Consider the following 71,112-nt stretch of genomic DNA (forward strand, 5'->3'; position numbering starts at 1 on the left):
TCTCTCTCTGTGTGTGACTATCATAAATAAATAAAAATTAAAAAAAAAGAAATGACAAATACCCACCATTTGCTTCAACGTGGATGGAACTGGAGGGTATTACGCTGAGTGAAGTAAGTCAATCGGAGAAGGACAAACAGTGTATGTTCTCATTCATTTGGGGAATATAAATAATAGTGAAAGGGAATAGAAGGGAAGGGAGAAGAAATGTGTGGGAAATATCAGAAAGGGAGACAGAACATAAAGACTCCTAACTCTGGGAAACGAACTAGGGGTGGTGGAAGGGGAGGAGGGCGGGGGTTGGGGGTGAGTGGGTGTCGGGCACTGAGGGGGACACTTGACGGGATGAGCACTGGGTGTTATTCTATATGTTGGTAAATTGAACACCAATAAAAATTATTTTATTAAAAAAATGGACAGAGCATATGAATAGATATTTTTTCAAAGAAGACATGCAGATGCTCACATATACATAGAAAGATACTCAACATCATTAATCATCAGAGAAATGCAAATCAAAACCACAATGAGATATCACCTCACACCAAAAAGACAAGAAATAACAAGTATTGGAGATGATGTGGAAAAAAGGGAACTTTTGTGCACTGTTGATGGGAATGTAAATTGGTACAATTTTTGGGTATGAAAACTCCTCAAAAAATTAAAATATAACTACCATGTGATCCAGCAATTCTACTTCTGGGTATTTATCAAAGGAAATGAAAACACTAATTGGAAAAGATATGTTCACTACATCATTATTTATAGTAGCCAAAGTATGGAAGCAACCTAGGTATCTACTGATGGATGAATGGGTAAGGAAATCATGGTATGTATGTGTGTATGTACGTGTGTTTCTGTGTGTTTAGGTATATGTGTACACACACAGCAGAATATTATTCAGCCACGAAAGAGAATGGAATCTTGCCATTGGTGACAATACAGATGGGCCTCAAGGGCATTATGCTAAGTGAAACAAGCCCAACAAAGACAAATACTATATGACCTCTCCTATATATGGCATCCAATATACACAGAGAACAGACTGGTGGTGGTGGAGTCTGGGGGAGGGGTGGTGGGAGGAATGCCTTTTTTGCTTGAGTTTAAATAAATTGAATAATAATAATAAAGTCCCAGGGCCAGGGCATTCCTTTTAAGCAAAAGAATCTAAAGTTATATGACTTCTGCTCACATTCCATTGGTGAAATCTTTGTGTCGCAGAACTATGACTTTGCTGCAAGGGAACCATATCTCAGCTGCGGTTTTACTGTTATGGAAGAAGGGAGAATAAAATTTAGTGACTGTGCCCCCTCCAGGTCTATATATACCTACAGACAGACAAATTATCTGTTCCCTCCCTACTCAATATCCAATGGTGACATGTGAATAAGATAACTATAACTAAACTAAAAGAATTAGAAAACTAACAGTCACCAATCCATATTAGTTGTTAAGTCCATTTAGCAGGTAATCCCAAGCCTCTGACAGTAGATTAAATTCCTTGAGTAGACTGCCCAGATTTTGCTGATGAGGAGAATTCCCAAATCCACTATGCTCCAGCGGCCTGTCTTTGCTCTCTGGGAGTTTCTTCTATTATTCCCCATGATAGCAGATAAAGAGAAGTCAGGGAAATACTCTTCTTGGGAGCTACCCATTTTCATAGCCTGGTTCTTGCTGCAGCAGGTTTTTCCAAACATTATCCTTTGTGTCACCTAGATGGATTCTCATGCTGCTTTGGTTAATGCTCAACTATTGATTCTGGGATTTCCCCAACCACTGACACCCACTATGCGAGTTCTGATGCTGGCACTTCTTAATCCTACCAGAACTTAAACCTTCACTAATATAAAATTTATCTCTTGCTGCCCTGGGCTTTTTGCAGGTGTGTATAACAGAATACTATCCAGTCATTAAAAAAGGGAATTCCTGCCATTTTTGATAACATGAGTGGAGTTTGAGGGCATTATTTAAGTGAAATAAGTCAGAGAAAGACTAATGCTGCATGATTTCACTTATGTAGAATCTAAACAAATAAAAGCCCCTCAAAACGCAAACTCAGGAGTTCAAATTTCTGGTTAGAAGGGTATGGAAGTAGGGGAAGTAGATGCAGGTGGAAGTTAAAAGGTACAAACTTCCACTTATAAGATAAGTAAGTACTGGGGATGTACAACTTTAATATAGTTACCACTGCTGCATGGCATATTTGAAAGGTACTGAGAGTAGATTCTAAGAGTTCTCATTACAAGAAATTTTTTTTCTTTTCCTTTTTTTGTATCTATCTGAGATGATAGATGTTAACTAAACTTCTTGTGGTAATAATTTCACAATATGTAGAAGTCATTATCCTGCACACCTTAAACAGTGCTGTATGTCAGTTCTATCTTAATAAAACTGAAAGAAAAAAAGAACTGTTAAAAAAGGAAATAATTATATGAAAACTCTTCTCAAAACTGAAGAGTGAATAAATCAGTGAATATTTGCCCAAGTTAAACAGTAACAAAGGATCCTAGTGAAAACACCCTGCTCTCAATAATTAGTGTGAGATATAGGATAATCTAGATATGAGATACAGACAATTATATGATGAATAATATTTGACTTTTAATAGTTTAATAAGTCAGATATTTTAAATAGGTTAAAGATATTCAGCAGATAAAGAATACCATAATCCATATGACTTTTATCAATACTGCAAAACAATCTCCTTTTTATTAGCTGACATATTCAGTATAAATATAAACCAGCCTGAAGGGCTCTCTCTCACTTTTCAAACCCAGGATGATTTGAGCATCAAATAACTAATGATGGCAATAGATTTTAACCACAGAATGAAAGAATCTATGAGTCCCTACTAGTAGAAATAAATAAGAAGAGATAGCTCCTTCTTAAAATTGAATTGCAATTAATAAATATGGTAGATATGTGTGCCGCCTGGGTGGCTCAGTCTGTGAGTGTCTGCCTTCAGTGTGGGTCATGACCCCAGGGTCCTAGGATCCAATCCTGCATTGGGCTCCCTGCTCAGCAGGGTGCCTGCTTCTCCCTCTCCCTACTTGTGCTCTATCATTCTCTCCAATAAATAAATAAAATCTTTTTTTAAATGTGGTAATTTTATAGAATTAGAAAAAAAAAATCACAACTTGTCATGAAATAAAGAGAAAGACTGAGGAATTACCTCAGAGTGGAGGAGACTAACAGAGAAATAATAACTAAATGCAATAAGAAAGGGATCCTGGACCAAAGTAAGAACAATAAGATATTTAGCAAAATCTGGAAAAACTCCTTTTCTTTTGCTATAAAAGACATCAGTGAAACAAGTGGCATGATTAAGATCTCTAGACCATTAACTGTATAATAGAACTTTATGCAATGATGAAAATGATCTATAGCTATGATTTCCAATATGGCAGCCACTAAACTGCTAACTGATTGAAATGTTAAGTAGTGTGACCAAAGAAACAAATTTCTAATTAATTTAAGTAGCCACGTGTAGCTAGTGGTTATTGTATTGGACAGCACAGCTATATAGATTGGATAATGATACTATATCAATGTTAATTTACTGATTTTGATAATTGTATTGAGTTCATCAGGCTGTCCTTGGCTTTAGAAAATATAGAGAGAAATTTTTAGAGGTTAAAGGGCATTATGTGTGCAGCTTAAGTACTTCAAAACGTCTCAGAGAAAGGTGAGAGGAACCTAAATCAAATGTGGCAAAATGTTAATATTTGGAGTATTTGGGTAAAGGGCATAGCATTCATTGTACAATTTTTGTAACTTTCTTGTAAGTCTAACATTACTTCAAAAGTTAAAAAAGAGAAAAGAATAAATAGCTGCATAAAGCTAATGTTATTCTAATCAGAGCTTATTTGTAAATATAAAATTATTAAGATCCCATTTATCTCTGTATTTACTTAGTTTCACTTGGTTTTCTACTTAGTTTTTAAAGTTTAAGTATTCAGTTAATTTGATTTTCATAAAAAACTACTCTTCTAACTCTCTAAAACAAAATATTCACTCTTGATCTAAAGTGTGTGTATTTAGTTATTTCAAACTTGAGTAGTTAGCAGAGAAGAAAAGAAGATAAAGCTCAGATTATGGCCCGAGTACTGAATGTTAAAAGCAGCAAGGATATTTAAAAGTTGATGTCATTCAGGAGAGCACAAATAACATTTTGAGCATCTTTCTGAGGATGTGGGATATATATAGTCCATCCCTACAGAGTAAAATGAAGAGGCCTGCAAAGTAAGATTTAGTGGGTTCATCCTTGAGAAGATAATCAAGAAAAAATATCTCTATGTTTCACCTGTATGTGATCAATTATATGTCAAGGACCAATAATGCAAAAGTTGCTGGACACAAAATCTGGAAAATAAGGAAGAAAAGGTGTCTACTTAAAATAAGATTTCTTTTTTAAAAATATGCAAATCCAGTATAATCAAATCTTGTATCTCTATATATTTCTCTAAAACTATTCTCAGTATGATCATTTATGTATTTTTCACTAAATCCAATGAATAATTCTTGGTTCTTAATATCTGGATAATTTTTGATAATACAGACTGTCTTTTTTTCTTGAAACATTTTCTCCTGATTTTAATGAAGTATATTTTCCTGATGTTCTTATCTCTCTACATCCTGCTTCCAATATCCTTTGCTCATTTCTTAACTATTGATATTTCTCCAGATTCTGTTCTAGACCATCACCTCTTCTCATTTATACACACTGTTCCTGAGTAATTTCATTCTATATTCTTGGCTTAGAAAACCATATACTACACATATGGGAATGAATCCAAGAGTGTACCATCCTAAGTCATTCCAGAGGTTCATGACCACAAATGGACTAATGAACATATCTAGTTTAATTTTTTTAAAAAGTCACATACAACACTTATAAAAGTATCTTGACCCCTAAAGAAAATATTGGGTTCCCAAAAATCCAACAGCAGAAAGTGGCTCTAAGTGGTTGCACATCCCACAAGAGAGCATATTCTTTAATGTACACTTTAAATGTGGCTACAAAAAAGAATCTTCTAATAGAAAAGCCTAGGATCACAGAAGACAATGAATAAAAAGATTCCTCCTAACAAACAGAACTGGGGAGAGAGGAGGAGCTAGGTGATGTTTTATATATGTGGAAAGTGGTTATGTCTATCTGTATTGTCTTTTAATTATCTTTTGTGGTATAATAATCACCACAGATTTAGCAGCTCAAAACAATGCACATTTATTATCTCATAGTTTCTGATAACAAAGAGTCCAAACATTGCTTAGGTGCGTCCCCTACAAGGCTACAATCAACATGTTGTTGGTTAGGGCTGGATTCACATCTGAACACAGTATTCTAAGTATTCTATTCCTTAAGATTACAGGCCTGAGCTTTATATAACTGCCCTACTCCAGTCTAACATAACAGAAAAGCTGTGGCCATACCCTCACCCTAAAGCCTGACAGATTTCTACTCTGACATGTGTTTTTTTTTAAGATTTTATTTATTCTTGAGAGACATAGAGACTCAGAGAGAGGCAAAGACATAGGCAGAGGGAGAAGCAGGCTCCAAGCAGGGAGCCTGATGCAGGACTTGATCCGGGACCCCAGGACCACGCCCTGAGCCAAAAGCAGGCGCTAACCACTGAGCGACCCAGGGATCCCTCCACTATGACATGTTATAACAAGGCAATTCTGAACTCTGCAGAGCTGGAGTCAAAGAAGACCAATAGGGAGCCAGGACGTTCATCCCCGCTGGCTGATAAAATGCCCTACTCCTGGGATGTCAGTGGAGGACTTGTGTGGAGATGAAAATTGTATACCTACCCAGTTGTCATGGGAAGCTCCTTCCCACAATCTCCCTTGGGATTCAACAGAGGACAATTGGGAAACCTAACACTTCTAGCCCCACATGGCAGTAATGAGGCTCCTTCTCCTGCTGGACAGGTGTTCGAGAAAACCAACTGAAGTAATAGGTTAAATAATATTTGGAGTCTCATGCTCTAATTCTGGACAAAAAAAAAGTTTTGACAGAAAGTTGCTCATCATAGGAAGAACCAGGAAGATCTTAAACCAAATGAAAAAGACATTCAACAGATACCAAAGCCCAGATAATAGAGATGTTAGAATTCTCTGACAAAGATTTTAAAGTGGCCATCTATGCTTCAGGGAGCAATTAAGAATACACTTTAAACAACACAAATTAGAAAACTCAGCAAAGAAATAAGAGATACAAAGAACAAAAAAACTAATACTCATGTCATCAGAGTCCCAAAGGAAGAGGAGAAAGGGGCTAAAAAAGTACTCAAATGAATAAAGGCCAAAAACTTTCCAATTTTGGAAAAACCTAAACTTACAGATTCAAGATGAATAAGTCCCCAAAACATAAACCCAAATAAATTTGTACCAATACATATTTTAGTCAAACTTCTGAAACTAATGTCAAAGAAAAAATCTTGAAAGCAGCAAGAAACCATCTAGATGACAGTAGATTTTTCATCAGAAACCATGAAAGCTGGGCAGCCCCGGTGGCGCAGCGGTTTAGCGTCGCCTGCAGCCTGGGGTGTGGTCCTGGAGACCCGGGATCGAGTCCCACATTGGGCTCCCTGCATGGAGCCTGCTTCTCCCTCCGCCTGTGTCTCTGCCTCTCTCTTCACTCTCTCTGAATGAATGAATAAATAAATCTTAAAAAAAAAGAAACCATGAAAGCTAGAAGTGGGATAATATTTTTCAAGACCTGAAAGAAAAGAGCTGTTAACCCAGAATCCTATATCCCTTAAAATTCCATCAGAAATGGCAAATTAATCAAGACATTCTTAGATGAAGAAAAACCAACAGAATTTGTCTCCAGCAGATCTAGTGTATAAAAAATCTATAGGAGGGGATCCCTGGGTGGCTCAGCGGTTTAGTGCCTGGCTTTGGCCCAGGACATGATCCTGGAGTCCTGGGATCGAGTCCCATATTGGGCTCCCTGCATGGAGCCTGCTTCTCTCTTTGCCTCTCTATCTCTCTGTGTCTGTCATGAATACATAAATAAAATCTTAAAAAACAAACAAACAAAAAACGATAGGAAATCCTCTAAACAGAAAGGGAATAATAAAACAAGAAAACATATAGGTAAACACAGTACACTTTACTTATTGAGTTTTATAAATTATATTTGATGGTCGAAGTACAAATTAAAATATTAACTACTATGTCTCTAAATGTATGTAAAGCAATACTTAACACAATTATGTTATAAACGGGAAAAGATAAAAGATTATTAATGGAAGTAAGGTTTCTATACTTCATCTGGTAAAATGACAACAGCAATAGACAATAAAGTGTGTGTGTGTATGCACATATATAAATAGTAACACCTGTGCAAACTCTAAAAAAACTATACAGAGATATTCAAAAACACTAATATTAAATCAAAATTCTAAAAAAATGTTCAGGTAGCCCATAGAAAATTGGAAGATGTAAAACAAAAATGAAAACCACATTAAACAGGAAAAAAGAGGCAGACTTAAGTCCAATCTATTCATAACTACATTAAAGGTAAATGGCCTTACTACACTAATTAAAAGATGGAGATTGGCAGAGTGGATGAAAACACATGATCCAAGTGTATGCTGCCTACAAGAAATTCAACTTCAAAAAAATAACATAATCAGGGTGAAAATAAAAGGATAGAAAAAGATGTATCATGCAAACACAAATCAACAAAAAGCAGGTGTGACTCCAGTAGACTTCAGAAAATTACAAAATACAGTGATGTTATATGATGATAAAAAGTCAATCCATTAAGACAATACAGCAATCTGAAATGTGCACACAACAAACAGCAGAGCTGAAATATTTGAGTAAAAACTGGTAGAACTAAAAAATGAGGAAATAGACAACCCACAATTACAGCTGGAGTACTTCAACACCCACTCTCTCAACAATTGACTGGACTAGACAGAGAATCAGGAAAGATATAAGATCTGAACAAGACAATCAACAAACAGGATCTAATAAGTATTTATAGAAAACTCCACTCCTAACAACAGAATACACATCCATTCAAATTCCCACAGAACATGTACCAAGATAGGTGATATCTTGGGTTGTAAAATAGACCTTAAAAAAACTTAAAAGAATTGAAATATAATAGAGCATGTCCTCTGACCACCAAGGAGTCTAACTAGAAATCAAGTATCAGAATGATAATGGGAATATCTTCAAACACCTAGAAGCTTTGTCAAAAAAAAAAAAGAAAGAAAGAAAAATTAGAGGGGACTTCTTCAACTTGACATTTTATCTACAAAACCTATAGCCAACATTATTGTTAATGGTAACACTGAATGAAGAACTTAGTGAGAAATCCCAAGATAGGGAAAAAGTAAAGGGATATCCTCTCTAAACTACTCCTACTTAATATAGGGCTGAGAGTTATAGCCAGGGGAATGGTAGAAAAAAAGATGTATATAAAGTGAAAGAAAGATGTCCATATTTGCAGATAACATGATTGTCTGTGTAGGAAAACTCAAGGAATCCATTAAAAAGATAGAACTAATGAGTTCAGCAAGGTTGCAAGGATACATGATAAACATAGATGTGTAATGACCATGTAGACATAAAATGTGAATATACAATACCGTTTATAAACATTCAAGAAAAATGAATTACTTAGGTATAAATCTAAGACGACATACAGTACTTGGATGCTGAAAATACAAAATAGTGATAAAAGAGATAGAAACCCTTAAAAATGGAGAATATAATGTATTTATGGATTAGAAAACAATAGAGTTAAGATTTCAACAGTTTCCAAATTGATATTCAAACTTCATTTAATTCCTATCAAAATCCCAGCAAGAATTTTTGTAGATATAGGTGAGATTCAAAAATTTATATGAAGGTAAAGAAGCTAGAAAAGCTAAAACAATTTTGAAAAAAACAAAGTGAGAGGAATAGAATGCCCATTTTCAAGGCATGACATAGAATAGTAATCAAGACTTTGTATTAGTGGAGGAATACACATGGAGATCAATGGAACACAAATAAGAACCTAAAAACACACTTAGGCAAAAGTGGCCAACTGATTTTTTACTAAAGTGCAAAAGCAATTCAATGAAACAAAGGTGTTTATTTCACCAAATGATACTGCTTCATTTTGGTGTCCATTATCTCCCCCTGACTCTCACCAAAAAGAATCTGCCAAGGGACACCTGGGGGGCTCAGCGGTTGAGCCTTTGACTGAGAGCATGACCCCGGGGTCCTGGGATCGAGTCCCACATCGGGCTCCCTGCATGGAGACTGCTTCTCCCTCTGCCAGTGTCTCTGCCTCTCTTTCTCTCTCTCTCTCTTTCTCTCTCTCTCTCTCTCTCTCTCTCTCTCACACACACACACACATGAATAAATAAATGAAATAAATTTTAAAAACGAATCAAAGTTTCCCATATTATACAAAAATTAATTCAGAATCAATCATGAACTTAAGCGTAAAATATAAAACTTTAGTACCATTCTTCTCAAGTGCACATGGAACTTTCACCAGAATAAACAACATATTGGGTCACAAATCAGGTCTTCACCAATACCAAAAGATTGGGATTGTCCCCTGTGTAGTTTGAGACCATAAGGCTTTGAAATTAGAACTAAATCACAAGAGGAAGTTTGGAAGGATTTCAAACACATGGATGGTAAAGACCATCCGGCTCAAAGATGAAAGGGTCAACCAGGAAATTAGAGAAGAACTTTAAAAGATTCAAGGAAACTAATGAGAATGAAGATAGAACTGTTCAAAATCTTTGGGATTCAGAAAAATCAGTCCTCAGGGGGAAATACATCGCAATACATGCATCCATCCAAAAACTGGAAAGAACTCAAATACAAAAGCTAACCTTGCACCTAAAGGAGCAGGAGACAAAACAGCAAATAGATCCTACACCCAGCAGAAGAAGAGAGTTAATAAAGATTCGAGCAAAACTCAATGATATAGAGAACAGAAGAACTGTGGAACAGATCAACAAAACCAGGAGTTGGTTCTTTGAAAGAATTAATAAGACAGATAAACCATTAGTCAGCCTTATTAAAAAGGAGAGGAGACGCAAATTTATAAAATCATGAATGACAAAGGAGAGATCACTACCAACACCAAGGAAATACAAACGATTCTAAAAACATATTATGAACAGCTATTCGCCAATAAATTAGGCAATCTCGAAGAAATGGACGCATTTCTGGAAAACCACAATATCGTTCTCAATGGGGAAGCACTGGGAGCCTTTCCCCTAAGATCAGGAACAAGACAGGGATGTCCCCTCTCACCATTGCTATCCAACACAGTACTAGAAGTCCTAGCCTCAGCAATCAGACAACAAAAAGACATTAAAGGCATTCAAATTGGCAAAAAAGAAGTCAAACTCTCCCTCTATTGCATAGTCAATATTTAATCACTATATTGTGAGACAGTTCAGTAGTGGAAGACAAGATTAACATATTGCTTTAAAACATTCTATTACTGGGGGATCCCTGGGTGGCACAGCGGTCTGGCGCCTGCCTTTGGCCCAGGGCGCGATCCTGGAGACCCGGGATCGAATCCCACGTCGGGCTCCCGGTGCATGGAGCCTGCTTCTCCCTCTGCCTGTGTCTCTGCCTCTCTCTCTCTCTCTGTGACTATCATGAATAAATAAATAAAATCTTTAAAAAAAATAAAAAATAAACTAAACACACTAACAGGTGTAAAGTGCTAATTTGGCATTTTATGTAAAAGTTACTCCTCATTTACTTTTGGAATACTCTAAAATTATACTCTAAGCACAGCTACCAATAACTTGAAGAATTTTTTATACTAACTTGGATTATTCTACTCATTGAAGAAAAGATACACTTATTTCTCCATGAATTCAAGGTTATTTTTAAACAGTACACATCCTGAACTAATTATAATTACCCCAGATGTTTCCCATAAAAATGCTCACACATTTGAACATGGTTTCTTTAGCAACTGTTCTATATCAAATTTACTGCAAAGAGCATCAGAATTATGATGTAACACTGTATCAGATTTGTTATGTTCAAACTACAAATGATAATGACGCTTGAGCTTATAATTTATTTTGACAAGTTTTCAGCTAATCTGTAGCTGTATGTATTTAATCCAAGGTCACCATAAGGAAATTCAAGATTTTTATGATAAATCTTCAATAATAACTCACCTAAAGGAAGTCAAAGTAACCATAATTTGTGAATAGCATGTAAATGTAACTATATAGTTTTGACCTTTTTGTTTGTTCTTAAAGCATAATATACTACAATCAACTTAAAATATCTCGAGTAGGGGTGCCCGGGTGGCTCAGTGGTTGGGCGTCTCTCTTTGGTTCAGGGCATGACCCCAGAGTCCCGGGATTGAGTCCTGCATCGGGGTCCCTGCAGGGAGCCTGCTTCTCCCTCTGCCTGTGTCTTTGTCTCTATCTCTCATGAATAAATAAATGGAATCCTTCTTAAAAATATCTCGAGTAAAATAACTCCATTCTAGTAATTTAATACACTTGGATAAATACTTTTAAATATTATAAGATATAACAGTGATATTATGAGACAATTACGTATTCAATGTCAGTGAAGATATGAATGTATTGGTGATAAGAAAGAGCACTGAAATATTTTAATTTGGCAATTATCTTTACTTAATATATAAAACTTGGAGAGGAAATGTTAATGTAGAATATCAAAGGAGTCCAAAGCGTTCCAGTATCTTTCTCTTCTTTTCCTGAAATAAACATATTTGTCAAATTAGCTGGGCTAATTTTTCTAAAGAAAAAGAGGTTCACTAACATTTACAAATACTTAAAGAGTCATTGACACTACGTCTATATTTTGAGATATACCACTTGAGGAAAAACATATAAAATATGTACATATTAATGCTTTAAGACTTTTCTTTGTTAGTTCAGGTACAAATGCAAATAAAATACTCTACAGCTTTGTAGTAAAGGTTTCTCTGTCAAGTCATTTAGTTACAACAGCTTTTCTGGTCCTTCTGGAAACAAGTTATGATCAATGAAAACTATGAGTTTGCTGCTTACACTTTGGAAAGAAACAGAAGAAGCAGAATTTCACATCAAAAGAATAAAGAAAAATCAATTTTACTGTGGAATCTAACAAAGTTTAACTCTGCCTATAATGTGGTAAAACTATGTTATGTAGAAACATAACCATGGGATTTTCTGGTTTGTAACCTAAGTCAAGGTATGTAGCCAATAAACCAAATCATATGATAATGAAACTGTGAATTGTTTATACAGATTTCATAAGACTATCAGTCTTTGTAAACTTAATTACTGTATGTAATGATTTATTCAAGCTATCTTAATCTTTATCATATTTAATTATCAAGGAAGGAGTTTATTACTTGGAATTGCATAGAATTACATGCTGTGATATACTAACTACAAAAGTACAACGCATACCTTAAAAAAGGATTTTTAAATTCCTTTCCCATACAAGATTATATTTAATTGCTTAATTTTTATTATAACCAGATATACATATTTATTTTGCATTCTTTTGTGTTCATAAGGAAAGGTAGACCAACCAATCTGTATTATTAAAAGAAACAGGTGAAGTAGATATAAAAGAAAAACTAGGAGTAGAAAGAAAAATAGAAACTTCCTTAGAAAACTGAAATTTGAAAACTCGCTAGAGCAGTTAAGTCCAGTAATTCAGGGAAATATAAGACAAAAGGGCAATTTACAGATAAAATGACTTGCAATTCATTAAAGATAGTAGCAACAACAGTTTAATGCCTTAAAAAACATCAGCCATTAAAGGAATTACAGGATGAGTGTTTCTAACAATGAAAAGCTACTAAATTTTAAAAACTGATATTGTATGAATTTAGTCAAATTTGTGTTACATTCTTGATTCTTTTTCTAGTATATATTAGTATGGTTAGAATCATGAGGCTCAGGCATAGGGTCTTACATTACACATCACTTGAGTAGCTACTGCACTTCATCTAACAATCAAGTGTTGAGTTACAGCTGTGTTCTGAAACATTTCAGGATGGTAAGAAATCAATAAATTCTCTAAATCTCTTTCATAACTCAATAATCTTACTCCATGTATCTCCTCGTTCAATCTTAAAAACTGATATATTTCCTCCAAAACTAGTAGCAAATACATAATCATAATCGTATGTTCAAATGGATTTGAATAAAGTGGTATGTTAAGACTAGCAAAGCTCAACTTCTTTGTTCTATAGAATTTCACCTAAAAATCTGTAAGTATTGATTCTAATTCCTATGACCATGATGTGGCTACCCATCTGGTAAACTGAGGGTGTTAATTATTAAGCCCAACTAGTCTGCTATCCTTCCATCTTCTACTATGCAATATTTCTCAGATGAACTAAAATTCTTCTCATTCATTCTGTTTTTCAAAACTTCAAATAAAAGTTTGCATTAAACTGTAAATCCTTGTGGAGTAATACATAGGAGATTTTATTTAGGAAGGATATATTAGATGCTTAACTTAAAGCCATGGAATGAACTCTCCCCTTCCTTTGCTTCAATGTGAACAGTGCTTAGAAAGGAAACAGAGTGAGGTATGTACAGTGTATGTACAGTGTATGTTACCTCCAATCTCTAGTGAAAAAATTAGTCATAAAACAGTGCTTATAAATATCTTTTTAAAAGTTACATGTTACATATCACATTGTTTTACACCCTAAAACAAAGGCTGTGTCTTTGTTCTCACTGCAAACTTAAATATCTTTATTGCTACCATATAAACAATTCAGTTTCTGATTTCAAAACTGATTAACTTAAATACTGATTAATAGTAAAGGAAATTTGATTATGCTTTAATCGTTACAGTTGAATAAAACAAGACACTCATATTTATAATCATAGACTACTGATGCATATTAATCCATACTACTAATGCATATTAATTCAGCATAGTAAAATATTTAAGTAGTAAATAAGGGAATTTTAAAAAACTGGAATCTCATTCTTATGCACATAGTATCAGAAGAGGTCCAAATATTACCTATTAAAAATTAAAAGAGATTTTCAAATTGTTCTACGACTGAGTGGTTTGAATTTTTCCAGATTTTTTAATTTTTTTTAATTTTTTTTAATTTTTATTTATTTATGATAGTTACAGAGAGAGAAAGAGAGAGAGGCAGAGACATAGGCAGAGGGAGAAGCAGGCTCCATGCACCGGAAGCCCGATGTGGGATTCGATCTCGGGTCTCCAGGATCGCGCCCTGGGCCAAAGGCAGGCGCCAAACAGCTACGCCACCCAGGGATCCCGAATTTTTCCAGATTTTAAAAAATCCATTAAAAATACAAACTCAGATCCTATATATGACATGTTTACACAAAATGGAAGATCTTCAATGTATTAGTTTGGGTGTCAATGGAGAAAGATTAAGAGAGAGGTGGAGAGGGACAACAGACACAGACATTGAAGTAAAAATTTTTGTTTGATCATTTCTGCATACTTTCCAGATTCTTATGATAGTACAATTTAGGAAAGTAGAGTTCTAACAGAGCAACTGCACAACACGGAGAGTGTGCCAAGTTCCCTAAAGGGCTGCAGCGTACGCACACATTGACCCGGGAGTAGCTCGGAGGGGCTCGGATGGTGGATCCGGGGAGAGGGGGCTGCGTGTCCCGGGCGCAGCTCGGAGGCGGCTCCGGCAGAGGAGGAGGCTCTGTGCGGAGGGGAATGCACGGCTCCAGGAGCAACTCGGAGGGTGTCGGGCAGCGGCTTGGCGGAGAGGCGTCTGCGCAGCCGGGAGGGCGAATCCGACAGCGCTGGCCCCGGAGCACTGGGCGCCGGGGACACAGCCCAGGATCCGGCCTCCCCCGGAGACAGGCAGAGGCTGGGAGGGCCCAGGACAGCAAGGACGCTCCTGCCCGGAGCTGAGTAGATCAGGGGCCCCGCCCCCAGAGCATCCAGGCCCTGCAGACTGAGAGCTCCTGAGTTACTGCAGGAGCTGAATCCAGGGCTCCAGAGCTGGATACCGCCACGGTGGTTGCTCCTCCTGGGGCCTCAAGGGGTAAACAACCCCCACTGACCGTTGCACCAGGCAGGGGGCAGAGAAGCTCCCCCAAGTGCTAACACCTGAAAATCAGCAAAACAGGCCCCTCCCCCAAAAGACCATTAGACGGACAAGTTCCAGGGAAAGTCAAGGGAATTAAAGTATACAGAATCAGAAGATACTCCCCAGTGTTTTCTTTTCTTTCTTTTTCTTTTTTCTTTTTCTTTTTTTTTTTTTTTTTTTGCTTTTTTGCTTGTTGATTTCTGTTTGCTTCCCCCACCGTTTTTTTCCGTTCTTTCTTTTTCTGTCTCTTTTTCTTCTCTTTTTTCTTTCTTTCTTCCTTTTTTCCTTTTTCTTTTTCTCTTTTCTTTCCTTCTATCTCTCTTCTCTTTTTCTCCTTTTCCCAATACAACTTGTTTTTGGCCACTACACAGTGAGAGAAATGACTAGAAGGAAAACCTCACCTCAAAAGAAAGAATCAGAAACAGTCCTCTCTCCCACAGAGTTACAAAATCTGGATTAGAATTCAATGTCAGAAAGCCAATTCAGAAGCACTATTATACAGCTACTGGTGGCTCTAGAAAAAAGCATAAAGGACTCAAGAGACTTCATGACTGCAGAATTTAAATACAATCAGGCAGAAATTAAAAATCAATTGAATGAGATGCAATCCAAACCAGAAGTCCTAACGACGACGGTTAATGAGGAGGAAGAAAGAGTGAGTGACATAGAAGGCAAGTTGATGGCAAAGAGGGAAACGGAGGAAAAAAGAGACAATTAAAAGACCATGAGGTTAGATTAAGGGAAATAAACGACAGCCTGAGGAAAAAAACCTATGTTTAACTGGTGTTCCCGAGGGCGACGAAAGGGCCAGAGGGCCAGAATATGTATTTGAACAAATCATAGCTGAAAACGTTCCTAATCTGGGAAGGAAAACAGGCATGCAGATCCAGGAAATAGAGAGATCCCCCCATAAAATCAATAAAAACTATTCAACACCTCGACATCTAATAGTTAAGCTTGCAAATTCCAAATATAAAGAGAAGATCCTTAAAGCAGCAAGAGACAAGAAATCCCTGAATTTTATGGGGAGGAGTATTAGGGTAACAGCAGACCTGTCCACAGCGACCTGGAAGGCCAGAAAGGGCTGGCGGGATATATTCAGGGTCCTAAATGAGAAGAACATGCAACCAAGAATACTTTATCCAGCAAGGCGCTCATTCAGAATGGAAGGAGAGATAAAGAGCTTCCAAGACAGGCAAGAGCTGAAAGAATCCGTGAACTCCAAACCAGCTCTGCAAGAAATTTTAAATTTTAAAATCTTAAAATTCCCCTTTAAGAAGAAGTCCAGTGGAACAATCCACAAAAACAAGGACTGAATAGATATCATGATGACACTAAACTCATATATTTCTTTTTTTTTAATATTTTTTTCTTTATTTATTTATGATAGTCACACACACAGAGAGAGAGAGAGAGAGAGAGAGGCAGAGACACAGGCAGAGGGAGAAGCAGGCTCCATGCACCGGGAGCCCGACGTGGGATTCGATCCCGGGTCTCCAGGATCGCGCCCTGGGCCAAAGGCAGGCGCCAGACCGCTGCGCCACCCAGGGATCCCTAAACTCATATCTTTCAATAGTAACTCTGAACGTGAACGGGCTTAATGACCCCATCAAAAGGCGCAGGGTGTCAGACTGGATAAAAAAGCAGGACTCATCTATTTGCTGTCTACAAGAGACACATTTTAGACAGAAGAACACCTACAGCCTGAAAATAAAATGTTGGAGAACCATTTACCATTCAAATTGAAATATTCAAATTGATCCTCAAAAGAAAGCAGGGGTAGCCATCCTTATATCAGATCAACTAAAATTTACCCCGAAGACTATACTGAGACTTGAAGAGGCCCAATATATCATACTTAAAGGATCTATCCAACAAGAGGACTTAACAATCCGCAATGTATATATGCCCCGAATGTGGGAGCTGCCAAATATATCAATCAATTAATAACCAAAGTGAAGAAATACTTAGATAATAATACACTTATCCTTAGTGACTTCAATCTAGCTCTTCCTATACTCGATAGGTCTTCTAAGCACAACATCTCCAAAGAAACGAGAGCTATAAATGATATATGGGACCAGATGGATTTCACAGATTTCTACAGAACTTTACTTCCAAACTCAACTGAATACACATTTTTCTCAAGTGCACCTGGAACTTTCTCCAGAATAGACCACATGCTGGGACAGAAATCGGGTCTGAACTGATACCAAAAGATTGGGATCATCCCCTGCATATTCTCAGACCATAAACCTTGAAATTAGAACTAAATCACAACAAGGAGTTTGGAAGGACTTCAAACACGTGGAGGTTAAGGACCATCCTGTAAAAGATGAAAGGGTCAACCACGAAATTAAGGAAGAATTAAAAAGATTCATGGAAACTAATGAGAATGAAGAAACAACCGTTCAAAATCTTTGGGATGCAGCAAAAGCAGTCCTAAGGGAGAAATACATCGCAATACAAGCATCCATTCAAAACCTGGAAAGAACTCAAATACAAAAGCTAACCTTACACCGAAAGGTGCGAGAGAAAAAAACAGCAAATAGATCCTACACCCAGCAGAAGAAGAGAATAAATAAAGATTCAAGCAGAATTCAATGAAATCGAGACCAGAAGAACTGTGAAACAGATCAACAGGGATCCCTGGGTGGCGCAGCGGTTTGGCGCCTGCCTTTGGCCCAGGGTGCGATCCTGGAGACCCGGGATCGAATCCCACATCGGGCTCCCAGTGCATGGAGCCTGCTTCGCCCTCTGCCTGTGTCTCTGCCTCTCTCTCTCTCTCTGTGACTATCATAAATAAATAAAAATTGAAAAAATAAAAAAAGAAACAGATCAACAAAACCAGGAGTTGGTTCTTTGATAGAATCAATAAGACAGATAAACCATTAGCCAGCCTTATTAACAAGAAGAGAGAGAAGACTCAAATTAATAAAATCATGAATGAGAAAGGAGAGATCACTAACAACACCAAGGAAATACAAACGATTTTAAAAACATATTATGAACAGCTATACGCCAATAAATTAGGCAATCTAGAAGAAATGGATGCATTCCTGGAAAGCCACAAACTACCAAAACTGGAACAGGAAGAAATAGAAAACCTGAACAGGCCAATAACCAGGGAGGAAATTGAAGCAGTCATCAAAAACCTCCCAAGACACAAGAGTCCAGGGCCAGAGGGCTTCCCAGGAGAATTTTATCAAACGTTTAAAGAAGAAATCATACCTATTCTCCTAAAGCTGTTTGGAAAGATAGAAAGAGATGGAGTACTTCCAAATTCGTTCTATGAAGCCAGCATCACCTTAATTCCAAAACCAGACAAAGACCCCGCCAAAAAGGAGAATTACAGACCAATATCCCTGATGAACATGGATGCAAAAATTCTCAACAAGATACTGGCCAATAGGATCCAACAGTACATTAAGAAAATTATTCACCATGACCAAGTAGGATTTATCCCTGGGACACAAGGCTGGTTCAACACCCGTAAAACAATCAATGTGATTCATCATATCAGCAAGAGAAAAACCAAGAACCATATGATCCTCTCATTGGATGCAGAGAAAGCATTTGACAAAATACAGCATCCATTCCTGATTAAAACTCTTCAGAGTGTAGGGATAGAGGGAACATTCCTCGACATCTTAAAAGCCATCTATGAAAAGCCCACAGCAAATATCATTCTCAATGGGGAAGCACTGGGAGCCTTTCCCCTAAGATCAGGAACAAGACAGGGATGTCCACTCTCACCACTGCTATTCAACATAGTACTGGAAGTCCTAGCCTCAGCAATCAGACAACAAAAAGACATTAAAGGCATTCAAATTGGCAAAGAAGAAGTCAAACTCTCTCTCTTCGCCGATGACATGATACTCTACATAGAAAACCCAAAAGTCTCCACCCCAAGATTGCTAGAACTCATACAGCAATTCGGTAGCGTGGCAGGATACAAAATCAATGCCCAGAAGTCAGTGGCATTTCTATACACTAACAATGAGACTGAAGAAAGAGAAATTAAGGAGTCAATCCCATTTACAATTGCACCCAAAAGCATAAGATACCTAGGAATAAACCTCACCAAAGATGTAAAGGATCTATACCCTCAAAACTATAGAACACTTCTGAAAGAAATTGAGGAAGACACAAAGAGATGGAAAAATATTCCATGCTCATGGATTGGCAGAATTAATATTGTGAAAATGTCAATGTTACCCAGGGCAATATACACATTTAATGCAATCCCTATCAAAATACCATGGACTTTCTTCAGAGAGTTAGAACAAATTATTTTAAGACTTGTGTGGAATCAGAAAAGACCCCGAATAGCCAGGGGAATTTTAAAAAAGAAAACCATATCTGGGGGCATCACAATGCCAGATTTCAGGTTGTACTACAAAGCTGTGGTCATCAAGACAGTGTGGTACTGGCACAAAAACAGACACATAGATCAGTGGAACAGAATAGAGAATCCAGAAGTGGACCCTGAACTTTATGGGCAACTAATATTCGATAAAGGAGGAAAGACTATCCATTGGAAGAAAGACAGTCTCTTCAATAAATGGTGCTGGGAAAATTGGACATCCACATGCAGAAGAATGAAACTAGACCACTCTCTTTCACCATACACAAAGATAAACTCAAAATGGATGAAAGATCTAAATGTGAGACAAGATTCCATCAAAATCCTAGAGAAGAACACAGGCAACACCCTTTTTGAACTCGGCCATAGTAACTTCTTGCAAGATACATCCACAAAGGCAAAAGAAACAAAAGCAAAAATGAACTATTGGGACTTCATCAAGATAAGAAGCTTTTGCACAGCAAAGGATACAGTCAACAAAACTCAAAGACAACCTACAGAATGGGAGAAGATATTTGCAAATGACATATCAGATAAAGGGTTAGTTTCCAAGATCTATAAAGAACTTATTAAACTCAACACCAAAGAAACAAACAATCCAATCATGAAATGGGCAAAAGACATGAACAGAAATCTCACAGAGGAAGACATAGACATGGCCAACATGCATATGAGAAAATGCTCTGCATCACTTGCCATCAGGGAAATACAAATCAAAACTACAATGAGATACCACCTCACACCAGTGAGAATGGGGAAAATTAACAAGGCAGGAAACAACAAATGTTGGAGAGGATGCGGAGAAAAGGGAACCCTCCTACACTGTTGGTGGGAATGTGAACTGGTGCAGCCACTCTGGAAAACTGTGTGGAGGTTCCTCAAACAGTTAAAAATATACCTGCCCTACGACCCAGCAATTGCACTGTTGGGGATTTACCCCAAAGATACAAATGCAATGAAACGCCGGGACACCTGCACCCCGATGTTTCTAGCAGCAATGGCCACGATAGCCAAACTGTGGAAGGAGCCTCGGTGTCCAACGAAAGATGAATGGATAAAGAAGATGTGGTTTATGTATACAATGGAATATTACTCAGCTATTAGAAATGACAAATACCCACCATTTGCTTCAACGTGGATGGAACTGGAGGGTATTATGCTGAGTGAAGTAAGTCAGTCGGAGAAGGACAAACATTATATGTTCTCATTCATTTGGGGAATATAAATAATAGTGAAAGGGAAAATAAGGGAAGGGAGAAGAAATGTGTGGGAAATATCAGAAAGGGAGACAGAATGTAAAGACTGCTAACTCCGGGAAACGAACTGGGGGTGGTGGAAGGGGAGGAGGGCGGGGGGTGGGAGTGAATGGGTGACGGGCACTGGGTGTTATTCTGTATGTTAGTAAATTGAACACCAATAAAAAAAAAAAAAAAACTAACAACACCAAAGAAATACAAACGATTTTGAAAACATATTATGAACAGCTATTCGCCAAAATTAGGCAATCTAGAAGAAATGGGCGCATTCCTGGAAAGCCACAAACTACCAAACTGGAACAGGAAGAAATAGAAAACCTGAACAGGCCAATAACCATGGAGGAAATTGAAGCAGTCATCAAAAACCTCCCAAGACACAAGAGTCTAGGGCCAGATGGCTTCCCAGGGGAATTCTATCAAAAGTTTAAAGAAGAAACCATGCCTATTCTACTAAAGCTGTTTGGAAAGATAGAAAGAGATGGAGTACTTCCAAATTCGTTCTATGAGGCCAGCATCACCTTAATTCCAAAACCAGACACAGACCCCACCAAAAAGAATTACAGACCAATATCCCTGATGAACATGGATGCAAAAATTCTCAACAAGATACTAGCCAATAGGATCCAACAGTACATTAAGAAAATTATTCACCATGACCAAGTAGGATTTATCCCCGGGACACAAGGCTGGTTGAACACTCGTAAAACAATCAATGTGATTCATCATATCAGCAAGAGAAAAACCAAGAAACATAGGATCCTCTCATTACATGCAGAGAACAGCATCCATTCCTGATCAAAACTCTTCAGAGAGTAGGGATAGAAGGAACATTCCTCAACATCTTAAAAGCCATCTACAAGAAGCCCAGAGCAAATATCATTCTCAATGGGGAAGCACTGGGAGCCTTTCCCCTAAGATCAGGAACAAGACAGGGATGTCCACTCTCACCACTGCTATTCAACATAGTACTGAAAGTCCTAGCCTCAGCAATCAGACAACAAAAAGACATTAAAGGCATTCAAATTGGCAAAGAACAAGTCAAACTCTCCCTCTTTGCCGAAGACACGATACTCTACTAGAAACGCCAAAAGTCTACACCCCAAGATTCCTGGAACTCATACAGCAATTTGGTAGCGTGGCAGGATACAAAATCAATGCCCAGAAATCAGTGGCATTTCTATACACTAACAATGAGAATGAAGAAAGAGAAATTAAGGAGTCAATCCCATTTACAATTGCACCCAAAAGCATAAGATACCTAGGAATAAACCTAACTAAAGAGGTAAACGATCTATACCCTAAAAACCATAGAACACTTCTGAAAGAAATTATGGAAGACACAAAGAGATGGAAAAATATTCCATGCTCATGGATTGGCAGAATTAACATTGTGAAAATGTCAATGTTACCAGGGAAATTTATACGTTTAAAGCAATCCCTATCAAAATACCATGGACTTTCTTCAGAGAGTTGGAACAAATTATTTTAAGATTTGTGTGGAATCAGAAAAGACCCCGAATAGCCAGGGGAATTTTAAAAAAGAAAACCATGTCTGGGGGCATCACAATGCCAGATTTCAGGATGTACTACAAAGCTGTGGTCATCAAGACAGTGTGGTACTGGCACAAAAACAGACCCATAGATCAATGGAACAGAATAGAGAACCCAGAAGTGGACCCTGAACTTTATGGTCAACGAATATTCGATAAAAGAGGAAAGACTATCCATTGGAAGAAAGACAGCCTCTTAAATATATGGTGCTGGGAAAATTGGACATCCACATGCAGAAGAATGAAACTAGTCCACTGTCTTGCGCCAGACACAAAGATGAACTCAAAATGGATGAAAGATCTAAATGTGAGACAGGATTCCATCAAAATCCTAGAGGACACAGGCAACACCCTTTTTGAACTCAGCCACAGTAACTTCTTGCAAGATACATCCACAAAGGCAAAAGAAACAAAAGCAAAAATGAACTATTGGGACTTCATCAAGATAAGAAGTTTTTGCACAGCAAAGGATACAGTCAACAAAATTCAAAGACAACTTACAGAATGGGAGAAGATATTTGCAAATGATGTATCAGATAAGGGGCTAGTTTCCAAGATCTATAAAGAACTTCTTAAACTCAACTCCAAAGAAACAAACCATCCAATCATGAAATGGGCAAAAGACATGAACAGAAATCTCACAGAGGAAGACATAGACATGGGCAACATGCACATGAGAAAAAGCTCTGCATCACTTGCCATCAAGGAAAAACAAATCAAAATCACAATGAGATACCACCTCACACCAGTGAGGTTGGGGAAAAGTAACAAGGCAGGAAACAACAAATATTGGAGAGGATGTGGAGAAAAGGGAACCCTCTTACACTGTTGGTAGGAATGTGAACTGGTGCAGCCACTCTGGAAAACTGTGTGGAGGTTCCTCAAAGAGTTAAAAATAGACGTGCCCTACGACCCAGCAATTTCACTGTTGGGGATTTACCCCAAAGATGCAGATGCAATGAAACACCGGGACACCTGCACCCCGATTTTATAGCAGCCATGTCCACAATAGCCACACTGTGGAAGGAGCCTCGGTGTCCATCGAAAGATGAATGGATAAAGAAGATGTGGCTTATGTATACAATGGAATATTACTCAGTCATTAGAAACGACAAATACCCACCATTTGCTTCAACGTCGATGGAACTGGAGGGTATTATGCTGAGTGAAGTAAGTCAGTCGGAGAAGGACAAACATTATATGTTCTCATTCATTTGTGGAATATAAATAATAGTGAAAGGTAATACAAGGGAAGGGAGAAGAAATGTGTGGGAAATATCAGAAAGTGAGACAGAACATGAAGACTCTTAACTCTGAAAAAAAAAAAGACTCCTATCTCTGGGAAACGAACTAGGGGTGGTGGAAGGGAAGGAGGGCGGGGGGTGGGGGTGAATGTGTGACAGGCACTGAGGAGAGCAGTTGACGGGATGAGCATGGGGTGTTATAATGTATGTTGGCAAATTGAACATCAATAACAAATAAATTTATTATTAAAAAAAGAAGAAGAAGAAAATAAAACAAAATAAATAATGTATGTGTAATGTGAAAAAAATTAAAATTAAAATTAAAAAAAGGAATAAGCAGGGTGAGCTGCAGAGGGAGAGGGCGAAGCAGGCTCCCCACAGAGCAGGGAGACCAGTGGAGGTCTCAAAGCAAGGCCCCTGGGAACATGGCCTGACCTGAAAGTAGGGGCCTCACTGACTGAGCCACCCAGTGCCCTACCTTGATCTTATCGTTCATCCGAGTGGTCGAAATGTGGGTGGATCCATTCATCCCATGCGGCGGCCATGAACATGTCACATCTAACCAACTGTGGACATGGCGTGCCTAGGACAGGTAGATTGACTGTCTAACACTCTGATTAGAATTGAGACTGAGACCGTGTATCTACTGTATTCTTCCAATGATCTTAGTGCTTAGAAATGTGTCTGCAATCCTAGGCGCTTTATCTCTATTCTTGGAGAAAGGAATCCCAACCAGAACTTTCCATCTACTGAGTGGAACTTGAGCTGCTCTGCCTTCCTCCAGTGACCTCTGATCTGGGCACATGAAGGACAAGGAACGGGGCCAGTTAGATGGAATCCCAGAAGTCTTTTGCAAACAGGAAAACGGCCTGCTTTCCACGTGCTTCTGTGCACCCAGGGTGCCACAGGCCCATGAGGCTTGATGTGGAGAGCTTCTTCGCTGGCGAGAGACAGCTGCTCCACAGGAAGATGCCCAGCAGCCCTATCGACAAGGTTAGGCAGCAGAGAATTCTAGGCCATGTTTTCTGCTATGATTGCCCACAGTAGCTCCATGAGGTTCATCCTCTTCCACAGCCCTTCTCAGAGGAGGAAAAGGAAGCTCAGAGAGGAGCAGTGACATTCCCAAAACATGCCAGTAGTAGAGGCAAGCCTCAGGCCCTGTGCTATGTATGGGGTGGTCACTCACCTGTGGAGCTGCTGGCCCAGGACCCTTTGGGCTTTGCTGAACACCTGGTAGACAGGGAAAACGACTGCGTTTTCTGAGAGGCTCCTCTTCTGGAAGGATCGCAGCAGGGACTGTACAAAAGTATCCATTCTGCCTTTGCGGTGAGTCCTCATGCTCCAGGCCTCATCTGTGGTCAGGGTGGATGATTCCTTTCCACACCAGAGGCACAAGGAGGGGCACTGTAGTCAGCTTCCAAGCCACAAGCCACTGGGAAGATCAGAGTCTGGCGCTCAGCCCAGAGACACCCATCCCCTCAGGAAGTTGTACAGGAAAAAGAATTTCAGGACCCACAGAGAAAAAGGTTTTAGGCTTCAAAGTACCATTGGTTGGTTGGGACGCAGGGTAGAGCAATGGAAACTTCCACACACATGAATAGCTGAGCAACACTCGCATTCTCTCAACTCAGAGCTTTTATGAAGACGAGTATTCCATGGAGTCATCCATAAACATCCAACTGCAGATAGAACACAGAGGGTTAGCACCTCAATTTTGCTCAACATCCCATAAATGGGGCCTGAGAAGAGACCACAGCATGGGCTGCATGGCATTTCCCCTAAGCTGATGTACCTTAATCTGTACCTGACATAGGGAGGAAGGAGCAGGGGAGAACACCTCTTTCGGCAGGCCCCAGGGGAGCCAGTTTTTTCTAGTCTGGGTGCTTGGCTTACCCTGATCATCTCTGGGTCCTGACTTTCACCATGAATGGGACTTGTTCTCAGCCCAGACTGGCCATTCTTGTAGTCGGTGGCCTGATGCACCTGTGCTTCTCGGGGGTAGATGGAGTAATTGAACCCTTGGAGCAACTCATCCAAGATTTCCTGTGTGGATCTCTACAAAAAAGACAGAGCCAGCCACTTGGGTCAGGAGGCATCAGAGGGCGTCCACCCAAACTGGACATCCAGGATATGGCAGATCTAGCAACTTAAACAGTCTGTGGGGACACCCAAGGTGCTCCTTGCAGCACGGCAGACATGGCAAGAGAATGCCATCATGTCAAGTGCCAAGGGCCTTCAATGGCTGAATCACTGTGGCAGACGGCCCCATTGATGGAGTACTATGAGTACCTCTACGGACACAGTTCATGACCCGTTGGGCCTGTAATTATCTGATGTGTTCTGGCACATGACACCTTAGGGATAAATATATGAAATGGCTTCATCCTACCCTTCTTTTTGTCTGAAAACACCCACTTTAGTGTGATTTTTTGTGAGGCCTGCAGACGTTGTGCAACGACAGTGGAGCTGCGTTCTACACAGGATACCTGGGGCGCGTGGGTGAAATAAGGAAAATGGTAGTGAAACGCAAAGACACTCAGTGCTCTGAGTGAAAAACAAACCACCCCCACTCCTCAAAAGCATGAAATCTATTCTGCACCATTCCAACCTAGGGGAACAGTGCCTTATCACCTCAGATGTAGCCGGAGGTTAGCAGTGGAGGTTCAGGTCTCTTTGCATTGGGCCTGTGCGACACTCGTGTGGAAACACTACGGGAGGGCCCCAGGTTTATCTCCATGTTTGTGTGGTGGCCATCTTGCTGTGGAGAACCCTCTTCCCATTCTCACCTCAGAACAGCACTGTGCCTTGTTTGCCTGGTACACCTGATCATTGTCTAGGGAGTTAGAAGAGTTGAAGCCACAGAACATCTCCTCCAAGATCTCCTGGGTGCAGCTCTGCAAATACAGTGCCCCGTATGTACAGGGCCAAGAGACATTAGGGTACTCCCTCCACATCACAACAAGGGGACATCCCCTTTAGAAATCGTGTTCTCTGCTTCACATCACAGGGGCATCTGAAGGGACATCTGGAAATGAGAACCCAGATGAAAGACACTCTTGCGCTCATGGCTTACATACTTGAAGTTGAGCTTAGCCCTCAGCACTCACCTTCTCATCTTGCCTACTATGACCTGGTGTCTGAACACCAAAGATGTGTCAGGCTTACAAACCGTGACACCTGGTTTCTGCCCAGGAAGGGCATGTTCCTCTCCTCTGTCCCCTCCTCACACACACAAACACACACACACACATACACACACACACATACACACACAGTCTCAAACAACACACCGTCTTACATGCATGAAAACGGAAACACACTCAATGAGGGTTAAAGAGGTGCGAGCCCCCTCAGCTGAGATTACAGTGTGGCTTGCTCTCCATTGGCCTCCCCCAAGGTGCCTTGTGGTACCTGTTGAAGTCTCCCGCACATAACCAGAAGCTTTTGAAAGAGGGCCGAACTGACGTCCATAACGGCATGAACATCTCTCTTTCTGGACTCTCCTAAGCCAAGAGCCACTGAAAGTAGGGCAACAGCAACAGAACAAATTTTTCTCTAGTTAAGTGAGCTGGAAAGAGGGACATTGTTCAATGCAGCTTCCTGGTTACCAGAGTTCTAAATCCGTTACACGCTTGTCCCCAAGGAAGTGATGTCACATTTTCAAGATTCCAGCCCGTGGGCCCCTCCCTTCAGTCAGACCTATCCAGAGCCCCTTCTTAGCAGATGACTGCTTGCCCCTCGTTATCTTGTAAACTTTACATCCGCAGCCAAAAATGCCATAGCTAGAACTCTCTGAAAATGCAAGGAAGGTCCTACTTTTCTGGACACGGAGCTGAATTCAGACCTCATTTTCTGTGCTTGCCTTTCCAGATCTGTGACCTATCTAACCCACCGTGTCTCTCATATCGACAGGATCCCAACCTGCACAGTGATCGGATAGTCAGAATCATCTTCCTAGGGACATCATTGGGGGTCTATGAATGATATCTGCAATGCACGTGAGCTGGTGCCCTGTGTATCTGAGGCGCAAATTTTCAGGATGGTGGATTGACATGAAGAGGTGAGATGTGGCATGGAGTACCAGTGAAAGTGGCCTGGGTTCCACTGTTTTCACTTGACCTCCGGCCTCATTTCAATGGGGGCACCATGATGGGGTGGGAATGCTCTAAGATGCAGACATGGTGATCTTCTGTAGTCAAACCATCCAATTTTTCCTGTTCTATTTTGAATGAGACAGAGGTGCCTCTTTCTGGGCTCTGGGGGTCACAGCCTTCACCATGGCTCCCAGCGATAATGACCTGTGGCATAAATATCCCTGTGTCACTCCGAGGTGCTTCATGACTGGTTCCTGACCAACACAATACATCCAACTCAATGGCATGTCATATCTAATTTCCAAATTGATCTATGTTTAAGGTTAGGGTTAGGCCTCAGGGTTAGGGTTGGGTTAAGCTTCAGGGTTAGGTTTAGGATTAGGGGTTAGGGTGAGAGTTAGGGTTAGGTTTCAGGTTTAGGGTTAGGGTAAGGAGTTGGATTAGGGTTAGGCCTCAGGTTAGGGTGAGGGTTAGGCCTCAGGTTTAGGGGTGAGAGTTAGGCCTCAGGGTTAGAGTTAGGGGTTAGGCTGAGGGGTTAGGGTTAGGGGTTAGACCTAGGGATTAGGGCTAGGTTTAGTGTTTAGGGTTAGGGTGAGGTTTATTTATTTTTTTTTTTTAATTTTTATTTATTTATGATAGGCACACAGTGAGAGAGAGAGAGGCAGAGACACAGGCAGAGGGAGAAGCAGGCTCCATGCACCGGGAGCCCGACGTGGGATTCGATCCCGGGTCTCCAGGATCGCGCCCTGGGCCAAAGGCAGGCGCCAAACCGCTGCGCCACCCAGGGATCTTTTTTTTTTTTTTTTTTTTTTAATTTTTATTTATTTATGATAGGCACACAGTGAGAGAGAGAGAGGCAGAGACACAGGCAGAGGGAGAAGCAGGCTCCATGCACCGGGAGCCTGACGTAGGGTGAGGTTTAGGCCTGGGGTCAGTGTTAGGGTTAAGCCTAAGGGTTAGGGTTCAGGTTTAGGCCTCAGGGTTAGGCCTCAGGGTTAGGTTAGGGTTAGGCCTCAGGATTAGGCCTAGTGTTAGTCCTCATGGTTAGGCCTTAGGGTTAGTTTTTGGCCTAGGGTCAGGGTTAGAGTTAGGCCTTAGTGTTACGGTATAGGCTTAGGCCACAGGGTTAGGCCTCAGGGTTAGGCCTAGGGGTTAGGCCTAGGGGTTAGGCCTCGGGGTTAGGCCTAGGGGTTAGGTCTCAGGGTTAGGCCTCAGGGTTAGGGTTTAGGGTTAGCCCTCATGTTTAGGTTTAGGGGTTAGCTGGAGGGGTTAGGGTTAGTGGTTAGTCTTAGGGTTTATGGTTATTATGAGGGTTTAGGTTTAGAGTTAGGGTTAGCCCTGGGGTCAGTGTTAGCATTAGGACTAAGGGTTAGGGTTTAGGTTTAGGCCTCAGGGTTAAGCCCCAGGGTTAGGCCTTAGGGTTAGGCCTCAGGTTTAGGCCTCAGGGTTAGGTTTAGGACTCAGGGTTAGGGTAAGAGTTAGGTCTAGGGTTAGGATTTAGGTTTAGGCCTCGGGGTTACGGTTATGGGTTAGAGTCAGTGTCAGGCCTCAGGGTTAGGGGTTAGGACTCAGGGTTAGGGTTAGGGTTAGGCCTCATGTTTAGGCCTCAGGTTTAAGTGTTAGGCCTCAGGGTTAGAGTTAGGGATAGACCTTAGGGTTAGGCCTCTGTGTTAGGGTTAGCGTCAGGGTTAGGTTCAGGGTTATGCCTCAGGGTTATGCCTCAGTGTTAGGCCTCTGGTTTAGGGGTCAGGGTTAGGGTCAGTGTCAGGGTTAGGCCTCATCCTACATTTCCTGTGCGGATCTCTACAAAAAAAGACAGAGCCAGCTACTTGGGTCATGAGGCATCAGAGGCTTTCCACCCCACTGGGCTTCCATGTTATGACAGATCAAGCAACTTAAACAGTCTGCGGGGACACACAAGGTTCTCCTTGCAGCACAGCAGACATGGCAAGAGAATGGCATCATGTCAAGTGCCAATGGCGTTGAATGGCTGAATCACTGTGGCAGGCAGCCCCATTGATGGAGTACTACGAGGACCTCTACGGACACAGCTCATGACCCGTTAGGCCAACAATGATCTGATGTGTTCTGGCACATGACACCTTAGAGATAAACATAGAGAATGGCTTCATCCCACCCTTCCTTTTGTCTTAAATCACCCACTTTACTGTGATCTTTTGTGAGGCCTGCAGACACTGGGGTCAGTGTTATCATTAGGACTAAGGGTTAGAGTTAGATTTATGCCTCAGGGTTAGGATTTAGGGTTAGGCCGAGAGGTTAGGGTTGGGGTTAGGCCATTGGGTCAGGGTTAGGATTAAGGTAAGGTGTGAAGGTTAGTGTTAGGGTTAGGCCTCACAGTTAGGGTTGTGGTTAAGCCTCAGGGTTAGGGATTAGTTTTAGGCCTCAGGGTTAGGGTTTAGGGTTAGGTCTCATGGTTAGGTTTAGGGGTTAGCCAGAGGCATTAGTGTTAGGGGTTAGTCCTAGGGGTTATGGTTATGATTAGGGTTTAGGGTTAGGGTTAAGGTTAGCACTGGGGTCAGTGTTAGCATTAGGACTAAGGGTTAGGGTTTAGGTTGAGGCCTCAGGGTTAGGCCTCAGGGTTAGGCCTTAGGTTTAGGTTTAGGGTTAGGCCTCTGGCTTAGGCCCCAGGGTTAGGCCTTAGGGTTCGGCCTCAGATTTAGGCCTCAGGATTAGGTTTAGGACTCAGGGTTAGGGTAAGACTTAGGCCTCAGGATTAGGATTTAAGTTTAGGCCTCAGGGTTACAGTTATGGGTTAGGGTCAGTGTTAGGCCTCAGGGTTAGGGGTTAGGACTCAGTGTTAGGGTTAGGGTTAGGCCTCAGGTTGAAGGGTTAGGACTCAGGGTTACAGTTAGGGTTTGCCCTTAGAGTTAGGCCTCAGATTTAGGGTTAGGGTCTGGGTTAGGGTCAGGGATAGGCCTCAGGGTTAGGGTTAGGGTTAGGGTTAGGGATAATCCTCAGGGTTAAGCCTCAGGGATAGGGTAAGGGTTAAGCCTCAGTGTTAGGGTCAGGGTTAGAGTAAGGGTTAGGGTCAGGGTTAGGCCTCAGGGTTAGCCTCAGGGATAGGGTCAGGATTAGGCCTCAGGGTTAGGGATCAGGGTTAGGAAATGTCATGCTTAGGCCTTATCCTACATTCCCTGTGCGGATCTCTACAAAAATGACAGAACCAGCTGCTTGGGTCAGGAGGCATCAGAGGGCTTCCACCCAAACTGGACTTCCAGTATATGGCAGATCTAGAAACTTAAACAGTCTGTGGGGACACCCAAGGTGCTCCTTGCAGCACAGCAGACATGGCAAGAGAATGCCATCATGTCAAGTGCCAAGGGGCTTCAATGGCTGAATCACTGTGTCAGATGGCCCCATTGATGGAGTACTACGAGGACCTCTATGGACACAGCTCATGACCCGTTGGGCCTACAATGATCTGATGTGTTCTGGTCATGACACTTTAGAGATAAACATAGAGAATGGCTTCATCCCACCCTTCTTTTTGTCTTACATCACCCACTTTAGTGTGATCTTTTGTGAGGCCTGCAGACGTTGTGCAACGACAGTTGAGCTGCGTTCTACACAGGATACCTGGGGTGCGTGGGTGAAATAAGGAAAATGGTAGTGAAACGCAAAGACACTCATTGCTCTGAGTGAAAAAAACAAACCACCCCCACTCCTCAAGAGCAAGAAATCTATTCTGCACCTTTCCAACTTAAGAGAACAGTGTCTTATCACCTCAGATGTAGCTGGAGGTTAGGGGTGGAGGTTCAGGTCTCTTTGCATTTGGGCCTGTGGGGCACTAGTGTGGAAACACTACGCGAGGGCCCCAGGTTTCTCTACATGTTTGTGTGGGGGCCATCCCTCTGTGGAGAACCCTCTTCCCATTCTCACCTCAGATCAGCAGTGCTCCTTGTTTGCTTGGTGCACCTGATCATTGTCTAGGGAGTTAGAAAAGTTGAAGCTGGGATCCCTGGCTGGTGCAGCGGTTTAGCGCCTGCCTTTGGCCCAGGGCGGGATCCTGGAGACCTGGGATCGAATCCCATGTCGGGCTCCCGGTGCATGGAGCCTGCTTCTCCCTCTGCCTATGTCTCTTCCTTTCTCTCTCTCTCTCTCTGTGATTATCATAAATAAATAAAAATTAAAAAAAAAGAAGAGTTGAAGCCACAGAACATCTCCTCCAAGATGCAAGGCATCTCCTCCAAGGGTGCAGCTCTGCAAATACAGTGCCCTGTATGTACAAGGCCAAGAGACATTAGGGTACTCTCTCCACAACACAAGGGGACATCCCCTTTAGAAATCGTATTCTCTGCTTCACATCACAGGGGCAGCTGAGGGACATCTGGCAAGGAGAAGCCAGATGAAAGACACTCCTGCGCTCATGACTTACATACTTGAAGTTGAGCTTGACCCTCAGCACTCACCTTCTCATCTTGCCTGCTATGACCTGGCGTCTGAACACCAAAGATGTGTCAGGCTTCCAAACCGTGGCAGCTGGTTTCTGCCCAGGAAGGGCATGTTCCTCTCCTCTATCCCCTCTATACACACACACACACACACACACACACACAGTCTCCAACACACACACCTCTTACACATACACAAACTGATACACACTCAATGAGGGCTAAACAGGTGCGAGCCCCCTCAGCTGAGATTACAGTGTGGTCTGCTCTCCATTGGCCTCCCCCAAGGTGCCTTGTGGTACCTGTTGAAGTCTCCTGCACATAACCAGAAGCTTTGGAAAGAGGGCCGAACTGACGTCCATAGCGGCATGAACATCTCTCTTTCTGGACTCTCCTAAGCCCAGAGCCACTGAAAGTAGGGCAACAGCAACAGAAGGTCTTGTTCTCCTGACCGGCTCCAGTTAAGTGTGCTGGAAAGAGGGACATTGTTCAATGCAGCTTCCTGGTTACCAGAGTTCTAAATCCGTAACACGCTTGTCCCCAAGGAAGTGACGTCACTTTTTCAAGATTCCAGCCCGTGGGCCCCTCCCTTCAGTCAGACCTATCCAGAGCCCCTTCTTGGCATATGACTGCTTGCCCCACGTTATCTCGTTAACTTTACATCCTCAGCCAAAAATATCATAGCCACAACTCTCTGAAAATGCAAAGAAGGTCCTATTTTTCTGGACACGGAGCTGAATTCAGACCTTTCTTTCTGTGCTTGGCTTCGCAGATCTGTGACCTATCTAACCCACCGTGTCTCTCATATAGTTCATAGGTTCCCAACTTGCACAGTGATAGAAGAATCAGAATCTTCTTCCTAGGGACATCATCGGGGGTCTATGAATGATATCTGCAATGCACGTGAGCTGGTGCCCTGCGTATCTGAGGTGCAAATTTTCAGGATGGTGGATTGACATGAAGAGGTGAGATGTGACATGGAGTACCAGTTAAAGTGGCCTGGGTTCCACTGTTTTCACTTGACCTCCGGCCTCATTTCAATGGGGACACCATGATGAGGTGGGAATGCTCTAAGATGCAGACATGGTGATCTTCTGTAGTCAAACCATCCAATTTTTCCTGTTCTATTTTGAATGAGACAGAGGTGCCTCTTTCTGGGCTCTGGGGGTCACAGCCTTCACCATGGCTCCCAGCGATAATGGCCTGTGGCATAAATATCCCTGTGTCACCCTGAGGTGCTTCATGACTGGTTCCTGAGCAACACAATACATCCAACTCAATGGCATGTCACATCTAATTTCCAAATTGATGTATGTTTAAGGTTAGGGTTAGGCCTCAAGTTTAGGGTGAGGGTTAGGCCTCAGGGTTAGGGTTAGGGGCTAGGCTGAGGGGTTAGGGTTAGGGGTTACACCTAGGGGTTAGGTTTAGGGTTAGGGTTTAGGTTTAGGATTAGTGTGAGGCTGGGGGTCAGTTTTAGGGTTAAGCCTAAGGGTTAGGGTTTAGGTTTAGGCCTTCGGGTTAGGCCTCAGGGTTAGGGTTAGGGTTATGCCTCAAGGTTAGGCCTCAGGATTAGGCCTCAGTGTTAGGCTTCAGGGTTAGTCCTAAGGGTTAGTTTTAGGCCTAGGGTCAGGGTTAGGGTTAGGCTTCAGGGTTATGGTTTAGGGTTAGGCCTCAGGGTTAGACCTAGGGGTTAGGCCTCAGGGTTAGGCTCAGGGTTGGGGTTCATTTTAGGGTTAGGTTTAGAGTTAGGGTCAGGGTTAGGGTTAGGGTTAGTCTCAGGGTCAAGGTTAGGGTCAGGGTCAGGGTTAGGGTTAGAGTTATGCACCAGGGTTAGGGTTAGGGTAAGGGGTTAGGGTTAGGGTTAGGGTTATGGCTCAGGGTTAGGGTTAGGTTTATGCCTCAGGGTTAGGATTTAGGGTTAGGTCAAGGCGTTAGTGTTGGTGTTAGGCCTTGGGTCAGGGTTCGGATTAAGGTAAGGTGTTAAGGTTAGTGTTAGGGTTAGGCCTCACGGTTAGGGTTATGTTTAGGCCTCAGGGTTAGGGGTTAGGTTTAGGCCCCATGGTTACGCCTTTGGGTTAGGTCTCAGGTTTATGTCTCAGGATATGGTTTAAGACTCAGGGTTAGGGTAAGAGTTAGGCCTCCGGGTTAATATTTAGGTTTAGACCTCAGGGTTATGGTTTGGGTTAGGGTCAGTGTAAGGCCTCAGGGTTAGGGGTTAAGACTCAGTGTTAGGGTTAGGGTTAGGCCTCAGGGTTTGGGTAAGAGTTATGCCTCAGGGTTAGGGTTTAGGGTTAGGCCGACGGGTTAGGGTTGGGTTTAGACCTTGGGGTCAGGGTTAGGATTAAGTAAGGTATTAAGGTTAATGTTAGGGTGTGGCCTCACAGTTAGGGTTATGGTTAGGCCTCAGGGTTAGGGGTTAGATTTAGGCCTCAGGGTTAGGGTTTAGGGTTAGGCAACATGGTTAGGTTTAGGGGTTAACCAGAGGGGTTAGGGTTATGGATTAGTCCTAGGGGTTATGGTTATGTTTAGGGTTTAGGGTTAGGGTTAGGGTTAGGGTTACCACTGGGGTTAGTGTTAGGATTAGGACTAAGGGTTAGGGTTGAGGTTTAGGCCTCAGGGTTAGGCCTCAGTGTTAGGCTTAGGTTTTGAGTTAGGGAGGGGCCTCAGGCCTAGGCCCCAGGATTAGGCCTTAGGTTTAGGCCTCAGGGTTAGTTTTAGGACTCAGGGTTAGGGTAAGAGTCAGCCTCAGGGTTAGGATTTATGTTTAGGCCTCGGAGTTACGGTTTCGGGTTAGGGTCAGTGTTAGGCCTCAGGGTGATGGGTTAGGACTCAGTGTTAGGGATAGGGTTAGGCCTCAGGGTTAGGGGTTAAGCCTCAGGGTTAGAGTTAGGGTTAGGCCTTAGGGTTAGTCCTCAGAGTTACGGTTAGGGTCTGGGTTAGGGTCAGGGTTAGGCCTCAGGGTTAAGCCTGAGTTAGGCCGAGGGTTTAGGGTTAGTCTTAAGCCTCACGGTAAGGCCTCAGGGTTAGGCCTCAGGGTTAGGCCTCAGGGATAGGCCTCAGGGATAGGCCTTAGGGTTAGATTTAGGCCTCAGGGTGATGGTTAGGGTTAGGCTTCAGGGTTAGGGTTTAGGTTTAGGCCTCAGGGTTAGGCCAAGTTTTTTGGCCTCAATGTTAGGGGTTAGGGTTAGGGTTAGGCTTCAGGGTTAGGGGTTTAGGTTAGGCCTCAGGGTTAGGTCTCACGGTTAGGGTTAGGTTTAGGGTTAGGGTTAGGGTTAGATTTAGGTTCAGGGTCAGGGTTAGGGTTAGGGTTATGGCAGTGTTAGGGTTAGGGTTAGGGCCAGGGTTAGGTTCAGGGTCAGAGTTAGGGTCAAGTTTAGGGTTAGGGTCAGTTTTAGGGTTAGGGTCAGGTTCAGGTTCAGGGTTAGGATCAGGGTCAGTGTTATTGTTAAGGTTAGGGTTAGGCCTCAGGGTTAGTGGTTAGGGTTAGGCCTCAGGGTTAGGGTTAGTGTTCTGCCTCAGGTTTAGGGATTAGGTTTAGCCCTCTGGGTTAAGGGTTAGGGTTAGTCCTCATGGTTAGGGTTAGGGGTTAGGCCTAGGGGTTAGAGTTAGGATTAGGGTTAAGGGTTAGGGTTAGGTTTAGGCCTCAGGTTTAAGCCTCAGCATTAGGCCTCAGTTTTAGGCCTCAGGGTTAGATTTAGGACTCAGGGTTAAGCCTAGGGTTTAGGCCCCAGGGTTGGGTCTCATGGTTAGTTTTAGGCCTCAGGGTTAGGGTTTAGGTTTAAGCCTCAGGGTCAGGAGTGGGGTTAGGCCTCATGGTTAGGGTTTAGTGTTAGGGTTAGTGTTAGGTCTGGGGCTTAGGGGTTATTGTTAGGCCCCAGGGTTAGGCCTCAGGGTTAGGGGTTAGGGTTAGGGTTAAGGTTAGGGTTCGGGTCAGGATCGGGGTCAGGGCCAGGGTCAGGGTCAGGGTTAGGTGTATGGTTTGGCCTCAGGGATAGGGTTTAGATTTAGGCCTCAGTGTTAGGCCTAGGGGTTAGGCCTCAGGGTTAGGGTTAGGCCTTAGCGTTAGGCCTCAGAGTTAGACTTCAGGGTTAGGTTTAGGCCTTAGGGTTAGGGTTAGGCCTCAGGGATAGGGTTTTATTTTTAGGCCTCATTGTTAAGCCTAGGGCTTAAGCCTCAGGGTTAGGGGTTAGGGTTAGGGTTAGGCCTCAGAGTTTGGGATTAGGGTTAGGGTTAGGCCTCAGGGTTAGGGTTATTATTAGGGTTAGGTTTAGGGTCAGGGTCAGATTTCAGTTTAGGGTCAGGGTTAGGTTTAGGGTGGGTTAGGGTCAGGGTTAGAGTTAGAGTCAGGTTCAGGGTTAGGGTGAGGGTTAGGGTCAGGATTAGGGGTAGGGTCATGGTCAGGGTTAGGGTTAGGGTCATGGTCAGGGTTAGGGTTAGGGTCAGGGTTAGGTTTAGTGTTAGGGCAAGGGTTTGAGTTAGGCTTCGGGGTTAAGGTTAGCATAAGAGGTTAGGTTACGTTTAGGGTTCAGGCCTCAGGTTTAGGGTTAGGGTCAGGCCTCAGTGTTAGCGGTGAGAGTTAGGCCTCAGGGTTAGGATTAGGGGTTAGGCCTCATGGTTTGCGTTAAGAATTAGACCTCAGGGTTAGGTCTCAGGTTTAGGCCTCAGGGTTAGGACTCAGGGTTAGGCCTCAGGGTTAGGGTTAGGGTTAAGGCCGAGGGCTTACTGTTAGGGGTGAGGCCTAGGGGTTAGGATTAGGGTTAGGGTTTAGGGTAAGGGTGAGGGTTAGGCCTGCGTTCAGTGTTAGGGTTAAGCCTAAGGTTTAGGGTTTAGGTTTAGACCTCAGGGTTAGGATTCAGGGTTAGGCCTCAGGATTAGGCCTCAGTGTTAGCCCTTAGATTTAGGCCTTAGGGTTAGATTTAGGCCTCAGAGTTAGGGTTAGGGTTGGGATTCAGGGTTAGGTTTTAGGTTTAGGCCTCAGGGTTAGGCCTCAGGGTTAGGCCTCAGTGTTTGGGGTTACAGTTAGGGTTAGGGTTAGGCCTCAGGATTGGGGATTAGGTTTAGGCCTCGGGGTTAGGCCTCAGGTTTAGGGTTCGGGTTCGGTTTAGGGTTAGGGTTAGGTTTAGGGTCAGAGTCAAGGTTAGGGATAGGATCAGGGTTAGGTTTAGGGTTAGGGTTAGGGTTTGGGGGAGGGTCAGGTTTAGGTTTAGGCTCAGGGTCATGGTTAGGGTTAGGGTTAGGATTAGGCCTCAGGGTTAGCTTTAGGGTTAGGCTGAGGTGTTAGGCCTCGGGGTTAAGTTTAGGCCTCAGGGTTAGGGGTTAGGGTAAGGCTTCAGGGTTAGGGTTTATGTTTCGGCCTCAGGGTTAAGACTAGGAGTTAGGCGTCAGGGTTAGGGTTTAGAATTAGGGTTAGGGTTAGGCCTCAGGGTTAAGGTGAGGGTTAGGCCTCAGGCTTAGGACTCAGGGTTAGTCCTCAGGGTTAGGGTTAGGTTAGGCCTCAGTATTAGGGTTAATGCTTAAGCCTCAGGGTTTGAGTTGGGGGTTAGGCCTCAGGGTTAAGACTCAGGTTTAGGACTCAGGGTTAGTGTTTAGGTTTAGGCCTCAGGGTTAGGACTAAGAGTTAGGCCTCAGGGTTAGGGTTTAGGGTTAGGCCTCAGGGTAAGTCCTCAGGTTTAGGCCTCAGGGTTAGGTTTAAGACCCAGAGTTAATGTAACGGTTAGGCCTCAGGGTTAGGGTTTAGGTTTAGGGCTAATGGTTAGGCCTAGGGGTAGGCCTCAGGGTGAGACCTCAGGGTTAGGTTTAGGCCTCAGGTTTAGGGGTTAGGGTAAGGCTCAGGGTTAGGGCTAGGAGTTAGGCGTCAGGGTTAGGGTTTAGGGTTAGGGTTAGGGTTAGGCCTCAGGGTTAAGGTGAGGGTTAGGCCTCAGGCTTAGGCCTCAGGGTTAGTTCTCAGGGTTAGGGTTAGGGTAGGCCTCAGTATTAGGGTTATGTGTTAGGCCTCAGCGTTTGGGTTAAGGGTTAGGCCACAGGGTTCAGGTTATGGGTTAGGGTCAGGGTAAAGCCTCAGGGTTAGGTGTTAGGCCTCAGTGTTAGGGTTAGGTTTAGGCCTCATGGTTAGGGTGAGGCGTTAGCCCGATGGATTAGGGTTAGGGGTTAGGCCTGGGGGTTACGGTAGGATTAGGGTTTAGGGTTAGGTTTAGGGTTAGGCCTGGGGTCAGTGTTAGGATTAGGACGAACCGTTAGGGTTTAGGTTTTGGGTTACACCTCAGGGTTAGGCCTCAGGGTTAGGGTTTAGGTTTAGGCCTCAGGGGAGGCCTAGGCGTTAGGCCTCAGGGTTAGGGGTTAGGGTTAGTGTTAGGGTTAGGCCTCAGGGTTATGGGTTAGGTTAGGCCTCAGGGTTATGGGTTAGGGTTAGGCCTCAGGGTTAGGCCTCAGTTTTAGGGTAATGGTTAGGATTAGGTTTAGGGTTAGGATCAGAGTCAGTGTAAGGTTTAGGGTAGGGTTAGAGTTAGGGTCAGGGTTAGGTGTAGGGTCACGGTTAAGGTTAGGCTCAGGATCAGGGTTAGGGTTAAGCCTCAGGGTTAGGGGTCTGGGTTAGCGTTAGGGTCAGGGTTAAGCCTCAGGGTAAGTGTCAGGGTTAGGACCAGTGTTAGGGTTAGGGTTAGGCCTCAGGATTAGGCCTCAGGTTTAGGCTTCAGGGTTAGACCTCAGGGTGAGGTTTAGGCTTCAGGGTTATGGTTAGGTTTAGGCCTCAGAGTTAGGATTTAGGTTTAGCCCTCAAGGTTAGGCCTAGGCGTTAGGCCTCAGGTTTAGGTGTTAGGGTTAGGCCTCAGGTTAGGGATTAGGGTTAGGCCTCAGGGTTAGGGCTCACGGTAAGGCCAAAGGGTTAGGGTCCGGGTCAGGGTCAGGGTTTGGGTCAGGGTCAAGATAAGGGTCAGGGTCAGGGTAGCGTCAGGGTTAGGGTTAGGGTCATGGTTAGGGTTAGGGTCAGGGTCATGGTCAGGTTTTGGCTCAGGGTCAGGGTTATTGTTAGTGTTAGTGTTAGGGTTAGAGTTAGGCTTCAGTGTTAGGCTTAGGTTCAGGGTCAGTATTAGGGTCAGGGTCAGGGTTAGGGTCAAGGTTAGTGTTAGGGTCATGGTTAGGTTTAGTATAAGGGTCTGGGTTAGGGTCGGGGTCAGCGATAGGGTTAAGGTTAAGGTTAGGGTTAGGCTTAGGCTTCAGGGTTAGGGGTTAGTGTTAGTGTCAGGGTCAGGGTTAGGCCTCAGGGTAAGGCCTCAGGGTTAGGTCTCACGGTTAGGTTTAGGCCTCAGGGTTAGGGTTAGTGTTAGGCCTCAGATATAGGGTTTAGGTTTAGGCCTCAGTGTTAGGCCTAGGTGTTCAGACTCAGGGTTAGGGGTTAGGGTTAGGGTAGGCCTCAGGGTCTGGGGTTAAGGTAGGGTTAGGCCTCAGGGTTAGGTTTAAGCCTCAGGGTTGGTTTAGGGCTAGGCCTCAGGGATAGGGTTCAGGCCTCAGGGTTAGGGTTAGTGTTAGGGCTCAGGGATAGGTTTTAAGTTTAGGCCTCAGTGTTAGGCTTTGGGGTTAGGCCTCAGGGTTAGTGATTAGTGTTAGGGTTAGGCCTCAGGGTTTGGGGTTAGGGTTAGGGTTGGGCCTCAGTGTTAGGGTTAGAGTTAAGGTTAGGGTTAGGGTCAAAGTCAGAGTTAGGGTTAGGGTGAGGGTTATGTTTAGGCTTAGGGTTAGGGTTACTGTTAGGGTAAGGGGTTAGGATTAGGGTTAGGTTTCAGGCCTCAAGGTTAGGGTTAGGGTTATGCCTCAGTGTTAGCAGTTAGGGTTAGGCCTCAGGGTTAGGGGTTAGGTTTAGGCCTCAGGGTTAGGGGTTAGGGTTAGGTCTCAGGGTTAGGGTTAGGGGTTAGGCCAAGGGTTTAGGGTTAGGGAGTAGGCCTAGGGGTTGGGGTAAGGGTTAGGGTTTAGCGTCAGGGTTAGGGTTATGCCTGGAGTTTGTGTTATGGTTAGGCCTAAGGGTTAGGTGTCAGGGTTAGGGTCAGGGTCGTAGTTAGCCTCATCCTAGATTTCCTGTGCGGATCTCTACAAAAAAAGACAGAGCCAGCTACTTGGGTCAGGATTCAGAGGGCTCCCACCCAAACTGGGCTTCCAGGTATGACAGATCAAGCAACTTAAACAGCCTGTGGGGACACACAAGGTTCTCCTTGCAGCACAGCAGACATGGCAAGAGAATGGCATCATGTCAAGTGCCAAGGGCCTTGAATGGCTGAATCACTGTGGCAGACGGCCCCATTGATGGAGTACTACGAGGACCACTAAGGACATAGCTCATGACCCGTTGGACCTATAATGATCTGATGTATTCAGGCACATGACACCTTACAGATAAACATAGAGAATGGCTTCATCCCACTTTTCCTTTTGTCTTAAATCACCGTCTTCAGTGTGATCTTTTGTGAGGCCTGCAGACATTGTGCAACGACAGTGGTGCTGCATTCTACACAGGACACCTGGGGCACGTGTGTGAAATAAGGAAAATGGTAGTGAAACGCAAAGACACTCAGTGCTCTGAGTGAAAAAAAAACAAACCACTCCCACTCCTCAAAAGCATGAAATCTATTCTGCACCTTTCCAATCTAGGGGAACAGTGTCTTATCACCTCAGACACAGCCGGAGGTTAGGGGTGGATGCTCAGGTCTCTTTGCGTTTGGGCCTGTGTGGCACTCGTGTGGAAACACTACGGGAGGGCCCCAGGTTTATCTCCATGTTCGTTGGTGGCCATCTCTCTGTGGAGAACCCTCTTCCCATTCTCACCTCAGAACAGCACTGCTCCTTGTTTGCCTGGAGCACCCTATCATTGTCTAGGGAGTTAGAAGAGTTGAAGCCACAGAACATCTCCTCCAAGATCTCCTGGGTGCAGCTCTGCAAATACAGTGCCCCATATGTACAGGGCCAAGAGATATTAGGGTACTCCTTCCACAACACAACAAGGGAACATCCCCTTTAGAAATCGTGTTCTCGGCTTCACATCACAGGGGCAGCTGAGGGACATCTGGCAAGGAGAAGCCAGTTGAAAGACACTCTTGCGCTCATGACTTAACATACTTGTAGTTGAGCTTGGCCCTCAGCACTCATCTTCTCATCTTGCCTGCTATGACCTGGAGTCTGAACACCAAAGATGTGTCAGGCTTCCAAACCGTGGCAGCTGGTTTATACCCAGGAAGGGCATGTTCCTCTCCTCTATCCCCTCTACACACACACACACACACACACACACACATGCACAATCTCACATTAACACACCCTTTTACACATACACAAATGGACACACACCCAATGAGGGTGAAAGAGGTGCGAGCCCGCTCAGCTGAGATTACAGTGTGGTCTGCACTCCATTAGCCTCCCACAAGGTGCCTTGTGGTACCTGTTGAAGACTCCCACACATAACCAGAAGCTTTGGAAAGAGGGCCGAACTGACGTCCATAGCGGCATGAACATCTCTCTTTCTGGACTCTCCTAAGCCCAGAGCCACTGAAAGTAGGGCAACAGCAACAGAAGGTCTTGTTCTCCTGACCGGCTCCAGTTAAGTGCGCTGGAAAGAGGGACATTGTTCAACGCAGCTTCCTGGTTACCAGAGTTCTAAATCTGTTACACGCTTGTCCCCAAGGAAGTGACGTCTCGTGACGTCAATCTTTTTCAAGATTCCAGCCCTTGGGCCCCTCCCTTCAGTCAGACCTATCCAGAGCCCCTTTTTGGCATATGACTGCTTGCCCCACGTTATCTCGTTAACTTTACATCCGCAGCCAAAAATGCCATAGCCACAACTCTCTGAAAATGCAAGGAAGGTCCTACTTTTCTGGACACGGTGCTGAATTCAGAACTTTCTTTCTGTGCTTGCCTCTCAGGTCTGTGACCTATCTAACCCACCGTGTCTCATATAGTCCACAGGTTCCCAACTTGCACAATGATAGAAGAATCAGAATCTTCTTCTTAGGGACATCATCAGGGGTCTATGAATGACATCTGCAACGCACGTGAGCTGGTGCCCTGTGTATCTGAGGCGCAAATTTTCAGGATGGTGGATTGACATGAAGAGGTGAGATGTGGCATGGAGTACCAGTTGAAAGTGGCCTGGGTTCCACAGTTTTCACTTGACCTCCGGCCTCATTTCAATGGGGGCACCATGATGGGGTGGGAATGCTCTAAGATCAGACATAGTGATCTTCTGTAGTCAAACCGTCCAATTGTGTCCTGTTCTATTTTGAATGAGACAGAGGTGCCTCTTTCTGGGCTCTGGGGGTCACAGCCTTTACTATGGCTCCCAGCGATAATCACCTGTGGCATAAATATCCCTGTGTCACCCCGAGGTGCTTGGTGACGGTTCCTGACCAACACAATACATCCAACTCAATGGCATATCACATCTAATTTCCAATTGTTTAAGGTTAGGGTTAGGCCTCACGGTTACGGTTAGGGTTAGGCTTCAGGGTTAGGGTTAGGGTTAGGGATTTAGGTGAAGGTTAGATTAGGCTTCAGGGTTAGGGTTAGGGTTTGGCTTTAGGGTTAGGGTGAGGGTTAGGCCTGAGGTCAGTGTTAAGGTTAAGCCTAAGGGTTAGGGTTTAGGTTTAGGCCTCAGAGGTAAGCCTCAGGGTTAGGCCTCAGGGTTAGTGTTAGAGTTAGGCCTCAGCATTAGGCCTCAGGATTAGGCCTCAGTGTTTGGCCTCAGGGTTAGGCCTTAGGGTTAGGTTTAGACCAAGGGGTTAGGGTTAGGGTTAGGCTCAGGGTTAGGCTTCAGGTTTAGGCCTCAGGGTTAGGCCTAGGGGTTAGGCTTCAGGGTTAGGGGTTAGGTTTAGTGTTAGGGTTAGGCCTCAGGGTTACGGGTTAGGGTTAGGCCTCAGGGTTCAGCGTAGGGGTTAGGGTTTGGGTTCGGGTAGGTTTAGGGTTAGGTTTAGGTTCAGGGTCAGGGTCAGGGTTAGGGTCAGGGTCAGGGTTAGGGTTAGGCTCAGGGTCAGGGTTAGGGTCACGTTCAAGGTTAGGGTCAGTGTCAGGATTAGGGTCAGGTTTTGGGTTAGGGTCAGAGTCAGGGTTAGGATCAGGGTCAGGGTTAGGGTTAGGGTTAGGGTTAGGGTTAGAGTTAGGCTTCAGTTTTAAGGTTAGGGTAAGGGGTTACGGTTAGGATTAGGGTTAGGCCTCAGTGTTAGGGGTTAGGGTTATGCCTCAGGGTTAAGGGTTAGGGTTAGGCGTCATGGTTAGGGTTAGCCATTAGCTCGAGGCGTTAGGGTTAGGGGTTAGGCCTAGGGGTTAGGGTTAGGATTTGGGTTTAGTGTTAGGGTTAGGATTAGCCCTGGGGTCAGTATTAGAATTCGAACTAAGGGTTAGAGTTTAGCGTTAGGCCTCAGGGTTAGGTCTAGGGTTAGGCCTCAAGCTTAGGCCATAGTGTTAGGCCTCAAAGTTAGGGGTTAGGTTTAGGCCTCACGGTTATGTTAGAGTTAGGCCTCAGGCTTAGGCCGCAGGGTTAGGCCTCAGGGTGAGGCCTCAGGTTTAGGTCTCAGGGTTAGGTTTCCGACTCTGGGTTAGGGAAAGGGTTAGGCCTCAGGGTTAGGTTTTAGGTTTAGGCCTCAGGTTTAGGCCTCAGGGTTAGTTTTAGGCCTCAGGGTTAGGGGTTGCAGTAAGGCATCAGGGTTAAGGTTTTGGTTTAGGCCTCAGGGTTAGGACTAGGAGATAGGCCTCAGGGTTAGGACTCAGGGTTAGGACTCAGGGTTAGGGTTAGGGTTAACGTTAGGATTAGGTTCAGGTCAGAGTTAGGGTCAGTGGTTGGTTTAGGGTTAGGGTTAGGTTCAGGGTTATGGTTAGGTTCAGGGTCAGGGTTAGGGTCAGTGTCAGGGTTAGCATCAGGGTTAGGGTTTGGGTCACGGTTAGGTTTAGGGTCAGGGTCAGGTTTACGGTCAGGGTCAACGTTAGGGTTAGGGTTAGGTTAGGTTTAGGCTTCAAGGTTAGGGGTTAGGGTTAGGGTCATTGTCATGGTCAGGCCTCAGGTTTAGGGTCACGGTTAGGCCTTTTGGTTAAGGTTAGGCTTAGGCTTCAGGGTTAGGCCTCAGGGTTAGGGTTAGGGTTAGGCCTCAAGGATAGGGTTTAAGTTTAGGCCTCAGGTTTTAGGGTTAGGGTTACAGTTAGTCCTCAGGGTTCAGGTAAGAGTAGGGTTCGGTTTAGGGTCAGGGTCAGATTTAGGTTTAAGGTCAGGGTTAGGGTTAGGGTCAGGGTTATGGTTAGTTTCAGGGTCAGGGTTAGGGTCAGTGTCAGGGTTAGCGTCAGGGTTAGGGTTTGGGTCACGGTTAGGTTTAGGGTCAGGGTCAGCTTTAGGGTTATGGTTAGGGTTAGGGTAGGGTTAGGCTTCAGGGTTAGGGTTGAGGGTTAGGGTCAGTGTCACGGTCAGGCCTCAGGGTTAGGGTCACGGTTAGGCCTTCTGGTTAGGGTTAGGCTGAGGTCTCAGGGTTAGGCCTGAGGATGAGGTCTCAGGGTTAGGTTTAGGCCTCAGGGTTAGGGTTATGGTTAGGCCTCAGGGTTTGGGTAAGAGTTTGGGTTAGGTGTAGGGTCAGGGTCAGATTTAGGTTTAGGGTCAGGGTTAGGGTTAGGGTTAGGGTTAGGCCTCAGGGTTAGGGATTAGGGTTAGGCCTCAGGGTAGGGCCTCAGTGTTAGGCTTCAGGCTTAGGGTTAGGCCTCAGGGTTAGGCCTCAGGGTTAGTCCTCAAGGTTAGGCCTCAGGGTTAGCTTTAGGCCTCAGGGCTAGGGTTAGGGTTAGTCCTCAACGATAGGGTTTAGGTTTAGCGTTAGGATTAGGGTTAGGGTTAGGGTTAGGCCTCAGGGTTTGGGGTTAGGGTTAGGGTTAGGCCTTAGGGTTAGGATTAGAGTTAGGGTTAGGTTTAGGGTATGGTCAGATTTAGGATTAGGGTCAGGGTTAGGTTTAGGGTTAGGGTTAGAGTCATGGTTAGGGTTAGAGTCAGGGTCAGGGTTAGGGTGAGGGTTAGGGTCAGGGTCAGGTGTAGCGTCAGGGTGAGGGTTAGGGTTAGGGTCACGGTCAGGGTTAGGGTCATGGTCTGAGTTAGGGTTAGGGTTAGAGTTAGATTTTGAGTGGCTTTGGGGTTAGTGTTAGGGTTAGGGGTTAGGATTAGGGTTAGCTTTATGGTTCAGGCCTCAGGGTTAGGGTTAGGGGTTAGTCCTCATGGTTTGTCTTATGGGTTAGACCTCAGGGTTAGGCCTCAGGTTTAAGACTCAGGGTTAGGGTACGAGTTAGGCCTCAGGGTTAGGGTTAGGGTAGACCTCAGGTTTAGGGTTAGGTTTAGGTCTCAGGGTTAGGCCTCAGGATTAGGCCTCAGGATTAGGACTCAGTGTTCTGCCTCAGGGTTAGGGTTAGGGTTAGGTTCAGGCCTCAGTGTTAGGGTTAGGGTTAGGCTCACGGTCAGGGTTAGGGTCAGGGTCAGGGTCAGGTTTAGGGTTAGGGTTAGGGTTAGGCCTCTAGGTTAGAGTTAGGATTAGGACTCAGGGTTATGGGTTAGGGTTGGGCCGAGGGTTTAGGGGTTAGGGTTAGGCCTCATGTTTAGGGTTAGTGGTTAGCCCATCAGTTAGGGTTAGGGGTGAGGCCTAGGGGTTAGGGTTAGGATAAGGATTTAGTGTTAGGGTTAGAGTTAGGCCTGGGGTCAGTGTTAGTATTAGGTCTAAGCATTAGGGTTTAGGTCTTGGCCTCAGGGTGAGGACTCTGGGTTAGGCCCTCCAGGTTAAGGGTTAGGGTTAGGCCCCAGGGTTAGGGTTTAGGGTTAGGCCTCAGGGTTAGGGTTAGGGAAGGCCTCAGGTTTAGGGTTTAGGTTTAGGCCTCAGGGTTATGACTAGGGGTTAAGCCTCTGGGTTAGGGTTAAGGGTTAGGGTTAGGCCTCAGGGAGTGGGGTTAGGGTTAGGGTTAGGCCTTAGTGTTAGGATTAGAGTGAGGGTTAGGTTTAGGGCATGGTCAGATTTAGGATTAGGGTCAGGGTTAGGTTTAGGGTTAGGGTTAGAGTCATGGTTAGGGTTAGAGTCAGGGTCAGGGTTAGGGTGAGGGTCAGGGTCAGGGTTAGGGGTAGCATCAGGGTGAGGGTTAGGGTTAGGGTCACGGTCAGGGTTAGGGTCATGGTCAGAGTTAGGGTTAGGGTTAGAGTTAGAGTTTGAGTGGCTTCGGGGTTAGTGTTAGGGTAAGGGGTTAGGTTTAGGGTTAGGTTTATAGTTCAGGCCTCATTTTAGGGTTAGGGAAGGCATCAGGTTTAGGGTTTAGGTTTAGGCCTCAGGGTTATGACTAGGGGTTAAGTCTCTGGGTTAGGGTTTAAGGTTAGGGTTAGGCCTCAGGGAGTGGGGTTAGGGTTAGAGTTAGGCCTCAGGGTTAGGGTTAGAGTTTGGCTTAGGGTTAGGGTCAGGGTCAGATTTAGGTTTTGGGTCAGGGTTAGGGTTAGGGTTAGAGTCAGGTATAGGTTTACAGTCAGTGTCAGGGTTAGCGTGAGGGTTAGGGTCAGGGTTAGGGGCTGGTGGTTTCTGCCCAGGAAAGGCATGTTCCTCTCCTCTGTCCCCTCTACACACGCACACACACACACACACACACAGTCTCCCACTAACACACCCTCTTACACATACACATGTGGACACACACTCAATGAGGGTGAAAGAGGTGCGAGCCCTCACAGCTGAGATTACAGTGTGGCCTCCTCTCCAGTGGCTTCCCCCAGGTGCCTTGCGGTACCTGTTGAGGTCTCCCGCACATAACCAGACTTCGGCAAAGAGGGCCGAGTTGACGTCCATGGCAACATGAACATCTCTCTGTCTGGATTCTCTTAAGCCCAGAGCCACTGAAAGTAGGGCAACAGCAACAAAAGGTCTTGTTCTCTTGACCGGCTCCAGTTAAGTGAGCTGGAAGAGGGACATTGTTCAACGCAGCTTCCTGGTTACCAGAGTTCTAAATCCGTTACATGCTTGTCCCCAAGGAAGTGACGTCACTTTTTCAAGATTTCAGCCCTTGGGCCCCTGCCTTCAGTCAGACCTATCCAGAACCCCTTCTTGGCAGATGACTGCTGACCCCATGCCATCTCCTTAACTGTACATCAGGAGCCAAAAATGCCATAGCCACAAATCTCTGAAAATGCAAGGAAGGTCTACTTTTCTGGAGACGGAGCTGATTTCAGACTTTCTTTCTGTGCTTGCTTTCCCAGATTTGTGACCTACCTAACCCACCGTGTCTCTCACATAGTCCGCAGATTCCCACCTTACATGGTGATAGAAGAGGCAGAATCTCCTTCCTAGGGATATCATCAGGGGTCTCTGGATGATATGTGTAATGCACGTGAGCTGGTGCCCTGTGTATCTGAGGCGCAATTTTAAGGATGGTGCATTGACATGAATGGGTAAGATGTGGCATGGGGTACTACTTGAAATTGGCCTGGGTACCAGCAATGTAATATCACAATGGTCACTTTACCTCTGGCCTCATTTCAATGGGGGCAGCATGATGGGGTGAGAATGCTACAAGATGCAGCCATGGTCATCTTCTGTAGTCAAACCGTCCAATTGTGACCTGTTCTATTTTGAATGAGACAGAGATGCCTCCTTCTGGGCTCTGGGGGTTGCAGCCTTCACAATGACTCCCAGCAATAATGACCTGTGGCATAAATATCCCTGTGTCACTGCGAGGTGTTTCGTCATGGGTTTTGACCAACACGATACATCCAACACAATGTTATGTCACACCTAAGTTCCAAATGGAACTATGCTTAATGTTAGTGTTAGGCTTCGGGTTGGGGTAGGGTTACATTTGCGGTGTAGCGTTAGGGTTAGGGTTAGGGTTAGGGTTAAGGTTAGGGTTAGGGTTAGGGTTTGGGTTTAGTGTGAGTGTAAGGGTTACTCTTAAGCTTACGGATTAGGGTTATGGTTTAGGGGTTGGTTAGGGTTCAGTTTAGGGTTCAGGTTCGGGAAAGTTAGGGTCGGGTGGGGGAAACCCTTGTGAGCAGCCGTTACTAATTAATTATGGCCTGTTGTGGCCATATCAAGTCCAGTGTTTCTAGATATTTGAATTTTTAAGCTAGAATATGGATTTTATGTGAAATCTCCAGATCTTGTAGATGTTTGCTCATTTTAATACACTAAAAACTGAACAAATTATACCTATGGGTTAAACTTGGTTCTTCTGCAACAAGTTTGCAATCTTTGTTATAGAGTAGTGGTTCTCCAGGTTGTCCCTGGATCAGTAGCATCAGCATCACGTGCATCCTTAATAGAAATGCAAGTTCCCAGGCCTCACTTCATCTCTCCTGAATCTGAATCTCTAGGGCTGAGGCCCAAGAATCATGTTTAATAAATCCCCTGGGTGGTACTGATGTGTGCTGAAGTTGAGAACCATTATTTTGGAGCCTGGAAGTTGATAGCACTATTTTTATTTGGGGATAGTTATAAAGACAAAAGTTCATTGAATACCTTCCTGTAGATTTATCAAGTGCGTGTATCAAAAATACCAGATGTATATTGTTGCAGATACAGATGACTGTTTATGTATATATAGATTTTTGCCAGCATCAGAATATACAATGATTAAATCACATTTTGTTCTTTTTGTCCTTCTTCTCCTTCCTTGCCCCTCTGCATCTCCATCACAAATGAATTTAATGGTAACTCTGCCACATTTTGACTTTACTAGAACACATCTTAGATTTTATTTACTGGTGATTAAAAGATATGTTTGTTGCTAAATTGAGTTCTATTTGTTAGAACTTCCATCTCTAGTTATCTTTTAATTTGAGAGTGAAGTTTAACTTACATGGTTTTATGTAAACCTGGCCTCCTAATAGCTGACCAGGTTGTTCACATTTTAAAGGCCAAGTATACCAATATTTTCCTCCATTCTCAAGTGTTGAGATGATTGCTATCCTGATGATTGTTCTGAAAATGCTCCTTTTTGTGTTACCCATAAGCACAATTTATTCATTTAAAAATCCTGAATATCTGGCTAATCAAATTAATCATGCATTACATATAAATAATTTCCTTACATTTTAAAATACACAGAAAACTTTTTATAAAAAGTAAAGCTTTTTATGATAAGAAAACTTCATGTATGTCTTGTATAATGAAGTGCTAAAAGTGTCCTTTCAAGTATTTATAATGCTTGAGATTGAGAAGTTTGGTATAATATGATTTAAAGTAATGGATAATGGTATTTCTCTGACTTATTTCACTTAGCACAATAATCTCTAGCTCCATCTATGTGATTTTGCTCATACGTGGAATTTAAGAAACAAAACAGAGGTGCCTGCCTGGCTCAGAGGAGCATGTGACTCTTGATCTCATGGTCGTGAGTTCGAGCCCCACATTGGATGTAGAAATTATTTAAATAGGTAAACTTAAAAATCAAAGGGGAAAAACGAGGCAAACCAAGAAACAGACTCTTTAGTTATAGAGAACTAATGGACACCAGAGGGGAGGGGGTTCGGGCGTGGGTTAAATACATGATGGGGATGAAGCAGTGCACTAGTGATGAGCAGTGGGTAATTTATGGAAGTGTTGAATCACTGTGTTGCACACCTGAAACTAATACTACACTGTATGTAAACTAACTGGAATTTAAATAAAAACTTAAAAGTAATGGATAATGAATTAATAAAAAATGGACCAAATTATATTTATACATATTATTTATTAATGAAAACATGCTTAGATCCACCGGGTAAACCAGACTTGAATACAACATTGTCAATCAGACAAACCATATCAATTTTCAAACAACCAGTAACCAAAGTCACAACTCACCCTAGTAATAAAGTGAAATCAGACCCACAACGAATGAATGAGCAGCCACGTCAGGTAAAGATCTAATTGGTTCTCCAATCCTATTTGTCAGAAAATTCTGCCATTTTTTACCAGATATAGTTCAAGTAAACTGGTTAAAATGGAAGATATTTGGAAAGAAAATTGTTTTATGTTCTAGGCTATTACATGAACGCTGGAGAATAACTGTAATATAATATTTAGGTAAAATATTTTAAGAAAAAAGTTACTAGATTGAATCTAAATATTATGGACTACATTTTTATGCTTTTGTGTGGTAATGTACATCAGATTTGCTTTTGCTAATATTAGTTTTTTTTTAAGATTATCTTTCCAGAGGATAATATTTCCTAAGGGGATGAAGCATGCAGTTTGTTTTGCTTAGTTTAAAAATATTTTCTATTACATAAAAACTACTTTTGTTCTGATTTCTTATTATATGAAAGCTGTCCCTCCCCTTTTGAAAAACAGAATTAAATAAACTTTGTCAATATGGTATATTGTCCTGTGACTTCTTTTTGCATAAATTGAGTTTATATTTCTCTTTCTTATTGCTTCAAGCTGTATTACACCAGAATCTGTTCTTAGAAAAAAATTATTATCTGAGAGGCCTGCCTGCAGCTTAATAATGTCACATAGCCAGGGGAGGGAGACTTGACAAAATGTTTACCTTTCCAATTAACCTTGCTTATTCACTCCCTAGTTGTGGTCCAAAAGTTTAGGTACTTTGGGAATTTTTAGTAGCAATTGGGGTGAGGGAGTGGAGGGAGAAACATCTGTGCTTATTTTTTCTCTCCTTTCTCTGCCTCCTCCCACTTACAGATTAGAAATGCTGATTTACCTACGACAGTCGGTTATCTTTTGCTCTTGTATTCCCCATTTAGATGCCTCACTCCGCCTTTTCATTTGAATTTTGTTTTCCAATAGTCACTCAAGTGCCTCATCTCCAGTCTTCATAAAGGATTGGGCCAAAACTTTCAGACAGTTTCTCTAGAAGAAACTACATCAAGAAATTCAGTTCCCACATCCTCAGTAGTGTTTTTTCCTCTTCAGGTGAGCCAGGAAAACACAAGATATTTGGAACCACATTGGATCAGCATCTTGCTAGAGATGTCTCAAGATATGAAGTTCTAAACTTACTTTACTGTTGGTCCCCAAGAGATTCAACAGGGGCCATGTAAATGGATCACATCCAGTATAAAAGATGCGTACCTGTATGTACCTTTAGGCTCTTATCACCACTTAGGTTTTCTCTGAGCCAGTCAGCTTTCTGTACCAGGCTTTCCCCTTCTGTTTTACTACTGTAAATGTAAAATGTAAAACAGTAGTGGAAAGTGATAGTCACCAAACCGTTGATGGTTTTCGTATATTCATTACAACAGGGAAGGAATTCTGCCATTCTGACCTCTGCCCACCTGATTGTAACCATTCTCTGACTATATTCTCTCTTAGATACTGTCTAAAGTCTTGAACATCTTGTCCTTTGGCTTTTTGGTGATTTTTAAATCGTTTCCTTGTACAGATTTTTATCAGTTGAAATTTTCAAAGCATCTCATTGGGTAAGACACTTTGCCTCAAAAACGCCCAAAAGATAAAGAAAGTGGAATAACTACAAATAACAGTTCCAAACTGGAAACTGGAGTTCTTATTGAGAATAAGTAGTAGATGGATTTTATCCTCAACTTTTCTTTGCCAAATCGTTCTCAATATAGTCTATCTATAAACGCACGTATTTCACAGGCCAATTGAGTAGCAAATTATGGTGATTTAAACAGTAACTTAATTGTTTTCTGTACCTAAGTTCAGTCACAGATTTTAACAATTGTACTAACTGTATTTTCCAGGTATTTACCTGGCTCTAGAGAATGCTGGTAAAAGAGAGTTTTAAAGCTGAAGTAATCAGTCAGTTGTTCCTTATTCACTGATACATTGAGTAGTTTTATATATTCCTTCTTTTATTAAAGTTTGTGGCATTGTGCTCAGTTGAAAAGAGTATGTCAGAAAAGCTAAATCCATCCCCTCCCTACCTGACCCAATCTTATGTCATTTTAACCCAGATCTTTTGAGGATTTTATCTTCCTTTTAGCATGCATAGACAGGAAGTGTTAAAAATATTTAGGAGGTCAGCTCTCCAAATGTTTGAACTGTTTTCCCTTTATCCTCATGTCACCTGACAGTTTTGGTTGTTTTTGATTATAACAAGGCATTAGTTGTCTTTCCCCTGTCTTTACCTTCAACATAAGAATTGAGGTAATATTTGGCTGCTGTCCCACTAATAGGATTTCAAAATAAAGGACAGGGCATTGGGCAACTCTAGGAAAATAGCAGATACAACTTTTATATTAATGTTTAAAAAAAACAATCTGTCATTCTGATTATTCCAGTATAGATTCAGGTTTTTAAGTAAAGGAAAGATGTTGATTCAAAGTATATTTTGACAGATACGTGCTAATCAACTGTTGTTGAGGAGATAGTTGACCAAAAAAATTGACAAATATAATTATTGCTACTGTGCTTTTACACAGCCTCGTTGAACTAGATTGGCAGTATAAATTGCTAGATATTCCATTTGGAGAAGTTATTTTGATCATTCAGAAAAAAAAAAACTATACAAAGAGGTTTTTTTTTTTTTGAGACTCCTGTAGATACAAATGTTTTTATTCCTTCATGCTACAGTCTTTTAAGAAGGCACACAAGCTAGTGGTATTATAATAATTTTTTAGAGGGTTGAATTTTGAGACCTAGAACTAGGATGAGATTTTTGGATTTTAACTAGGTTCAACCTTGAATAGGATAGGTTGAAGTGATTAACTTAGATGTGAAGCTATCATAGAAATTAATAATTCTGTCTTATATAACAAACATCTTATGCTTGCATCATAATATGGCAGTTTGATTTGAATTTTATAAATTAGATGACGTATAAATTTCTAATGTAGTGATTACATGAAAAATGCCTTAGCTTTAAAATTGCAAATTAAGGGAGAGGGGGAGGAACAAGATGGCAGAAGAGTAGGGTCCCCAAATCACCTGTCCCCACCAAGTTACCTAGGTAACCTTCAAATCATCCTGAAAATCTACGAATTCAGCCTGAGATTTAAAGAGAGAACAGCTGGAATGCTACAGTGAGAAGAGTTCACGCTTCTATCAAGGTAGGAAGAGAGGGGAAAAAAGAATTAAAGAAACAAAAGGCATCCGAGGGGGAGGCGCCCTTCGAGGAGCCGGGCTAAGGCCAGGGCGAGTGCCCCTAGGACAAGAAAGTTCCGTCCCAGAGAAGCAGGAGCTACACCAATCTTCCTGGGTGGAAAGGCACTTGCAGGGAGTTAGAGCATGACCCCAGGAAGGGCGGGAATGCCCTCAGGCTCTCTGGGACACTAACAGAGCACCTGCGCACCAGGGAGAGTGCACCGAGCTCCCAAAGGACTGCAGCGCATGCACCCAATGACCTGGGAGCAGCTCGGAGGGCCTCGGGGGGCGGCTCTTCAGAGAGGGGGCTGCGCGGCTCTGGGAGCAGCTCAGAGGGGCTCGTCGGCAGCTACGCGGAGAGGGGGCTGCGTGACCGAGAGTGTGAATCCAACAGCGCAGGCCCTGGAGCACAGGGCACTGGGGACACAGCCCAGGATCCGGTCTCCCCCCGGGACAGGCAGAAGCCAGGAGGGCCCAGGACAGCAAAGACGCTCCTGCCCCGAGCTGAGCAGATCAGCGGCCGCGCCCCTGGAGCATCCAGGCCCCTGCAGACAGAGAGCTCCGTAGTTACTGCGGGAGCTGAATCCAGGGCTCCAGAGCTGGCCAGCGCCACTGTGGTTGTTCCTCCTGGGGCCTCACGGGGTAAACAACGCCCACTGAGCCCTGCACCAGGCAGGGGGCTGAGCAGCCCCCCCAAGTGGTAACACCTGAGAATCAGCACAACAGTCCCCTTCCCCAGAAGACCAACTAGACGGAGAAGTTCAGGGGAAATGAAGGGACTTAAAGTATACAGAATCAAAAGATACTTCCCCATGTTTTGTTTTGTTTGGTTTGGTTTGCTTTTTGATTTCTGTTTGCTTTCCCCCACCCTTTTTTTCCTTTCTTTCTTTTTCTTTCTCTTTTTATTCTCTATTTTTCTTCTTCTTTTTTCTTTTTCTCTTTAGTTTCCTTCTTTCTCTCCTCTCTTTTTCTCCTTCTCCCAATACAACTAGTTTTTGGCCACTCTGCACTTAGCAAAATAACTAGAAGAAAAAAATCACCTCAAAAGAAAGAATCAGAAACAGTCCTCTCTCCCACAGAGTTACAAAATCGGGATTACAATTCAATGTCAGAAAGCCAATTCAGAAGCACTATTATACAGCTACTGGTGGCTCTAGAAAAAGCATAAAGGAGAATTTAGATCTAATCAGGCAGAAATTAAAAATCAATTGAATGAGATGCAATCCAAACAGGAAGTCCTAACGACGAGGGTTAACGAGGTGGAAGAATGAGTGAGTGACATAGAAGACAAGTAGATGGCAAAGAGGGAAACTGAGGAAAAAAGAGACAAACAATTAAAAGACCATGAGGCTAGATTAAGGGAAATAAACAACAGCCTGAGGAAGAAAAACCTACATTTAATTGGGTTTCCTGAGGGCCCTGAAAGGGACAGAGGTCCAAAATATGTATTTGAACAAATCATACCTGAAAACGTTCCTAATCTGGGAAGGGAAACAGGCATTCAGATCCAGGAAATAGAGAGATCCCCCCCCAAAAAAAAATCAATAAAAACCGTTCTACACGAGACATCTAATAGTTAAGCTTGCAAATTCCAAAGATAAAGAGAAGATCCTTAAAGCAGCAAGAGACAAGAAATCCCTGACTTTTATGAGGAGGAGTATGAGGGTAACAGCAGACATCTCCACAGAGACCAGACAAGCCAAAAAGGGCTGGCAGGATATATTCAGGGTCCTAAATGAGAAGAATATGCAACCAAGAATACTTTATCCAACAAGGCTCTCATTCAGAATGGAAGGAGAGATACAGAGCTTCCAAGGCAGACAGGAACTGAAGGAATATGTGACCTGAAAACCAGCACTGCAAGAAATTTTAAGGGGGGACTCTCAAAATTCCCCTTTAAGAAGAAGTCCAGTGGAACAATCCACAAAAACAAGGACTGAATAGATATCATGATGATACTAAACTCATGTTTCAATAGTAACTCTGAACGTGAACAGCCTTAATGACCCCATCAAAGGTGCAGGGAGTCAGACTGGATAAAAAAGCAGGACCCATCTATTTGCTGTCTACAAGAGACTCATTTTAGACAGAAGGAAAATACAGCCTTCTGTATTTTCAGCCTGAAAATAAAAGGTTGGAGAACCATTTACCTTTCAAATGCTCTTCAAAAGAAAGCAGGTGTAGCCATCCGAATATCAGATCAACTAAAATTTAACCCAAAGACTGTAGTGAGAGATGAAGAGGGACACTATATCATACTTAAAGGATCTATCCAACAAGAGGACTTAACAATCCTCAATATATATGCCCCGAATGTGGGAGCTGCCAAATATATCAATCAATTAATAACCAAAGTGAAGAAATACTTAGATAATAATACACTTATCCTTGGTGACTTCAATCTAGATCTTCCTATACTCGACAGGTCTTCTAAATAAAACATCTCCAAAGAAACGAGAGCTTTAAATGATACACTGGACCAGATGGATTTCACAGATATCTACAGAACTTTACTTCCAAACTCACCTGAATACACATTCTTCTCAAGTGCACATGGAACTTTCTCCAGAATAGACCACATACTGGGTCCCAAATCGTGTCTGAACTGACACCAAAAGTTTGGGATCGTCCCCTGCATATTCTCAGACCATAATGCCTTGAAATTAGAACTAAATCATAGCAAGAAGTTTGGATGGACTTCAAACACGTGGAGGTTAAGGACCATCCTGCTAAAAGATGAAAGGGTCAACCAGGAAATTAAGGAAGAATTAAAAAGATTCATGGAAACTAATGAGAATGAAGATACAACCGTTCAAAATCTTTGGGATGCAGCAAAAGCAGTCCTGAGGGGGAAATACGTCACAATACAAGCATCCATTCAAAAACTGGAAAGAACTCAAATACAAAAGCTAACCTTATACCTAAAGGAGCTAGAGAAAATAGAGCAAATAGATCCTACACCCAGCAGAAGAAGAGAGTTAATAAAGATTCGAGCAGAACTCAGAAACCAGAACTGTGGAACACATCAACAAAACCTGGAGTTGGTTCTTTGAAAGAATTAATAAGATAGATAAACCATTAGCCAGCCTTATTAAAAAGAAGAGAGAGAAGACTCAAATTAATAAAATCATGAATGAGAAAGGAGAGATCACTACCAACACCAAGGAAATACAAAGGATTTTAAAACATATTATGAACAGCTATACACCAATAAATTAGGCAATCTAGAAGAAATGTACGCATTTCTGGAAAGCCACAAACTACCAAACTGGAACAGGAAGAAATAGAAAACCTGAACAGGCCAATAACCAGGGAGGAAATCGAAGCAGTCATCCAAAACCTCCCAAGACACAAAAGACCAGGGCCAGATGGCTTCCCAGGATAATTCTATCAAACGTTTAAAGAAGAAACCATACCTATTCTACTAAAGCTGTTGGGAAAGATAGAAAGAGATGGAATACTTTCAAATTTGTTCTATGAGGCCAGCATCACCTTATATCCAAAACCAGGGATCCCTGGGTGGCGCAGTGGTTTGGCGCCTACCTTTGGCCCAGGGCGCGATCCTGGAGACCCGGGATCGAGTCCCACGTCGGGCTCCCGGTGCATGGAGCCTGCTTCTCCCTCTGCCTGTGTCTCTGCCTCTCTCTCTCTCTCTTTCTCTGTGTGAGTATCATAAATAAATTTAAAAAAATTAAAAAAAAAACAGACAAAGACCCCACCAAAAAGGAGAATTACAGACCAATATCCTTGATAAACATGGATGCAAATATTCTCAAGAAGATACTAGCCAATATGATCCAGCAGTACATTAAGAATATTATTCACCATGACCAACTAAGATTTATTTCTGGGACACAAGGCTGGTTGAACACTCGTAAAACAATCAATGTGATTCATCATATCAGCCAGAGAACAACCAAGAAACATATGATCCTCTCATTAGATGCGAAGAAAGCATTTGACAAAATACAGCATCCATTCCTGATCAAAATTCTTCAGAGCGTAGGGATAGAGGGAACATTCCTCGACATCTTTAAAGCCATCAATGAAAAGCCCAGAGCAAATATCATTCTCAATGGGGAAGCACTGGGAGCCTTTCCCCTAAGATCAGGAACAAGACAGGGATGTCCACTCTCACCACTGCTATTCAACATAGTACTGGAAGTCCTAGCCTCAGCAATAAGACAACCAAAAGACATTAAAGCATTCGAATTGGCAAAGAAGAAGTCAAACTCTCCCTCTTCTTCGATGACATAACACTCTACATAGAAAACCCAAAAGCCTCCACCCCAAGATTGCTAGAACTCATACAGCAATTTTGTAGCGTGGCAGGATACAAAATCAATGCCCAGAAATCAGTGGCATTTCTATACACTAACAATGAGAATGAAGAAAAAGAAATTAAGGAGTCAATCTCATTTACAATTGCACCCAAAACCATAAGATACCTAGGAATAAACCTAACCAAAGAGGTAAAGGTTCTCCACCCTAAAAACTATTGAGCACTTCTGAAGGAAATTGAGGAAGACACAAAAAGATGGAAAAATATTCCATGCTCATGGATTGGCAGAATTAATATTGTGAAAATATCAATGTTACCCAGGGAAATTACACATTTAATGCAATCCCTATCAAAATATCATGGACTTTCTTCAGAGAGAACAAATTATTTTAAGATTTGTGTGGAATCAGAAAAGACCCAGAATAGCCAGGGGAATTTTAAAAAAGAAAACCATATCTGGGGGCATCACAATGCCAGATTACAGGTTGGACTACAAAGCTGTGGTCATCAAGACAGTGTGGTTCTGGCAGAAAAACCGACACATAGATCAATGGAACAGAATAGGGAACCCAGAAGTGGACCCTCAACACTATGGTCAACTAATATTTGATAAAGGAGGAAAGACTATCCATTGGAAGAAAGACAGTCTCTTCAATACATGGTGCTGGGAAAAGTGGACATCCACATGCAGAAGAATGAAACTAGACCCCTCTCACCATACACAAAGACAAACTCAAAATGGATGAAAGATCTAAATGCGAGACAAGATTCCATCAAAATCCTAGAGGAGAACACAGGCAACACCCTTTTTGAACTCAGCCACAGTAATTTCTTGCAAGATACATCCACAAGACAAAATAAACAAAAGCAAAAATGAACTATTGGGACTTCATCAAGATAAGAAGCTTTTGCACAGCAAAAGACACAGTCAACAAAACTCAAAGACAACCTACAGAATGGGAGAAGATATTTGCAAATGACGTATCAGATAAAGGGCTAGTCCAAGATCTATAAAGAACTTATTAAACTCAACAGCAAAGAAACAAACAATCCAATCATGAAATGGACAAAAGACATGAACAGAAATCTCACAGAGGAAGACATAAATATGGCCAACATGCACATGAGAAAATGCTCTGCATCACTTGCCATCAGGGAAATACAAATCAAAACCACAATGAGATCCCACCTCACGCCAGTGAGAATGGGGAGAATTAACAAGGCAGGAAACCACAAATGTTGGAGAGCATGCGGAGAAAAGGGAACCCTCTTACACTGCTGGTGGGAATGTGAACTGGTGCAGCCACTCTGGATAACTGTGTTGAGGTTCCTCAAAGAGTTAAAAATAGACGTGCCCTACGACCCAGCAATTGCACTGAGGGGGATTTACCCCAAAGATGCAGATGCAATGAAACACCGGGACACCTGCACCCCAATGTTTATAGCAGCGATGTCCACAATAACCAAACTGTGGAAGGAACCTCGGTGTCCATCGAAAATTGAATGGATAAAGAAGATGTGGCTTATGTATACAATGGAATATTACTCAGCCATTAGAAATGACAAATACCCACCATTTTCTTCAACGTGAATGGAACTGGAGGGTATTATGCTGAGTGGTGTAAGTCAATTGGAGAAGGACAAACATTATATGTTCTCATTCATTTGGGGAATATAAATAATTATGAAAGGGAATAGAAGGGAAGGGAGAAGAAATGGGTAGGAAATATCAGAAAGGGTGACAGAACATGAGAGTACTAACTCTGGAAAAGAACTAGGGGTGGTGGAAGGGTAGGGGGTGTGGGGGTGAATGGGTGACGGGCACTGAGGGGGGCACTTGAAAACATGAGAACTCGGTGTTATTCTGTATCTTGGCAAATAAAAAATAAATTTATTATTAAAAATAATAATAAAATAAAACAAAATAAATAACTAAATTATGTATGTGTAATGTGAAAAATAATAAAAATTAAAATTAAAATTAATAAAAAGAGAGAATAAGCAGGGTGAGCTGCAGTGGGAGAGGGCAATGCAGGCTCCCCACTGAGCAGGGAGCCCAATGGAGGTCTCAAAGCCAGGTCCCTGGGATCATGGCCTGATCTGAAATCAGGGGCCTCACTGACTGAGTCACCCAGTGCCCTTACCTGATCTAATCATCCATCCCAGTGGTCTAAATGTGGCGGGATCATTCATCCCATGCGGCGGCCATGAAGATTTCACATCTAACCAACTGTGGACATGCGTGCCTACAACAGGTAGATTGACTGTCTGACACTCTGATTAGACTTGAGACTGAGACCGTGTATCTACTGTATTCTTCCAATGATGTTAGTGCTTCGAAATGTGGCTGCAATCCTAGGCGCTTTATCTCTATTCTTGGAGAAAGGAATCCCAGCCAGCACTTTCCGTCTACTGAGTGGAGCATGAGCTGCTCTGTCTTCCCCACTGACCGCTGCTCTGGACACATGAAGGACAAGGAGCAGTGCCAGTTAGATGGAATCCCAGAAGTCTTTTGCAAACAGGAAAACGGCCTGCTTTCCAGTGTTCTGTACACCCAGGGTGCCACAGGCCCATGAGGCTTGATGTGGAGAGCTTCTTCGCTGGCGAGAGACAGCTGCTCCACAGGAAGATGCCCAGCAGCCCTTTCAACAGAGCCAGGCAGCAGAGAATTCTAGGCCATGTGTTCTGCCAGGATTGCCCACAGTAGCCCCATGAGGTTCATCCTCTTCCACAACCCTTCTCAGAGGAAGAAAAAGCAGCTCAGAGAGGTGCAGTGACATTCCCAAAACATGCCAGTAGTAGAGGCGAGCCTCAGGCCCTGTGCTATGTATGGGGTGGTCACTCACTTGAGGAGCTGCTGGCCCAGGACCCTTTGAGCTGTGCTGAACACGTGATAGAGATGGGAAACGACTGCGTTTTCTGAGAGGCTTCTCTCCTGGATGGATCGTGGCAGGGACTGTACAAAAGTATCCATTCTGGCCTCCCAGAGCGTCCCCATGGCCCAGGACTCATCTGTTGTCAGGGTGGATGATTCCTTTCCACACCAGAGACACAAGGAGGGGCACTGTTGTCAGCTTCCAAACCACAAGCCACTGGGAAGATCAGGGTCTGGCACTCAGCCCAGAGACACCAATCCCCTCAGGAAGTTGTACAGGACAAAGGAGTTCAGGGCCCACACAGAAAAAGGTTTTAGGCTTCAAAGTACCATTGGTTGGTTCAGACGTAGGGCACAGCATTGGAAACTTCAACACACACGAATAGCTGCGCAACACTCACATTTCTCTCAACTCAGAGCTTTTACGAAGACCAGTATTCCATGGAGTCATCTGTAAGCATCCCACTGCACATAGAACACAGAGAGCACCTCAAATGCTGCTCAAAATCCCACAGATTGGGCCTGAGAAGAGACCAAAGCATGGGCTCCCTGGCATGTCCCCTAAGCTGATGTACCTTGGTCTGTTCCTGACCTATGGAGGAAGGATCAGGGGAGAGCACTTTCTCCAGCAGGCCCCAGGGGAGCCAGTTGTTATTAGTCCCGTTCCTTGGATTGCCTTGATCATCTGTGGGTCCTGACTTTCCCCATGAATGGGACTGGTTCTCAGCCCAGACCGGCCATGCTTGTAGTCGGTGGCCTGATGCACCTGTGCTTCTTGGGGGTAGATGGAGAATTGAACCCTTGGAGCAACTCATGCAAGATTTCCTGTGTGGATCTCTAAAAAAAAGGCAAAGTCAGTATCTTAGGTCAGGAGGCATTGAGGGCTTCCAGCCAAACTGGGATTCGAGGTAATGGCAGATCTAGCAAATTAAACAGTCTGTGGGGACACCCAAGGTGCTCTTTACAGCATGACAGACATGGCAAGAGAATGGCATCATGTCAAGTTCCAAAGGCCTTGAATGCCTGAATCACTGTGGCAGAAGGTCCCATTGATGGTGTATTACGAGGACCTCTAAGGACACAGATCATGACCCATTGGGCAGGCAATGGGCTGATGTGTACTGACACATGACAGCTTAGAGATAAACATAGAGAATGGCTTCATCCCACCCTTGCTTTTGTCTTAAATCACCTTCTTTAGTATGATCTCTCGTGAGCCTGCAGACGTTGTGCAATGACAGTGGAGCTGCGTTCTACACAGGATCCCTGGGGCGCATGGGTGAAATAAGGAAAATGGTAGTGAATCTCAAAATACTCATTGTTCTGAGTGAAAAAAAAAAAAAACCACACCCCCTCCTCAAAAGCATGAAATCTATTCTGCACCATTCTAACCTAGGAGAACAGTGTTTTATACCTCAGATAAAGCCGGAGGTTAGGGGTGGAGGTCCAGGTCTCTTTGCGGTTGGGCCTGTGCAGCACTCGTGTGTAACCACTACGGGAGGGCTCCAGGTTTCTCTCTATATTTGTTGGGAGCCATCTCTCTGTGGAGTACCCTCTTCCCATTCTCACCTCAGAACATCACTGCTCCTTGTTTGCCTGGAGCACCCAATCATTGTCAAGGGAGTTAGAAGAGTTGAAGCCACAGAACATCTCCTCCAAGATCTCCTGGGTGCAGCTCTGCAAATACAGTGCCCTGTATGTACAGGGCCAAGAGATATTAGAGTACTCCCTCCACATCACAACAAGGGGACATCCCCTTTAGAAATCGTGTTCTCTGCTTCACAGCACAGGGGCAGCTGAAGGGACATCTGGAAACGAGAACCCAGATGAAAGACACTCTTGCGCTCATGACTTAACATACTTGAAGTTGAGCTTGGCCCTCAGCACTCACCTTCTCATCTTGCCTGCTATGACCTGGCGTCTGAACAGCAAAGATGTGTCAGGCTTCCAATCCGTAGCAGCTGGTTTATACCCAGGAAGGGCATGTTCCTCTCCTCTGTCTCCTATACACACACACACACACACACACACACAAACACAGTAGTCTCAAACACACATCCTCTTGCACATACACAAATGTACACACACTCAATGACAGTGAAAGAGGTGCGACCCCGTTCAGCTGAGATTACAGTGTGGCCTGCTCTCCATTGGCCTCCCCCAAGGTACCTTCCTTGAGGTACATGTTGAGTTCTCCCCCACACAACCAGAAGCTTCGGAAAGAGGGCCAAACTGACGTCCATAGCGGCATGAACATCTCTCTTTCTGGACTCTCCTAAGCCCAGAGCCACTGAAAGTAGGGCAACAGCAACAGAAGGTCTTGTTCTCCTGACCGGCTCCAGTTAAGTGCGCTGGAAAGAGGGACATTGTTCAACGCAGCTTCCTGGTTACCAGAGTTCTAAATCCATTACACGCTTGTCCCCAAGGAAGTGACGTCACTTTCTCAAGATTCCAGCCTGTGGGCCCCTCCCCTCAGTCACATCTATCCAGAGCCCCTTCTTGGCAGATGACTGCTTGCCCCATGTTATCTCGTTAACTTTACATCCGCAGCCAAAAATGCCATAGCCACAACTCTCTGAAAATGCAAGGAAGATCCTACTTTTCTAGACACGGAGCTGAATTCAGAACTTTCTTTCTGTGCTTGGCTTCCCAGATCTGTGACCTATCTATCCCACCGTGTCTCTCATATAGTCCACAGGTTCCCAACCTGCACAGTGATAGAAGAGTCAGAATCTTCTTCCTAGGGACATCATCGTGGGTCTATGAATGATATCTGCAACGCACGCGAGCTGGTGCCCTGTGTATCTGAGGCACAAATTTTCAGGATGGTGGATTGACATGAAGAGGTGAGATGTGGCATGGAGTACCAGTTGAAAGTGGCCTGGGTTCCACAGTTTTCACTTGACCTCCGGCCTCATTTCAATGGGGGCACCATGATGAGGTGGGAATGCTCTAAGATGCAGACATGGTGATCTTCTGTAGTCAAACCGTCCAATTGTATCCTGTTCTATTTTGAATGAGACAGAGGTGCCTCCTTCTGTGCTCTGGGGGTCACAGCCTTCACCATGGCTCCTAGCGATAATGACCTGTGGCATAAATATCCCTGTGTCACCCGAGGTGCTTGGTGACGGTTCCTGAGCAACACAATACATCCAACTCAATGGCATGTCACATCTAATTTCCAAATTGATCTATGTTTCAGGTTAGGGTTAGGCCTCAGGGTTAGGGTTAGGGTTAGGCTTCCGGATTAGGGTTAGGGTTAGGCTTCAGGGTGAGGGTTAGGGTTAGGGGTTAGGGTTATATTTAAAGTTAGGCTTCAGGGTTAAGGTTAGGGTTAGTCCTCAGGTTTAGGGTTAGGGTTAGGCCTCAGGTTTAGGGGTGAGGTTTAGGCCTCAGGGTTCGGGGTTAGTGTTAGACCTCTGCATTAGGCTTAGCGGTTAGGCCGAGGGGTTAGGGTTATGGGTTAGGCCTTAGGGTCAGGGTTAGGTTTAAGGTAAGGGGTTAGGGTTAGGATTATGTTTAGGCCTCAGGGTTAGGGTTAGAATTTGGCCTCAAGGTTAGGGGTGAGGGTTAGGCCACAGGGTTAGGGGTTTGGGTTAATCCTCAGGGTTAGTGTTATGAGTTATGCTGAGTGGTTAGGGTTAGGGATTAGGCCTAAGGAATAGGGTTAGAGTTAGGGTTTATGCTGAGGGTTAGGGTTAGACCTGGGTTCAGTGTTAGGGTTAGGCCTAAGGGTTCAGGTTTAGGTTTCGGCCTCACAGTTAGGCCTCAGGGTTAGGCTTCAGGTTTAGGGTTTAGGTTTAGGCCTCAGGGTTAAGCCTAGAGGTTTGGCCTTAGGGTTAGAGGTTAGGGTTAGGGTTAGGGTTCGGCCTCAGGGTTAGGCCTCAGGGTTAGGCCTCAGTGTGTTAGGGTTAGGATTAGGGTAAGGGTTAAGGTTAGGGTTAGGGTCAGGGTCACATTTAGCATTAGGGTTGGGGTTAGAGTTAGGCTTCAGGGTTAGGGTTAGTGTAAGGGGTTAGGGTTAGGCCTTAGGGGTAGGGGTTAGGTTTAGGCCTCAGGGTTAGGGTCAGGGTTAGGCCGCAGGGTTAGGGTTTAGGTTTAGGCCTCAGTGTTAGGTCTACATGTTAGGTCTCAGGGTTAGGAGTTAGGGTTAAGATTAAGTATAGGCCTCAGGGTTAGGCCTCAGGGTTAGTTCTCAAGGTTAGGGTTAGGGTTAATGTTAAGGTTAGGGTTAGGGTCAGGGTCAGGGTTAGGGTTAGGGTCAGGGTTTGAGTTAGGATTAGGGATAGGGACAGGGTTAAATTTAGGGTCAGGGTCAGGGTTAAGGTGAGGGTTAGGGTTAGGGTCAGAGTTAGAGTTAGGGCGAAGCCTCAGAGTTAGTGGTTACGGTTAGGCCTCAGGGTTAGGGGTTAGGGTTAGGCCTCAGCATTATTGTTAGGGTTTAGGCCGAGGGGTTATGTTGAGGGTTTAGGCCTAGGGGTTAGAGTTAGGGTTAGGGTTTAGGGGTTAGGTTTAAGGTTAGGCCTGGGGTCAGTTTTAGGGTTAGGCCTAAGGGTTAGGGTTAGGTTTAGGCCTCACGGTTAGGCCTCATGGTTAGGCCTCAGGGTTTGGCTTAGGTTTAGGCCTCAAGGTTAGGCCTCAGAGTTAGGCCTCAGGGTAAGGCCCTAGGGTTAGGTTTAGGCCTCAGGGTTAGCAGTTAGGGTAAGGCATCAGGGTTAGTGTTTAGGTTTAGGCCTCAGGGTTAGGACTAGGGGTTAGGCCTCAGGGTTAGGGTTAGGGTTAGGTTTAAAGTTAGCATCAGGGTCAGGGTCAGGGTTAGGTTTAGGGTTAGGGTCAGGGTCAGGGTCAGCGTTAGGGTCAGGGTCAGGGTTAAGGTTAGGGTTAGGGTTAGGGTCAGGGTTAGGGTTAGGGTTCGGCCTCAGTGTTAGGCCTCAGGGATAGGGCCAGGGTTAGAGTTAGGCTTAGGTTAGCATTAGGCATCAGGGTTAGGGTTAGGGTTAGGCCTCAGGGTTTGAGGTCAGTGTTAGGCCTCATAGTTAGGGCTTAGTGTTAGGCCTCAGGGTTATTGTTAGGGTTAGGGTTAGGTTTAGGTTTAGGTTTAGATGTTAGGCCTAGGGGTTAGGGTTAGGCCTGTGGTCAGTGTTAAGGTTAGCCCTTAGGGTTAGGGTTTAGGTTAAGCCTCGGGGTTTGGCCTCAGGTTAAAGTTTAGGCCTCAGGGTTAGGGTTAGGGTTAGGCTCCAAGGTTAGGATTTAGGTTTAGGCCTCAGGGTTAGGTCTAGGTGTTAGGCCTCAGGGTTAGGAGTTAGGGTTACGATCATGGTTAGGCTTCAGTGTTAGGCCTCAGGGTGCGGCCTCAGTGTTAGGCTTCAGGATTAGGGTTAGGTAGGGTTAGTGTCAGGGTCAGGGTTAAGGTTAGGTTTAGGGTTAGGTTTAGGGTCAGGGTTAGGGTTAGGGTTAGGTCTCAGAGTTAGGGGTTAGTGTTAGGCCTCAGGGTTAGTGGTTAAGATTAGGCCTCTGGGTTACGGGTTAGGTTTAGGCCTCAGGGTTAGGGTTAGGGGTTATGCCTCAGAGTTAGGGTTAGGGTAGGCATTAGGGTTAGGTTTAGGGTTTAGGCCTCAGGGTTAGGGTTAGGATTTAGGCCCCAGGGTTAGGGTTATGGGTTAGGGACAGGGTTAGGCCACAGGTTTAGGGGTTAGTGCTCAGTGTTACGGTAAGCGGTAGGCATCCAAGTTAGGCCTCAAGGTTAGGGGTTAGGCCTCAGGGTTAGGGTTAAGGTGAGGCTTCAGAGTTAGGCCTAAGGGAAAGAGTTAGAGTCAGGGATAGGGTCAGGGTTAGGCCTCAGGGTTAGGCCTCAGGGTTAGCATCAGGTTTGGGGTTAGGGTTAGGGTCAAGGTTAGGCCTCAGGGATAGGGTTAGTGTTAGGCCTCAGGTTTAGCATCAGGGTTAGGGGTTAGGCCTCAGGGTTAAGGTGAGCGTTAGGCCTCAGGGTTAGGCTTCAGGATTAGGGTTATGGTCAGTGTTATGGTCAGGTTTAAGCCTCAGGGTTAGACCTCAGGGATAGGGTCAGGGTTCGGCCTCAGGTATAGGGTCAGGGTTAGGGTTAGTGTCAGTGTCAGGGTTAGGCCTCAGGGTTAGGCCTCAGTGAAAGGGTCAGGTAAGGCCTCAGTTTTAGGGGTCAGGATTAGGGTCAGGGTCAGGGTTAAGCCTCATCCTAGATTTCCTGTGTGGATCTCTACAAAAAAGACTTGGGTCAGGAGGCATCAGAGGGCTTCCACCCAAACTGGGCTTCCAGGTTATCGCAGATCAAGCAACTGAAACAATTTGTGGGGACACACAAGGTGCTCCTTGCAGCACAGGAGAAATGGCAAGAGAAAGGCATCATGTCAATGCCAAGGGCCTTGAATGGCTGAATCACTGTGGCAGACGGCATCATTGATAGAGTACTACGAGGACCTCTAAGGACACAGATCATGACCCATTTGGCCTACAATGATCAGATGTGTTCTGGCACAGGACACCTTAGAGATAAAGAAAGAGAATGGCTTCATCCCACCCTTCCTTTTGTCTTAAATCACCGTCTTCAGTGTGATCTTTTCTGAGGCCAGCAGACGTTGTGCAACGACAGTGAAGCTGCGTTCTACACAGGATACCTGGGGCGCATGGGTGCAATAAGGAAAATGATACTGAACGCAAAGACACTCAGTGCTCTGAGTGAAAAAAAACAAACCACCCCCACTCCTCAAAAGCATGAAATCTATTCTGCACCTCTCCAACCTAGGGGAATAGAGTCTTATCACCTCAGGCACAGCCGGAGGTTAGGGGTGGAGGTTCAGGTCTCTTTGCATTTGGGCCTGTGCGGCACTGGTGTGTAACCACTATGGGAGGGCCCCAGGTTTCTCTCCATGTGTGCGCGGTGGCCATCTCTCTGTGGAGAACCCTCTTCCCATTCTCACTTCAGAACAGCACTGCTCCTTGTTTGCCTGGTGCACCCGATCATTGTCTAGGGAGTTAGAAGAGTTGAAGCCACAGAACATCTCCTCCAAGATCTCCTGGGTGCAGCTCTGCAAATACAGTGCCCCGTATGTACAGGGCCTAGAGACATTAGGGTACTCCCTCCACATCACAACAAGGGAACACCCTTTTAGAAATCGTGTTCTCTGCTTCACAGCACAGGGGCAGCTGAAGGGACATCTGGCAAGGAGAAGCCAGATGAAAGAGACTCTTGCGCTCATGACTTAACATACTTGAAGTTGAGCTTGGCCCTCAGCACTCACCTTCTCATCTTGCCTGCTATGACCTGGAGTCTGAACACCAAAGATGTGTCAGACTTCCAAACCATGGCAGCTGATTTCTGCCCAGGAAGGGCATGTTCCTCTCTTCTGTCCCCTCTACACACACACACACACACACACAATCTCACACTAACACACCCTTTTACACATACGCAAACGGACACACACCAATGAGGGTGAAAGAGGTGCGATCCCCCTCAGCTGAGATTACAGTGTGGTCTGCTCTCCATTAGCCTCCCACAAGGTGCCTTGTGGTACCTGTTGAAGACTCCCGCACATCACCAGAAGCTTCGGAAAGAGGGCCGAACTGACGTCCATAGTGGCATGAACATCTCTCTTTCTGGACTCTCCTAAGCCAAGAGCCACTGAAAGTAGGGCAACAGCAACAGAAGGTCTTGTTCTCCTGACCAGCTCCAGTTAAGTGCACTGGAAAAAGGGACATTGTTCAATGCAGCTTCCTGGTTACCAGAGTTCTAAATCCGTTACACGGTTGTCCCCAAGGTAGTGACGTCACTTTTTCAAGATTCCAGCCCTTGGGCCCCTCCCTTCAGTCAGACCTATCCAGAGCCCCTTCTTGGCAGATGACTATGTGAGCTGGTGTCCTGTGTGTCTGAGGCGCAAATTTTAAGGATGGTGGACTGACATGAAGAGGTGAGATGTGGCATGGAGTACCAGGTGAAAGTGGCCTGGATTCGACAGTTTTCACTTGACCTCCGGCCTCATTTCAATGGGGACACCATGATGGGGTGGGAATGCTCTAAGATGCAGACATGGTGATCTTCTGTAGTCAAACCGTCCAATTGTGTCCTGTTCTATTTTGAATGAGACAGAGGTGCCTCCTTCTGGGCCTGGGGGTCGCAGCCTTCACAATGGCTCCCAGCGATAATGACCTGTGGCTTAAATATCCCTGTGTCACCGCGAGGTGTTTCGTGATGGGTTTTGACCAACACGATACATCCAACACGATGGCATGTCACACCTAAGTTCCAAATGGAACTATGCTTAATGTTAGTGTTAGGCTTTGGGTTGGTGTTGCAAATTGAAGACCAATAAAAAATAAATTTATTAAAAACAATAACAGTAATAATGAAATCTTGCCATTTGCAATGATGTGGATGGAACTAGAGGGTATTATGCTAAGCGGAATAAATCTGTCAGAGAAAGACAATTATCATATGATTTCACTCATGTGGAATTTAAGAAACAAAACAAATGAACATAGGGGAGTAGAGGGAAAAATAAAATAAGATAAAAAATTAGAGAGGGGCAAACTATAAGAAACTTAACTACAGGGAGCAAACTGAGGATTTCTGGAGGGAAGATGGGTGCAGGGATGGGCACTAAGGACAGCCCTTGATGTTAATGAGCATCAGGTGCTGTATGCAGCACATGAATACACTAAATTCTACCAATGAAACTAAAAAAATTGTTTAATAAGTGATTCATATTGATGATGAACTCCTTCGAGAAGGGTAACTGATAATGAAGTCATCAAACAAGAAAATTGCCAAGGGATGAAATGTTTATAGCTAGGAGTTTTCATGACATTTAGCTTATTGAGAGCTTATGTAATATTCAACCACATAGTCAACTCCATTTGCACGGGCTTATCTGTGGACTTACCACATTATTTGGGGGCAGTCAGCATTACTTGCAAGTGTCTAAAAACACTTGCCAAGTGACTGATCATCTGAGTAAAATTTGCCAGAGTTTTTTCTCTGTATTCCCCTTGGTGGAGGTAAATTACAGCTTTGATGTAACTCATTTCTATCTATCAGGTAAGAGGCCCAGAGCTAAATACCAGTCACTGTCACATCTGAAGAAAAATCCAATCTTAATGGTAAGTTTTTCTCTTTATCGTCTTCCCTTACTGTCTTACCGCTTTTCTACTTCTTTTGTCTTCCTTCTTTTTTACTTTTTCTTCTCTATTTCCCTTCTCTTTGAACACTTATTTACTTTATTTTGCATTTCACTTCATTATTCTTATTCTCTTCCCGTTTTCAGAACTATAACCAGAAGAAACACTGAATTTGTTTAATTCTGTTCAAGTCAGTTTTAGTATGCAATCAGATAAGTTTAATATTGGCATAGGAGGCAGTAAAAGTGAAGAAATGAAGAGATGGAATAGGGACAAAACACTGATTTATAGGAATAAAAAAATCAGGACCAAGATAGAGTGTTCATTATCTAAGTAGAGGCAGCGCAGGCCAAACCAGGGAAGAGTTACAGTTGTTACCCGGAATTACTTCCAGAATTAAACTTAAATCTAAGCTTGATTTCTATTTTCAACCATCACAAGTATTTATATATCACCTTGTTTCTCTGTTGCACTCATGGTCAGTTCCATGAGGCAATGATATTTATACAGTCATCAGGCTGAGTAGTACTGTGACATCTTAGCGCTTACATACTGAGAAAAGTAGAAATAATTTTTTCACATGCTTGTTAATTTCTTTACCTCATTACCATAAATCTAAGCCAGACTACAAAGATGATTTATAAGATAGTGTTTTATTCATCAGATTTGTAGAAAATATTTGTCTTTCCTCAAAAATAAAGTAATAAAAATAATAAAAAATATAAGTACTAGTTTTTGTTACTTTATCTTACATTAGTCATTTCAAAAATGTGCCCTATTAGTATGTATAATCAATAGCAACTACTAATATTCTGACATAATTATCTTCATAATTAACTATTGGTTCCTGTGCATATTGTTTTCTCAATATTTTTACCAGAGCAGAAGCATATAAAGAGGTCAAGATGGAAAACCATACAACTGTGACAGTATTTATCTTAGCAGCATTGACGGAGGACCCAAAACTGAAGATTGTGCTATTTGTCTTCCTGCTCCTCACCTACTTGCTAAGCATCTCAGGCAACTTAGTTATTACCCTCACTTTGCTGGACTCACATCTCAAGACCCCTATGTATTTCTTTCTTCGAAATTTTTCTTTCTTAGAAATTTCTTATACGACAGTCTGCATCCTCAAATTGCTTGTAAGCATGGCAACTGGTGACAAAACCATTTCCTTTTTTTTTAATTTTTATTTATTTATGATAGTCACACAGAGAGAGAGAGAGAGGCAGAGACACAGGCAGAGGGAGAAGCAGGCTCCATGCCGGGAGCCCGACGTGGGATTCGATCCCGGGTCTGCAGGATCACGCACTGGGCCAAAGGCAGGCGCCAAACCGCTGCGCCACCCAGGGTTCCCCAAAACCATTTCCTATAACTGTTGTGCAACTCAGTTGCTTTGCCTTCCTTCTTGGAGCATCTGAATGTTACCTCCTGGCTGTCATGTCCTACGATCGTTATGTCGCCATCTGCAAGCCCCTGCATTACACAACCATTATGAGCAGCAAAATCTGTATCCAGCTAGTCCTTAGCTCTTGGATCACTGGTTTCCTCATCATCTTTCCAGGACTCATTTTAGGCTTACGCCTGGACTTCTGTGATTCCAGTGTCATTGATCATTTCTACTGTGACACTGCTCCCCTCCTGCAGATCTCCTGCACGGACGGAAATGATGAGTTTCATCTTAGCTTTGGTGACTCTGCTGGTCACTTTGGCATTCGTAATTCTATCATACACATATATTGCCCTGACAATTTTAAAAATTCCTTCTGCCAACCAGAGAAAAAAGCTTTCTCCACCTG

The 71,112-nt window shown here is 43.7% G+C and overlaps 1 protein-coding gene, 1 long non-coding RNA gene and 1 pseudogene across 8 annotated transcripts; 1 reads left to right on the plus strand and 2 right to left on the minus strand.

Annotated features, from left to right (window-relative positions):
* Nucleotides 1-11,616: 11,616 nt before the first annotated feature.
* On the minus strand, nt 11,617-41,702 carry LOC144304052 (uncharacterized). 7 transcript variants are annotated; one of them, XR_013371039.1, is made up of 8 exons: nt 41,417-41,700; nt 40,807-40,914; nt 32,301-32,468; nt 31,487-31,707; nt 26,279-26,386; nt 25,386-25,547; nt 24,679-25,171; nt 11,617-11,731 (listed from the first exon to the last, which is right to left on the minus strand). XR_013371039.1 is itself a non-coding variant. In XM_077882484.1 (8 exons), exons 3-6 carry the CDS (start codon nt 32,358-32,360, stop codon nt 25,154-25,156), a joined length of 348 nt encoding a protein of 115 aa, XP_077738610.1. In that variant the 5' UTR covers nt 32,361-32,468; nt 40,807-40,914; nt 41,417-41,700; the 3' UTR covers nt 11,617-11,731; nt 24,679-24,866; nt 25,038-25,153. The 7 variants fall into 7 exon arrangements, 4 of the variants coding, with proteins under 4 accessions (XP_077738610.1, XP_077738609.1, XP_077738607.1 ...); XM_077882484.1 differs by lacking the exon at nt 31,487-31,707 and having other exon boundaries at nt 24,679-24,866; nt 25,038-25,171; XM_077882483.1 differs by lacking the exon at nt 31,487-31,707 and having other exon boundaries at nt 24,679-24,924; nt 25,038-25,171.
* A 17,233-nt stretch (nt 41,703-58,935) lies between these two features.
* Nucleotides 58,936-62,647, minus strand: LOC144303754 (uncharacterized). Its single transcript, XR_013370730.1, has 5 exons — nt 62,055-62,647; nt 61,733-61,856; nt 61,356-61,429; nt 60,739-61,000; nt 58,936-60,628 (listed from the first exon to the last, which is right to left on the minus strand). It is a non-coding gene; the product is annotated as an uncharacterized LOC144303754 (long non-coding RNA).
* A 7,558-nt stretch (nt 62,648-70,205) lies between these two features.
* Nucleotides 70,206-71,112, plus strand: part of LOC144304344 (olfactory receptor 6C74-like) — a 1,192-nt pseudogene continuing 285 nt past the window's right edge.

This window comes from Canis aureus, chromosome 33, assembly GCF_053574225.1.
Source record: "Canis aureus isolate CA01 chromosome 33, VMU_Caureus_v.1.0, whole genome shotgun sequence".
NCBI classification, from domain to species: domain Eukaryota; kingdom Metazoa; phylum Chordata; class Mammalia; order Carnivora; family Canidae; genus Canis; species Canis aureus.

What these genes read in the sequence shown, in the direction of transcription:
- LOC144304052 (XM_077882482.1), bottom strand. Translation starts at nt 32,360, where the DNA reads ATGGACGTCAGTTCGGCCCTCTTTCCAAAGCTTCTGGTTATGTGCAGG. An exon ending in TGTGCAGGAGACTTCAACAG is followed by an intron (nt 26,387 to 32,300) that starts GTACCACAAGGC and finishes CTGTATTTGCAG; the next exon opens with AGCTGCACCCAGGAGATCTT. An exon ending in AGGCACAGTGCTGTTCTGAG is followed by an intron (nt 25,548 to 26,278) that starts GTGAGAATGGGA and finishes TCTTTTTTGTAG; the next exon opens with AGATCCACACAGGAAATCTT.